Genomic DNA, 62424 nt, shown 5'->3' on the forward strand with positions numbered 1-62424 from the left:
TCCTAAAAATTTTATTCACTTCAAGAAACCATCCAGGCATGTTGTAGAGAGGTGGGTGCAAAGTTTTTGATTAACTGAAGCATGGCCATGTTCATTTCATCACTAAAGAAAACACTCAGCAGTTTTTCCTGTAACAACCAATTGTGCTAGTTCATTTCATTGAGGTGAATTTGCTACATCCTACTAACTGAAAAGACGGTGAACTATCAGTACTTAATTAAGTACAGCAAAATTGTGTTAATTCTAGTCCAACCATACCATCTGTACTGAGAGCCACTGACACTAGAAAGTCACAAAGAGAAGGCAAAAAATATAAAGAGCTCTTTGCCACTCACAAGTACAACAAAGCCTTGAGAATTCAGAGCCAAACTAAGGATGAAAAATAACAGACCAAGAATTACATGACAGCAGCTGCATCAATAGCTCTCTCATGCTGAATACTATGACCATCACATGCAATACAGCCAAGGTTGTGGAGTCTGGACCCCAAAGGCTTTTCTGCATAGAACTGGGGGCAGAGGCTTCCTTCTATGGGAGACAACATAAGGCATGGATGTCTCTACAGGGATGTCTCCAAGCAATGAACAAGAAGTCCCATGGCGTTTTGGACACCACTTCATAAACTTTTTTCAAGAGTGGTAGAAATCACACAACTTTCAAAGAGATGTTCCTCTCTGATCTATATACTCTGGGGAGAAAGGTGCCAAATTATACATGCTGCCAGTTCGTACTCCCTCTCTCGTGTTTCTGTTCCTGCCCTCCCTGCCAAGAGTAAGCATTCTATGTCCATTACAATTTATTTATTTATTTAAACATTTTTATGCCGCCCCATTCGCCAAAGCCTCGGGGTGGCTTACAACAATAAATAAAAGTCATTATAATATAAATTACAATAAATATAAACATTAAAAATCCAAAAAATCCAATATAAAATAAGCCGCCCTGGCTTATATGACAGAAGGAACTTTAAAAATGATCTAAATCTTGCCGTTTCACAGAATTTACCAGCTAAATCTATCAGAGATGTGCTGATGGATCTGGCTTTTAAGTTTTACCGACACAATTACCACTACAAAAGTGTGTTGCATAATATAAAAATAGGCTATTAGCCCCATTTATTGAAGCCTCTATTGAGAATTGCAACAAATTGCCTGCTAATGAGAATAAGCATAAGAAATGTGAAATTTTATAACTATTGGGTAAAGACTTCAAGTAAGCACCTGCTCATTTAAGGATTATGAGTAGAAAGTTTTAAATGCATTTTTAAAAGCTAGCTTTGGTCAGCAATAGAGATGTAAGATTTCCAGAAATGTTGATACTATGGAAAAAACTGAACTTTGTGGGAAAGCAGTAAATTATAAAATACGTAATTTAGTGCTCTTTACCTAATACTGGGATGCCATTCAATGTGGTTGCTTGACACCCTCAGGATGATGGGCATCCCACGGAAAGAAGGAATTCAGAGGCCCTCTAAAACCCTAAGACTATCACAAAATGTTGCCTCTGCTCATGATGAGGAGGGGCTGAAGCACCAGTGAGATTTCTCATAACCTGGAAGAGCTTTACTCTTTCCCTGGCTGCCATCCCCCACAACACCAGCTCCAAGAGAAAGGCACCTGGTGTGAGGGTAGAGGAAAAGCACTCTAAATCAGAGTCCCAGCCCTCACCTCAGATCTCTTCTTCAATTTTTTATATTTTTCAAACCTTCTGTTGTGTGAACACCCCCTGGGCATATTAGCTCATGTGTCTTCATTCATATACACAATCTTAGAGGAGGGAGGAAACAGGAGGAGAAAATCTGGTAGCTTCTGTTCTTCTCCAAAATTCTGGGCATGTAGGAAAAGAACTTATTCTCTTGAGCCCTATCAAAAATGCACAGGTCTTAGAAGACAGACAGCTTTCATTTGCATTGGACTTTGGAGAAGCTACAGTTGCTGCTTCCATTCACTAAAGTTTAAAAGATCTGAGAAGCTGCTGGGAGTCCTCCACAACCTGAAGGGCAGCCCTTTCCCATCTTTCCACCAGGATTCAAAGTGGAGCTAACAATATAATAAAAGCTAGAAATTATGATATAGTTACACAAAATATGAAAGCAACCAGCAGGTAGTAACAGTATCAGCAGAAAACAACTAAGCACCTGCAAAAAAGGGCAGGTTTCAGTGGAGCAGCGGATTCACATAGCCTCAGCAGCTTCCCTGCAGAGGGTTTTGCATGTTCCAACAAGACAGCAAAATTGGAATAATATGCTCTATCCAATCTGGACAATAGTCTGGTAGATGCATTTCAAACTAACTGAAGTTTCAGGAAACATTTCAAGAGCAGTTCCAAACACAGCGCATTACAGCATCCCAGTCTAAAAGATGTCAAAAACATTAATTTTCCACTCCCTTTTTTTTTTTTTTTGTCTTTGCAGTGTTTTCTCACCTCAGACTAGAAGTGTTCTCATTTACCTTTGCCCATCCCTGACATGCCAGTTAAACCCCTTCACCAGTTTTCTCAATGCAACTGTCACTTCTATTCACTCCTCATTACTATAATTTTTTAAAAGCATGTTCCACTTCTGCAAAGCTAAAAATTTACCAAAAACATGCCAACACCTTCTTGTATCTTGGTGTCCCTGTTTTGCTTCAATTTCTTTCAGCATTATCACCTAATTTTAAAAATTAAAGGGATCATGTGGGAGCTAAACAAAAGACTCCTGCCTCAAATGTTGTATATTAACAGCAGATTTGGGCATGCATTTTTAGTCGCTGTAATAAAGAATGGTAACCTATATGATCTCACCTCTTCTACCTCCTCTAAACCTTAGAAAGCTAGGCAGTTTATGTAGCTCAAGTACATCTTGTAGCAAAATTGCATATTTCACGTTCTTCAATGACTGTGCCACCCCAGCTTTCTTATTAAGCAGCTGCAAGAGGTCCAGCTTACTAAAATTTATTCCATTTATATGTCACTTTAAAGACATTTTTCTTCTCATTTTGGCATATGAAACAAATCAAGCCGTAACAGCAGAGAACAGGATGAAAGTCTTAAACCTCACAGGCAGAAAAAGCAACTGTACGATATGTAATCTGGAGTGAGCTAGTGGTTAAGCACTGTCCTTCCCTAGTCTTCTGCTTAATCTGGAGCCAATGGGATTGCTTCACAAGATAAATGTTTGAGGATCGTGGGAACAGAGAATTCCTTACTAAGCCATCTGATTCCCCTTCTTTATCCTTACCTGTACATCAGAAAACTATTACATTTTAAAGCAAATAGGATTTTCAACATATCTTAGCCAGAAAAATCGACATTTTGAGTTACAGGCCTTCTGAATCAGCAATGCCTTTCATGCAGGGTTGGAAATTAGTCTGATGCAATCTGTTGTGCCATAATTAATTTGTAATCTTTAAAGTACAACTGTCATGGACTACAGAAATATGAGAGTCACAGTATAGTGGTTAGAATGACAGAGTGGGGCCAAGGAGTTCCACTTGGCCATGAAACTCACCAAATGACTTTGGGCTAATCGAAGTCCTACCTCACTGGATTGTTGTGAGGATAAAATGGGGAGGAGAATGTTCATGTACTCAGGTTTGGGTTGCTTGGATGGAAAGGAGGGGAAGGGCCTTCTTGGCTGTGGCACCCTGCCTGTGAAATCAGCTCTCCAGGGAAATATGTCTGATGCCAATATTCCAGTGCCAAGTTAAATCCTTTATTTCCCTGCAATTTTAATTGTTGATTATCTGGTTTTATATTGGCTTTTAAATTGTTCAGTACATGTGGAATAGCTGTTGTTATGTATTGTAATTATTTTGTAGTGTTACTGTAATTGCTTGGTTATTGTTGCTATATATGTCTCACAAATTTTATTCTATAGAGATATCTTATGGCAGGCGAGTCTGTTTTAAATGTTACATTTAGTATATTTTAATTACATTTTGTAAACCATTCTGAAAGCATTAGCTAATAAAAGAGTATAGAAATGCTTTAAATGAAATAAATAAGACTGTAGCAAATGCTTTAGATCCGGTCATTTGGTCACAAACATGACCAAGTTTACTGGGAAAAACAGAAATGCAACCGAGAGGTAAAAGCAGGAGGAAGCTTTCCAGCACATGTAAGTGTAAGCACATCTTTCATTCTTCACCTACAAGGTTCCCTGGCCTGTCACTGGGGAACTTGCAAAATTCTCAACAGGCAAAGCACCTTCACATAACAAGTGGAGGAAACAAGCAATCAATCCAGCCTACTGTGCAATGGCATCTTCCTTTCTGAAAGGAAAATGCAGACTATATCACCAATGGCCAGGGATCAAAACAGATTGCCACAACTACACCATGGTTATAAATCACACTATTTCTCTATGTGAATTCTAACTGTAAGCCACTTTTGGGAACCAATCCTAGGTGTAAAGCAGAGTATAAAAGGAATTCAAACACAACACCAGAATGAGGTGAGAAAGGTTACAGGTTTTCATTTTTTAAAATCTAAAATACAATACTTCTTTAATGCGGTATTTATTTTATTTCCTTTCTTACATGTAATTACACCTTTCTTCCAAGCTGTTGGAAGCAGCATTCTGTTTCTCTTTGCACAACAATCCCACGAGGTAGGTTGGGCAGGTGACAAGAAGCATCCCAAGATCAGCCACTGGGCTTCATGGACGGGTGAGGAATTGAATCTGCCCTTCCCAGCACTCTAATCACTGTACCACCTTTGGCTCTCACGCACTTCATGTTAAGCTATTTTTCTGTGATATGATACTGTAGGAGGATGCCGGGGAGGTGGCTGTGGCTGGTTTGCAGACGTGAAGGCTGGAGGAATCATAGCTAGAAACACAAAAGCCCCTCCTCAGCCAGCACCTGAAGCGGCAGAAGGCGGCGCCCAAATCGCTCCATCCGACTCGTCGCTCAAACACAACCATGGTCATAAATACCGAGCCAAGATTTTCCCTGAAGAAGCCGCCGACATTTCCCCCTCCTCCCGTTTTAAAAGGGCCAGAGGCGGATGAGTCACGAAGGGCTTTCCCGGGGAAGCGGGAGGAGAAAGGCTGAAAGCGCCGGGTAGAAATTTCCCTCCGAGCCGAGCCCACCCCGCCCTTTGCCCCCTGCTCTTCCCGCCAACCCGCCTCCTTCCTCACAACGCCCCATAACCGCCTCTCCCTCTCGCCTCCGCCCCCTCACACCGCCAGGCCGCGACGTCCCACGCCCTCCGGCTCGGCCTTCCCCGGCTCGGCCTTCCCCGGCGAACGGCTCCCCCGCTCTCGCGCCATTCACCTGCACTTTCCGCCGCCCCGCCGTGTTCTGTCGGTGATGAGCCGCCATCTTGCATGTTGACACTCTGTCGTCATGTCCGAGAGGGAGCCCGAAACCGGCCCGGAAGTCCCGCCTCAGGCCGGGGCTGTTGATACCGCCGCGCGCGCACCCCAACTGTAGGGGCGAGAAGACTGCACGTTAAGAGCGAGGGGCGGGGCTTGCTCGGTTGCTATGGGAACGGCTATGATCAGGCGAGGCTCCCAGGAGAGCGCGGGCGGTGGTGAGGCGAGATTTTCATTTTGCTCGCGAGAGTTGAGAGTGAGCGGGGCGAAGTTTTCTGAGATAAAGTAGAGGGAGGTCAAGCGGCAGAATTGGCAGCTGTCGCTGTCGATAATATGCTTATTTTTTGGCAGCAATTTTACCTCTCTTCAACCAAAAAAAAAAAAAAAAGGCTCTAATACCTGCTTATAAAGACTAAATTAAGAGGCAGTCTTTGCTCTCAGGCTTAGAACTGACAGGCACAGCACAAAAGGAAATTGGATTGGGAAGGAAGAGGAAAACAAAAGACAAGTACCAGTTTCTCGTTTGTTGTAGCAGGGAAGGTTGAAGCAGCCTCTTTGAAGTTGTTCATTTTTCAGCCGGTGTGAGACCTCAGTCAGAACATCCCACCTTAGTCATTTCCCAGCCTTTCCGATGCCCTGCCTGAATGCACTGCCAGGCTTCAGTTAACCTCACTTGTAAAGTTTCTTCACGAACATGGTTTTCTTTATTAAACTGCCCCTGTGTCCAAATGGCAGATGTGCTCCAGGCAGTTTACAAGCAAAAAAAGTCCAAAAGAAGGGATGGTTCTGTGCTGTCATTTCTGACTTACAGTAACCCTATGAATGAAGGAGCACATAACAGATTTGCATTAGGAATTTAAGAAAAAGATCACTCTGCTTTATGGACTACAACAAAGCCTTTGGTTATGTGGATCAGCTATGAGTCATCCTGAAAGAAATGGTGGTGCCATAGTACTTGACTGTCCCAATGTGTAATCTGTATGGTGCACAATAAACTACCATTAGGACAAAATATAGGAAAACATCATGGTTTCCCATAGACAAGATGTCAGATAATGGTGCATTTCATCTCCCTTTCTGTCAAGTCTGTATGGAAAAATATAAGTAAAGCTGGATTAGAATCAGAGGAAGGAGTAAAAATTGAAAAAAGACACAACAATAATTAAATATGCTGATGATTCTAGATGATTTACAGCTCTTTGCTTTTAACAATGAAGAAATTGAAATTGCAAACGATTTTGCATAACTTTGCTCAAGCATCAATTCAAATAGACACTGTAGCCAAGAAATTAGAAGAACACTGAGACTTGGAAGTGCAGCAATGAAGGAACTCTAAAAAGTCATCAAGTTAAAAAGGCTGTTTCCTTGGAGTCAAAGGCCAAGATCAGCTACACTATTGTATTTCTAATTACTATGAAGGGGTGTGAAAGCTGTACAGTGAAGAAAGATGATAGGAGAAATGGGCATATTCAGAACCTGGTGCTGGAGATCTTTGCAAATACCTTCGACTGGCAGAAAGACAAGTGGATCCTTGATTATTTATTTATTTTATTTATGATTACACCTTATAGCCTGTGGGCTCTCTGGGCGGTTTACTATAAAATGAACAGAGAAGAGCAGGGATCATATCAAGCAGGCGAAATGATGAAACTGAGGTTCTCCTACTTTGGGGTCATCATGAGAAGGCAAGATGCACTGGAGAAGACAAAAAAAGGATTACAAAGTTAGAGATGAGATGACTCCATAATGGAAGCCACAGCATTGAATTTGGAAGGGCTGAACAGGGTCATGGATAAGGTATATTGGAGTGCTTTCATTCATAGAGTTGCCATCAGAGACAGCTTGACCAATACATAGCGACAAATTAATTCCAAATTTTGCCAGTTGTAATGCTACCCCATTGTTAGTTGACTGGGGTAGCTATGTTTGCATTTCTGCAGCGCTACAAAGATGTGATATTCTGAAAAATCACTGTGCTCCAAATGGGCACAAAGGAAACCAGAAATGATGCACAAAGCTTCCCATTCATTCATTACTTCTTTGGCCATTTAAGTGCTTTGGGCAACAATAGCTTTTATGTGTGCTTCCCTTAAAAGCTGTTCATATCCTGTTATTCTGTAAAATCTGTTAGGCAGTTAAAAGACTTATAGGTGCAGCTCCTATCTTTCAATGGAAAGAAGCAGGAACTTAAAACAGAGAAGAAGTAAATACGTTATCATTTAGAATTGTGAGCAATGCAGGAAAAATGTAACACTTTTATATCCTCTCTTTCATGGGTTTCCAAAGTGCCACCTGTGGGCTCCTCCAATGACTCCCATGAAGGGGGTCCTCAATATGATGCCCACAGAGTCCTGAAGTTTTATTTAAAAAAAAAATACTTATTTTTAATATACAGATTTGTATATTTGTATGAAATGCACACAACTTGCCAGCAATAATCTATAAAAAGGTAAATGTAAAGGTTTCCCCTTGACGTTAAGTCCAGTCATGTCCCATTATCTATAGGCTTCAACAAAATGTATCCAAAGTTGCACCCATCCGCAGGTGGTATCCATCCCATCTGTTCAAATATGGAAAGCGCAATAAGGCACTCAAGCCATTGCATTATCGTGGTGAGAGTTTTTCCTTCCAGTTTTGTAATATTAGTCTAGCTATCAAAGAGGTGCAAAGAATCCATTTCTCCTTTCACATGTATTAATTTCCATGCAGCAGGTAAATAATTTAGAATAGCATGTACATCAGTGAATATTGAAGACTGTTCTAGCACAATCCTTTACCTGTGTACTTACCTGTGCAACTATTGGACATTGCCAAAACACATGTTAAAAAGAAGCATTAGCTGTATCACAGATCCAGCAACTAGCCCAGATTAGACAATCACTTGTTAATGAAGTTCCATAGCATCAGTGGACATGAAACCAAGGTTTTTGCTGAATAATGTACACCCTAAGATCCATAGGTATGAGAGAGATGCCTGCTGGGTAGGCATTTTGTCATGGTGCCTACAGCAATAAAATTCACAAATGTGCTCATGGGTGCAAAACTGTTGGGGCTACCTGCTCTTTTCTGCACACATTTTAGACATACATTTTTTGCAATCCACCCAGAGATTGTCCTTTGTTGGGCAGATTAAAAATATAATGCACAAACTCTTCCTTTCATGGGACGTGGTCCTAAAGCTTCTGCTCAATATAGATAGTCAGTAAACTACTGTTACTGTTATGAAGTCAGATCAATACACAAAATTATGCTTGATCAAACAGTAATAGGCAACAATAAAAGCTTGAAAACTTTCACATTCAGAACTATTTCCTTTTTCTCATCCAAGCTTCAGGTGCTGTACCAAACAGAGGAAGGTCCATTTTTCAGGTACAGATAAACACCTAATTTCTGTTGTGCATGGTATTTGGTAGTGTATTTCTATTAAATGTTGATATTTGGTGGTGTAGTGTTACATTTTAAGTGCAGGAGGTCATCCTGACTGTCCCTGTAGTCATTTTCCCAAGGAAGACATATGTAAAACTTTTTCCATGGAGTGTGTGGGAGTGTACAACAGTTATATACTTAGACAACATATAAGAACACTAGCCTAACAACAGAGTGGTCACACAATTTTTCACTAAACGTTTTGGATTCCAACCTCATCAGTTGCTGTGCTGTTAAATGGATATCAAGAGAGGAAGTTTGGAAAGCTGGGAGATTAAAATCCCTAAAAAGAAGAAAAGAATGTATAAACAGTGTGAATTGTCTTCTAGGTTAGCGCCTAATTGATCTAGAAGTTTTCCTTTCTTGCAAACGTTTCAGTATTCTTTGTTTGCCTGGGGTCTATATCTGAGAGACTTGTGCAGTTGGATTCAAATGTCTTACAACAAGCTGCTCTAGTCTGTCTAGGAAGAATTGTACCTTTTTGGTTATACAATATGTAAATACGGGGAAGCATGTTATATTCTCTTTTAAAAAATCAGAAATTTTCTTCAAGTGCCTTTACTCTTCTTTCTTTTCAAAGTGGCCAAATATTCTAAAAACTTTTCATGAAATCTGAAGTTAAAGGTGAGTTCTTGATTCAACCAGGTGAGTAAACCAAAAGGGGCCCATGACAGCTTACATGATCTTTGATTTACCCTACAACAAAACCCCGTGAGGTGGCTTAAGCAGTCATGCATCGAGTTTCAGGGCTGAGTGGGGCCCAGAACCTAGATCTTCTGAATTCCAAATCAGCACTCTAACCACTATACCAAACTGGCTTTTTTAAAAATCCTATGCAGTTTATTTACTCTGCCTATGGCAAGTAATGGCCAGGAGCCAGTATGCTCCACCAAATGCAGACCCAGGTCCAACCCAAGGAGCATACAAGTTCTTACAGGGTCTCCTCTACCACACTTTCAGAACTGCACATGCAAATAGGATTGGATCAAGGCCACACTTTTAAGACTGGTTCTACAACAGCTTTTCTGTAGCATTCCATTTCTATAGTGTGGCTATATACTGAAAGGATGTTTAAAAGGGAGGAAACATATTCACAGGAAAGGGAGGAAACATATTCACAGTAAATACCAGAGTACTTGGAATTGCACTGAAAATGAATGATACATAATAGCCTTGGTTCCCTAAGTACATTTTTTAAGAGACTGTAAGACCGAATGTTGTCTAATTGCCTTTTCTCCTTCATTCTGATGAGAAAAACCTTTTTATGCAATTAGCTTCACAGTGTTTCTGCAGTGGTGAAATAACTCATCCCTATTTAAAAGCTAATAATGTCGAATGATCACAATCTCCACTGACTTCCTCACATTATTTTGTTTCCTGTATAACTCATGAGATCTCATTTATTTATCTCAAGCTAAGACAAATCCTTCTTCTCTTCTTCTTCACATCCCCATTCTAGCACGTCCACACAAGTTGCACTTTCCGCTGCCGGAGATAGCAAGTGAGGAGAAAGCATGTTTTAAGAATAACAGGAATTTGGTAATGCAAAGTGAACTCTTGACTAATCTGGAAAAGATTTAGCTAGGGAAAGTCTGCTACACTCTGCTAAGAGGACGTGAACCTGGATGCTGTTATCCAGAAAAATGTAAGTTAAAAGTGGCTGCAAAGTGTGGGGAATATATGTGAAACACTGGCGGGGTGGGGGGGGAATGCCTTCATATTTGAATTCATCTGCTTCTAAGTCAAAATAGGTTTCATAAGAATGTATGCAATAATTTAAATTTTTTTTGGGATGGTGGCTCTTTAAGAAGTATGTTCTTAAGTACAATAGTTGATGTAGAATTCTTAAGATGCAGTATGAAGTGCCCTGTATATCTTCCAGGAACGTTACACAAGCTTGCAGTCAGGATGAAAACAGATTGTGAGATACCGATGATGATCAATCTAGTTTTGGTGGTTGTGTATTAGAATTTAGAGTTCTAAAAAACAACATATTTAATAGACACTTAAAATGTTTAGGTCCCCTTAGGTCCCCTTCCTTTTCTCCCCATACCCCATGTCTGCTCCATGGGCTTCCCCAAGCTTCCTGAGCAAATTTTGGAGCAACGGTTGCTGCAGTGGCAGGGAGGGAAAGCGGTTCCACCAAGAGCATTTGTTCAACTGGTAGACTGACAGTGTTTGGCATCACCCTCTATGTTCCATTGTATGCTCCAGGATTACAGTTGAATTCTCTGTGTCATGGACTCACAGATGCACCTCTGTCATCTTGATAACTATAAGACGTCTCAGTCTTAATTTTTACTCTGACTTGTATGTTTTGAGAATCAAGTATTTATTATGGCTGAAGCAGCGCCTTCTCTAAGGGTACACTGCAGTGGAGCTCTTCTGTTGTATTCCACTGTGTGCATTTACTATGAAGCATGCCCCTTGCTTCTAAGTTGTCCTCGGCATGCAGCAGGAGATCTTTCAGGAGCAAAATACATTTGACTGGATCCTAATTTATGCAGGTGTAACTGGATTGGCAGAAGTGAACTTCCTGGTCTAGTTGTATCCAGAGCAGCCTTTCCAGTCTACTGTAAATGCTACACGGAGGTTTTTGATTCCTTGATGAATAGAACCGGCCAGGGGCTCCCAGTGCAGCGCTTTCAGCGGTGCCCGTGAAGGGGTTCCCAACATGGCCCCTGTGGAACTTTATTATGTTTCCTCCATATTGTTCCCACAAAAGTGATCTCAGAGAAAGCATTTAGTGAGTTTTTTAGGGGGTGGGAAAGGAGAAGACGCGCACCCCCAGGATGCAACTTGCCCTAGTGGTAACTCAGCTGCTTTGGAGAGCAAGAGGGGGCAGGAGCATCCATTGCTTCTCTGTTTCTCCTGCTCTGCATATAACAGGCATCCTGATTGGATTGTGCACATAGTCAGGGAACATAACAAATTAAATTGGCAACTGGAACGGATACAATGTTGTCGAACCTAAAATCAAATTAATCATTTGGTAAGTGTAAAAATTACTAATTATTTTTCAGGTGACTGTTCCTTAAGAAGCAGATACATTTCTTTGCACAGCAGGCATGCTAAAATTAGGGTGGGGTTGTATGCCTGTTTAGAGAGAAAATGTCCTATAACTCAGCATTCCCCAACCAGATGGGAGAGGTGGGAATGTCTGAACAAGCATAGGACTGCACCCTAAATGATGTAGAAAATTGCTCTAATCTAAAATAGTCTAATAAAAATAGTTGCAAAATCCACTTTGGGATTTGTTTGGATATCACCCTTAAAGCACACTCAGAAAGCAACCCTGTAGTCCTGGGGATGCCTCCCTGGCGCCAGTGGATTGATGAGAAAAAAACCTCCAAGGATGTAGGTGCACCTGGGACATGTTATTTTCCATTTTTGCCCCCCCCCACCCCCCAATCCATGGTCTCTCAGAAAACATGAAGGTTTTCATAGTGGCTCATCGATGAAGTTGAAACCCTGACGGAAGTGGGAGAGGAACAGAGGGGCATGATGGTGGGTGAGGAGGGAGTGGCCATGCAACTGAAGAAGTCCTCTCAGCCTCTAATCACTTCTGCCTGGGAAGAATTTAGACCAGGCCTGAGGCTGGTCCAGGGAATTTAGACCAGGCCTGAGGGTGGTCCAAGTGGATTCCCTCCTATTAAAGGGAGTTTAAATCCCCCCGCCCCCGCATCACTGCTTTTAACATCATATGAGGCATGCAGTTGAGGGAAATGAACTTTTCCCACTCCATGCAGAGAGCTCCCTGTCGAACTCTCCATTTGATATCTGGACCATGTAAGAAAAGAATACCCATGGCAGCCTTCTCCAATCTGCTGCCTGCAGGTGTTCATTAGACTACAACTCCCTGGCTGGTGAAGCTGGGACTTGTAGTCCAAGACATCTGCAGTGCACTGGGCTGCCCTAGAGTATTCAGCTGCTCGGAAGGCAGGCTGGGGAGGATTCGGCCTTCTCAGCCACAGATTTACTCTGCTTTTGTAAGAGAGAGGCAAAAGCTGCCACCACATCGAATCTGACCGTTGAACAGTGGTGGTAGTGCTCCACAGAGTGCTTTTTCAGGCTCTATTGTTCACAGTATTCTGGGGGATTCCAGGGTTCTTAGGAACTTGGCAAGCATTTCTCAAGGACAGCAGCAACGACCCACGAGTGATATTTTGTACAATGCATCGCAGCATTTGCAGTTCACACACCTGTTTTGCCGACCATTTCTAGTCCTATTTCTGAAGTATCCCAATTACAATTTCTTTGGTTCTTATCTGAGGCCGCATTTGCTATGACAGCTGTTTGAGATCTTTTTGTTGAAAAGACATTGTTTGAGTTTCATAGGATAAATTAGATTCCAAACTCTGAAGTCGGGCAGCACTCTGACCTTGGATCTGGGCATCGGGACTCTTCCTAACAGCCAGTGTGAAAAGAACCCACAGCAGCTGATCTCCAAGGTCAGGAAAGTTACCTTGCAGGGTTTTCAGGGCGCACCTGAGGAGGAAGGCAAGAGACAGGAGCAGCCAGGGTACAAGCTGTCCTGAAGCTGCTCCAGCCTTGTTCTCCGAAACACTTGTCACTAGGTATCTAAGGAAAATGTGGAGTGGGGGAGGTGAACTGCCTGTTCTGCATGGGATGCTGTAAGTTTGGGGGCTTGCAGTCTTCCCCATAGGACTGCACCCTAAATAAATAATGCACACAGCTCTAATACCTCCAGCAGAAGTCATTAGAGCTGTCATCTGCATCTGCATTTGCTTTTACCATTGTGTTAAGATGGTCTCCAAGGTCATCTGGATTATGAGACTTTTACTATGAACTCGATTTCTGTTATAACTCAAATGTTTGTTCCCATCTGCAGTAGCAGTGCAAAAAGATGCCGAACTTTTCTTTTTCAATGGCTAATAAGTTCCTCCGTTTCACACCGGAAAGCCTGGATGAAATTGAAAAAAGAATTGCTGACAAGAGAGCAAAGCAGGCCAAGGCCTTAGAGGAGGGCAAAAACGAACAGCATGAAGAAGAAAATATTCAACCACAGCTGGACCTGAAAACTTTTAAAAAGCTGCCTCTTATTTATGGCAAACCACCTCCCTGGCTCATTGGTGAACCCCTGGAGGATGTTGACCCCTACTACAGGGATTGTAAGGTTGTACTATGAGACATACATACGTTATCAGATTATTTTTTGTGGTAAAATGTTCTGGTGAGCGTAAGACTAAAGAGCTGCAGTATCATCTGTTGGCAGTCCAGATAAAAAGACCCATGTCTTCGTTCTAGGTGTTTCAGAACAGGGCTGAATGCATTGAGTCAGGGGTGGGCAACACGGTACCTGTGGGCAGCAGTGCATTCCAGACACTTTTCCTGGGGCCTGCCAGTGTGTGCTACCCTTCCCACTGTTTCATTTAAGTAACGTATTTCCTTACTGGCGGCTGGGCTCACTGTGCAAAAGGTCTTTGCTGGTGCAGAAGACAGGGTGGCCTGGTGGGCGCAGACATGCATTTGCCCTTGTTTCTGCAGCCCTGCCACGAACACTTTTGAAAATGGGAAACAGCAGTCTGCCAACACGGCTTCATCGCTGGCCCTCCTGCAAGATTCCTGCAACATACAGGCTCGCTCCAGCCTCCTCTCACTCCCACCACAAAAGCCTGGGCAGTGGCAGCCCCAAGAGCGCAGCATTCCCTTGTCTCATCGAAGGGAATGGAGCTATGAACTGAAGGAGAACTTGTGGCTGGGTTACCTGGGACCGGCCCTTCAGCAGCCAGTAAATCCAGGGGTGTGCAGCCACTGGGGAGCACGCTGCAGCTGTAACACTTGAGAGAGTGTTCCGTGCTGCGGCCCTGATCCAAACTGGAACCCCAAAAGGATTGCTTTTTGCTATGAAAAATTCCCGCAGGTGATCCAGGCTCTGGTTTGCCTGTCACCCAGACTACCGTGGACATCAACTATAGGGCCAGAGTTACCCCAAGAGTCCCTGCCTGATATGCCCCTCTCTCTCCGGGAGATCTGGCTATGACTGCTCAGAGCCTCGGTGAGGGCTGCGATCCACAGTCCTGGCAGAGCTGGTATTTCCCCAAGACTGTATTCGAAGGGGTGCATAGGCACTGGGTCTATGTCTCTGGGCAGTAAATGCACAAGATTTCTTATTTTCTTAATGTCTGTTCAATTTTATGTGTTACATTTTTAAAAGTTTTGACATGTTCTTTTGCAGACATTTATGGTGCTGTCCTCCAGGAGAAGAATTTATCGATTTACCGCTTCCAGAGCCTTGTTTTTATTTAGTCCTTTTCATCCACTGAGAAGATTTGCCATCAAAATCTTGATACATTCATATCCTTCTAGTTCCTTAATCTACTTCTTATACTGTTTTTATGAAAAATGTGTATTTATAAGATACACACATTGGCACCTATTTCCTAGGTTTACCGCAACTAGGGAAGTTATTAAATCAAGCAGTTGTTCTTTATGCTCTAACTAATTACTCTGTTTGGGAATCAGAGGTCAATTTTCTGCAATGTTGGGTGGGTTAGTGATGATGGGGTTAACTTTCTCACATTTTGCAACATTTGGCCAGACTCATATGTTTGATTTATTTAAAAAATTTGAGTTCTGCAGCTAGCTTTGGTATGGTAATTCTAATTATGTGGACTAGGTTTATGGAGAAACTTCCCTAAAGTCTGCAGCTTGACTTGAATTATGATTCGATAGCCCAAACATTATATTTAAAAGGAAAAAATTAACTGTGAAAAAGTAGAATGCGTTATTCAGATCAGCTTTTCCCAACCTGGCGCTGTCTAGATGTTTGGACTACAGTTCCCATCATGCACAGCCATGCTGGAGCACCAGTTTGGGAAGGGCTGATAGAAGACTGGTAGAAAATGGAATCAGGTGCAGATTGAAACAGCTTCCCATGATAGCTTCAGTGGGAGATGGAACGCAGATTAGCTGACACAGACTTAACCTTCAGCAGAACAGAGGACCTGCCATTCTGCTCTAGTGTGGTGCCCCACACAGTGAGTGCAAAAGAAGCAACTGCAAGGTCTGCCAGCCCAGTGCACCAGAATCCTTGGCCTCGTGGTGGCACCTCTTCAAAACAAGCCACAATCCCCTGACCCAAACTTTTCTCCAGCAGTGTAACTGTAGGCGAAAACTGTGTGTGGCTTTGGGTTTGTTGTGCAGCTTGGTTCCCTTCTCCGCTGCAAAGAGCGCTTAACGATCCTTAATGGTGCCTTGGGGTATTATATAAGGGGTTGCGCAAGCATCGTTTAGATCTTCAAAAGGCGTGTGGGCTGCGGAGGAGCCCCACGTCCCATTCTCAGGCGTTTGCACATTTGAGCAGAAGACCCGAGTCAGATGAAAGGTTGGTACTGGTCTGAGTGCTGTGGTGAGCCGGCCACTCTGAGTGCGACTTAAGGAGGCTGACATATTTCCTTCCAATCGTCTTGCGCACTCTCCTCCTCAAGCGTTCTGGATTTGGGTTAGACATGGATGTTGTGACTCAGGGAGCAAAGAGAACCCTGTTAAAAGCCCAGGAGAAGATTGCTTCCAACTCAGCTGCCCCGGGTTGGGGTCCTAGGGAACTTCCCTGGTGCTGACTGGAACCAAGTCATGATTACACAGTAGAAACAAGAAATGGCTGAAAGGTTAGGAGAATGCATACATTTTAGAAATGCTTCCCTTAAGAATGCACTACCAAGGAGCCCAAATCACATGTGCTTTAGTTTTTCACATGAATGCACATCGACCTTATTAGCAAACTTTCCCTTCATTTCCTTAACTCAGTAATTACTTTGTTCATTGCATTCATTACATGTGTTGTTCTCGTCAACTGTGTCTTTATGACTTTAAAAAGCCCCCCCAAAAATTACAATATCACTGAGTAAGTATCCCTGCCTGCCGTTCTGTACTATTCTCCAACAAAATAATGCAATCTGGACTGGAAAAACAGCATTGCAAGATTAAATTTTTGGAAGTAAACGCAGTGTACTGGTGGGTGATGTGGGAGTGGAGAGTTTGTGAAAAAGAATTGTAGCTCAGTGGTTTCTGGTATTCTCTCTGGAGGCAGGCAGTCCCTATAAAGCGCCGATAGAAATCCAGGAGCATATCTGCCACCTCTTTCAAGAAAGGATCAGCGAATGGTCATGGCGGAGATTCCTGCTGATTTATTCTTGCATTCATAACATATGAGGAAACTAGCTTTAAAAGTCTGTCTGCACCCTGTGGTGCTACTGGGCAACTGCTAAGCAGCAGGAGTGGCTGGCCACCAAAGCTGCACCCTCATTTTATGGTGTCCCTATGGTAAAGTTCTGTGTTTAAAATTCTGAGAAAGCCAATCAGATTGGTCCACGGCTTCTTTCCTCATATTTGAGGTGGACATATTGCTTTACCACCCCTCCTCCCTCAACCTTGTGACTTCTTTATGATGCTGCTGGGTAGGCAACCATTTTGGGCCTATGGACATATCTGACAGTCTGATGAAGAGGGTTGGCACAACCACAAAATGGCTGCCTAGGGAGGCAGTGCTAATCACAAAGGACAACCGAAGTGCCAGAGGTAGGTAGGGTTCAGCTTTCTTGAACTGACACTTTTCAGTGCCAGCAGAAACTGGAAGGCAAACCTCTCCCCTCTCCTGTATCTGCCAGCCAAACCCTTTCCCTTTATCACATTTTCTCTCTCATATTCACAGCAATCCCTTCATGTTCCCTTTGTTTTTTGATTACTGTGCATGGTGCGGAGAGATGCACTGGGCTGCAGCCACTCCCGAGTTTCATTCCCTTAGAATGAGCTTTTTTACACAAAGCGTTTATTTTGTAGTTGTCATTCCCCACTCAGAGTTGTTGGCAGGTTCTTTAGATGACATCGTAACTCTCCAGTTTCACTTCTTTGTCTAAAGAGCGCTTTCTGCAAATTATTTTTAGAGCAAGAATTTAGAGCAACTCATAAAGGCCAAAGAAAATATTCTTCTTTACTTGTATACTGTGCTTTTGTACTGTACCACAGGTTTTATAGCAGCAGAGCAGGAAACGAGGCACTTGGTGGGGTGCTCGGGTCTCAATTCTTCAATGAAACCTGAGGCAGGTGAACAGAGTAACACCCTCTCATAGATCAGCTCAGGGTCTCTGATCTGCATATATAGCCCAAGGGCATCAATGGGCCTTGCTGGTGGCAGTGGCTGGAGGCCCCCGTTGTCCTGAAGCAGTCTCAGCTGCCAGGGCACTCCGGAAACGTGCCCAGGGCAACAGTGGTGCCTGGGGTAGCCATGCACTGAGCCAGAAAACTAATTTGGAGCAGTACAACAGTGGAGCTCCTGACCTAGGGAGGTAGGGGGCTTTCCTGCAGTGGAGGCGTTCAAGGTGGGCAGTCATCTGAGGGAGATGGTTCAACCTGGAGTCGTGCACTAAGCATGGGGTTGGACCCAGTGGCCTTCTGGCCCCTTCCAACTCTGCTATTCAGTGGTTCTGAATAGTACAGTGGTCTATTCATAGGGTCTATTCATAGACCACCGTACTATTCAGTGGTCCCGGTTTAATGGGCAATGATGAGCCCATTAAACCCGGTGGGGCTTACTCCCAAGGCCACGTATTTACAACCCAAAGAGCCAGAGCAAACCTGTACCTCAGCGACGCAGACCTTGTAAGCCAGGTGTGGCTCACCAGCGCTAGAGGGGCTCTGTAAGTCTCCCGCTTATGCTGCCTTGTCCAGAACTGTAGTAGGGCGATGCTCTTGCAGAAACCTGGGATTGCCGCTGGCTCAGAGAGGGAAATGAATCACAGAACGAAGTGTAACCCCAGCTTTCCACGTAATGTGATCTCAGTGCTTCTCTGTTCCTTAGGCATCATTTGGGAGAAGGCGCAGGATGCAGGACGTGAGCTCAGTCCTCTATTTCCTCCTCTGTCCTCACAATTTCACTTTTCTTTCCAGGGCTGTTTTCACTGCTGTTTATACCACTGAATTTGTAGTAAAAGTTGTGGCAAGAGGATTTATTTTGCAGGAATTTACCTACATGCGAGATCCTTGGAATATTCTGGATTTCTTCGTTTTGATTGTGACGTAAGTTTTTATATTCTTTCTTTGCCAGAATTTCTATCGAAGTGGAAAGTTGGACTGCTCTTCTGCTAGCTTTCCATATGAATTCCTGGCTTGGAAAACATTTAAACACACAGATGTAGGTTGATTTATTATCTGCTAGTATTCTAGCTGCTGTTAAGTACAGCGATAGTTAATGAACAGATAAGAAGCTTCACACTTTCTGCCCCTACTTGCTTTAGTGGCTGTGGGAGTCTAACTCTGGAATGGCAGCCGGGAATGCAGGCTTTAAAATCAGACCTATACTATTAAGGAGAAGCAAGAAATGTCTCCTGTCATATAGGGTTCACATCAGAAACTACTTTGTACCACTTTGAACCCCTGGTCCGTCCGCTTTGGGAGGGTCTGCACTGGAGTGACTCTCCAGGGCTCCGAACAGGAGTCTCCTTTCTAAGCCTTGCCTGGCAGTTGAACCTCAGTCCTCATGCATGCAAAATATGGGCTCTCGCAATGACCTCTGACCCTTCCCCAGAATGGTACGTGCATGGGAAGCTTCCTTACCCTAAGTCAGATTGCGAGCCCATCTGCTCCAGCCAAGTTCAAATGGCCACAGGATGGTTGACCAGCTACAGTGGACACTTAACCACCCTCTATGTGCCATGGTAGTCCGTTGGTATTAGCGTGATAACATTCAGCAGTGGAGTTTGTGGGCCAGGTGGCTTGTTGCTCTGGTTAACAAGCCAGCCTAACCCATGTAAGGACCATAGGTTGCTAGCCATAGCAACAAGCTGACCTTGCCCAGTTTTCATGACATGGCCAACTGTGCTGCTGTGAGGGTAATTAAGCTAATCTCCCTGGCATGTGCAGAGGGGAGAAATAAACCACTCTGGCTTATTTTCCCAGCCATGTTTGTATAAACTGGGCCACCATCTGCTCTGACTGGTAGAAACTAACCCTCCAGAATGTTTCCAGACTAGGCTGCCTGAGACCCCTGTTTAACTGGAGGTACTGGGAATAGAAATGAGGACTTTTGGAATACAGATGGTTGTGGTTCACATACCACAGGTTAACAATCTTAACAAGTATAGGAGCAGTTGGATTTGCAGGAGCAGGAGGAATGCACTGAATTGCAAACTGCAGTTACCTGTAGCCTTGTAAAATAATAAGCCTGTCACTTTTGTTCCAACACTTTCCCACTTTTTGTAATTTTCAGGTACGTTTCTCTTACTTGTGAATTTGGTAGTATTTCAGCTCTCCGGATATTCAGGGTTCTGAGGACTTTAAAAGCCGTATCTGTAATCCCAGGTGAGAAGATGGGTTTCCCCCCATCCTCCTTATTTCTTTGTCTGCTTGGGTACTTGCTACAAGCGCATGTTGCCTTTCACGCAAGGAATCCAAGGCAATTTTCAGGAAAATAAAGTCACAATCAACCTGTTAAAAATAATCCCTTATGAAAGGGCAGTAAACCCCCAGGTCAGGCACAACATAGAACAGCAACCTCAATCAAGCAAAAGCAAGAATTCAGAACCTATCGAAAGAAAAAGCAATCCTGTGGACCAGGACCCCCGGCATGGGCACCAAATCCCAGCCTCTTTGCCTGTCTGACCAGCCATCTAGATGGCCGTGCCTGCTCAGCATAAGCCATCATTGTCCTGTGGTTTCCCGGCTGGCTTTCATGCACTCCACTCTGCATGCTCTAGAAGGCTGAAATGCCCCCGTAAGGCTTGCTTACTGCTAGTATGAACTTGCAAATAAAATACATAGTAGCTTTGGCCATAACTGTTTTGCCTCTGGCCCTGCTTCCTTTGCATTTGGCCTTGCCCCTCTGCACCAGACTGAGGCCTTCAAAAGTGTTTCGGAAATGGAATGTGGCCCTCAGGCTGAAAAAGGTTCTGTACCCTTGCTGCATACCAATTAGGCTGTGGAGAGGCATGAGCTGCAACTACTAATGTGTCAAAACTGTGATTCTAAGGCTGTAAAATGTCTGCCATTCATTCCCTGGGGTAGGTTGTTTCTGAATGAAGCAAGCCCAGATTATCTGTATCTCCTGAAATCTGTCATTCCCAAGAGACTAGAAGGCTGGAACTGTGAGACAAGGGAAACCTTGGCAGCTGCCATGTCCTCAGTGGCCTGTGGTGACAGATGTAAGGCAGCCTTCCCTAAATGGGTTCTGGCTTGGGAATATCGGCAGCTGCAATCTAGCACATCTGGCTTGGGAATGCATGGCAGGTTGGGGAAGGCAGATGGAAGCCTTATAGGTCAGCATTGAACATTAAACAGCACTAGAAAGCCCTAGGGGGCTCCTTCATACTCTGGAGCACTTTGGAAAGTTGATCCTGGTCATGGAAGAAAAGGAACTTCATTTTGCATTTAGCTACATGCAAGAAAGCAGATTTAACAAAGCCTGCACATCAGCAGTTGCAGAAGGAGAGTTGAAACTGAAAGGATGTCCCCTGGAAGCAACAGGTGTCTCTACTGCAAAGAAATGGCCCTTGGTTAGATAGCATCCTTTCAGGATGCAGAAGGAAATAGAGACCCATCCAGTTACTGTGTATGTTAATTACAACCACTGAGGCACCCATTCACAAGCACGTATCTCTCCTGCTTGCTCTGCAGTTGATTCGCAACAGGTGCAGATTCTGTCTTATGCTGAAACAAGATGTGAGCTACCATAGGCACAGAATCCTTATGCCATGCATAAGGGACGGCATACAAAAGTTTTAAATAAATCAATCAGTCCATCTATCCATCCATCCTATAGTATCACTGGTAGGTGTGATTGACTCCATCCTTGCATCTTCTCAAGAACATGTACTAATTTTCTTCACACACACAGATTGTTTTCTTTCCCACAAGGCCCAATTGGCCAGAAAAAATATTCAGGGCCTGAACATCATCTCCTCCTACAAGGTGGTAGTGTCTGTGTAACTGCAGGTGATGGTCTACTCGTACTGTCATCAGAATGTGCTGTGCAGCTATTTCATATTTTCCTCTCCATGGATTTTTATTCTGCAGGCTGGCTGCAGAATAAAAATCCTTCTCTCAAAGCAGCCTCTGTGAGAAACTGAGTAACTGTACTAGCCCCCCACCCCAGCTGAGTAAATTAGCAGTAGTTGGGCTTGGGGTCTGCTTTCCAGAAGGAGAAGGAGTAGGAGAAGGAGACGACAACGACTATGCATGAGAAATACAATCAAAGTGTGCTGCAATGTTTATTTTCTGATAGCCAACTCTCTATAATTCTGCCTTTCCCCCCCCATAGGTCTGAAAGTAATAATAACCTCACTCCTTCTATCTGTGAAGAAACTTGCCAATGTGATGTTGCTGACCATTTTCTGCTTGGCTGTCTTTGCCTTGGTTGGCCTCCAGCTTTTCATGGGCAACTTAAGAAATAAATGTGTCCACCGTGATTTTGTGAACGTAACCTTCAACCAGAAAAATCAGCAGTGTGTGTTAAATGATCCAGGTAAACTGTCTCTCCCCACTCCTGCCCCTGCTTTACAAGAGTTTTCCAACAGTGTTAAACTTTCTTTTAAAAAGTCAGTACTGTTGCTCCTTTCGTCAGATGTACACTAGTTTATATTTTAGTACCACCCAATAGCTGAAGCTCGCTGAGCAATTTATAGCGATTATAACCACAGAACACAGCATGATAACATACAATAGAAACATTAAAAATGGCAGTATGCAATCAGTCAGCTTGTGAACTCCAAGAGTAGTCCAACAAATCCTGGACAGGAAGCACTTGTACTGGCCTGTAGAAGAACATCTGGCGACACTAGTGGTGTTTTTACATTCAGCGAAACATAAGAAGAGATTCAGCAGGTGAGGAAAGAAGCATGGGAGAACCAATGGAACCAATTACTTATGGAGACTGTGGGCTCTCCCACACTAGAGGCATTCAGGATGCAGCTGGGCAGCCCCCTGAGAGGGATGGATTACCTTGGAGCCCTGCACTGAGCAGTGTGTGGACCCGATGGCCCTCTGGCCCCTTCCAGCTCTACTCTTCTGTGTTTCTATGACCGTCCCACTGCAAGCAGCCTCATCGAACAGATAGCAAAAGAAATGCTCCAGTAAGAATGAGACATGAGAAACACAAGTGCAAATGTCACACATCATAGCCCAAACCCACTCTATGGGCCGAATATATATCCAAGTAGAAAGCTGAATCTGAGATGATGGCACCCAAAAATTGTTGCTGCTGTTGGGAGTGAAAAGGATGGCTGCTTTGGATGCACTTTTGCAAGGGCTGCTGGCTGGGAGTTAGAAGAAACAGAAGGGGAAGAGGAAGGAGGAGAGGACGGGGCTGGGTACGCGGGCCATCCCGCCACACGCAGGTGCAGGACTGACTTCTCTCAGGGCCAGGCAGGCTCCCCAGAGGGGCAGGCACTCTCTGGGAACAACCAGGATGTACAGCAGACGGGAGGGGGCTCGGAGCAGGGAAGTTTAGCAGACAAAGACCAGGCGGCCTCCGCTCTAGGTCCCATGACGTGTTGCCAGCAGAGGAGGGCAGCCCAATTCCAGGACCAGAAGCCCCTTCCGCAGGGATGGGTCCCAGGCATGCTCGTAAGGAGAGTTTCTGGGGTTTCTGACTAGCAGATGAGGTTCAACAAACCGCTCTGTGCATGCTCAGAGATACATTCTGGGTGTTTTGCGCTTTTTGTCAATAAAGAATGCTTTGCACAGAAAATGGCCTTTGGCTTTCTGAATGCGCAAAGAAGGAACCTCAGCTCCTGACAGCTGAAGAACTCCCTGGATTTTATTTCACTTCATTACTTCAGCAAAATTAGCCTATGAACAACATATTTTATTTCTCATGGAAGACAGCTGAAAATGAGCTCTGGACCAGCTAGAATGGCTTCTGGTGGCAACAGCTGAAGGAGAGAGGTCCTGGTTTCTTTCATGCTCCTCTTGTGTTTTTCTGCCTCAGCTCAGAGCAAGACTTTGACATGAGACCTTAGGTGTGGCACAAATATTATCCTTCCTGTACAGCTTTTGTACAATTGTGCTCCTTGTAGTTAAGAACAGCTTGTGGTGGCCCCTGAGCCTCATTGTGGGAAGGTACTTTAAATGATGGATGTTTCTTTTCTATTAGTTCCTGTCCAAGAAAATGTCAGCATGTACCAGATGAAAGATAACTCTTCTGAGATACTGCTGTGTGGATTCAGCAAAAACCCCAAGTAAGTATTTCACACACTTCATTTTTAAAGTTTACATGGCCTCTGAGGCAGGCTGAACAATCGAAGTCAGAGCCATACCATGGGTGCATTAACCCTTAGACTCTCTGCTGCCCCCTAGAGAAGATCCCCAGCCCTCCTGCTGCTGTCTTCTCTTTGCAGAAAGTACCCAGGATGGGTGACTTCCTTTTCCTCACTCTCAGGCATGGCACATAAAGACCCCTGGAAGAGAACCCTCCATTTCCTTCTGCCTCTTCGGATGGCAGCAGACACCCCAGCGTCTTCTGTTTGCATGCTCCTCGAGGCGACAAGCCTCACACAAAGCCACACTCACTGCTCGGGTCACTCGTCAGAGATAACAGTGGAAGGCTCTTCCAGGGCATGGGGCTGGAGGCACCCCTTGGCATTTCCACGTGCTAGATAGGGAGACCCTGTGGCCTGGTTAAACCTGTGAGCCAGAATTGTGAGCAAGCAAGAGGCTAAGGAGAGTGTTTGGAATGCCTTCCAAAGGGACAAAGACTGGTTTGCATGTGACAGGTGGCCCCTTTGAACATTTGAACTGCACAGGGGGATGCTGCAGCTTGCCATCAGGTGCAAGGGTGGGGTGCTGGGGTGTTGATCAGCCACCCAGAACCCGTAGGCTGTTCTAGGGTTGTGGGTGGCTTCTCATCAAGCCCTGGCAACAATGTGCCCCCTCCCATGAGAAAATCCTCCCATCGTGGCTCCTTGTTGCATGCAAACTGGGCTACAGGGAGAGCTGAACTCTCACTACAGGAACCTTCTGCTGGTAGTCCCCCTGCTGCAAACCACATTTTGCTCTACCTGTGTCAGTAAAGAGAATCTCGCCCTAAGTCTCCAGTGATCTCACTTAGCTTGGGTAAAGACGCTTGCTCCCCTGCAGTTCTCCCCACTCAGAGATTTGTGGTGTGAGCTCATAACAAGGTGAATGTCCAGATTTGGTAAAGCTGTAGTCTGTGAGGGGAAAAAAACTAAGTGAAAATTCTTTTGCTTGTTGTCTGATCTGTTATTAGCGGCACTGAATGTGGAACAAACTATTTTTGTACAAAACATGGAAAAAATCCTGACTACGGATACACAAGCTTTGATCATTTTGGATGGGCCTTTTTATCATTGTTTCGGCTGATGACGCAGGATAGTTGGGAACGTCTCTATCGGCAGGTAAACTATTACTTTTCATTGCCCCTGACACAATGCATGTAAGCCTCTGAACCCAGAATTTACATGCATCCTATACCTCCAAAGAGGTGCGGGGGTGATCATTTCTGCCAGTGCCGCACCACACACCATGATTTTTATCTAAACATGTTCGGAAGCTGGGATGCCGACAGGAAGTCCTCAGCCCTGCCCTGCCCCGCCCCAGAACACGCCTCATTTTCTCCTTTCCAAGGCACATGGGGGAGGCAGCTGGCTGCAGGGGCATTCCAGCTCAATATGATAGTGCATTAAATGTTTTACAGAAATGTTTTTCATGTATTTTGCTGAAGACTGTACTTGTGTGTGTGCGCATGTCTCTTTAAACCTGGGACAAGGTAAGCATTTTACATATTGCCTTGATTTCTTGCTCTTGGATTCTCATTTTCACTAGTTTAAAATGAATACACTGTCAAATCTGGTAATCTGTGCTCTTACCAACTTCTTCCTGGTTTGCCAGTTGAAAAAAATTGCATTTTCCTCTGTGTGTGTGTGTGTGTGTGTGTGTACGAGAGACACATTATTCATATATGTTAAAATTATGCTGATTTAATCCCCCACCCTATGGATTGGAATGGTTTCTCTTACAGCCAAAAGTATTAGCATGAATGGTGTATTGATGCCCTAATATGGGAAAACCAGTGTGGTGCAGTGGTTAAGAGCGTGGGACTGGGACTCAGGTGATCTGGGTTCTAGTCCCTGCTCGGCCATGGAGCCAACTGGGTGACCTTGGGCCAGTCACAGACTCTCAGCCCAGCCTACCTCACAGGGTTGTTGTTGTGGGGATAAGATGGAGGAGGAGAATGATGTAAGCTGCCTTGAGCCCTTTGTAGGAAAAAGGCAGGATATAAATCAATCAATCAATCAATCAATCAATAAAATAAAAAAAAGCTCTTTATTTGTCTACTTAGTTGCTGCCGAAATAGATACTTATGGAATTCCAATGCCATAAATATATTTCAGTTACAATCTCTTCACTGCAGCTAGAACAAAAACAGTAGTCTAAAACATTTCAGGTGAGTCAGTGGGAAGAGTCAAAGCCAATTCTTTATTTTTCCATGGAATTATGTTGATTCCTTTTTATCACTATTGTACTGATTCGTCGTAACTGCTTTCTGCAGTTTTCGTCTCATTAGAACCTTGAACATTCAAATACAGAAGTAGGATTATTTCTTAAATACATATTTATACATATGTATTTCTTAAATACATATTTAAGAAATAATGGGTGTTTAAAAATCAGAATTTGATTTAAGTGGCCTCATTAAAAGGATTTCTTGACCAATTAGAAAGCAACATTGGCATTTCTTCATGATTTTTCTTCATAGTCTTATACAGGCACAAATATGTGTTTCTATGCCTGTGAAGAGCGTAATTCAGAATCTTCTGGGGCTTAAACCCAGTGCTAGTGGTGATGTGCATTCCCTTTTGAAGTAGCACACATGTTCAAAGGAACAGGCACCATGGCTTCCTGCTCAGGTCTTCTGCAGACGAATTGTGGAGATTTCCCAAGCAGGCTGGTTCTGATCAACTCTTCCTTTCTGTTTGCACTTCAACGTCTTTTCTATTTAATTTCTACTCCTTTTCCTCCTCTTTCGAGTGTGCTTTGTTTTCACACTTACATTACAACAATCCAATCCAGATTATTTATTTACCTTATACCCTAATTTTCTTTTACTGAGGAACCAAGAAGGCAAACAGGAGGTTTTGACCCAGGCTGCCAGCCAGCACCTGCCAGACCAAACCTGCTAACTTCAGCAGGGTGGCCATATCACCTCTGCTCTGAGTAAGGCGTCTGTTGCCATGGTTGCATCAGATCTCTCAAGGGATGGTGATGGTTGGCACACCAGCTGAAGCTTGGCAAAGCCTTGCTTAGCCACAGCCACTTTCTGGGCACACAAAAGCGGAATCAAAGAGAAACCCCAGGCTATCCCATCCAAATGACACAGTTCCTTTATTCTGAGAGAGAACACTTTTCTGTGCCTAAAGCTGCAGTTCATTTGCCCACATTCAGCTCATCAGCACCCCCAGAATATGGCTTAGATGTGTTTAACACTATACATACCTTGTTTCCTTTTATCACTGCATGTTCCCTGTAGCACCACACCCACCTCTTACACACAGGAATATCTGTGGGAAGAAAAGATTTTGCACAGAATCACAGAATAGTAGAGTTGGAAGGGACCAAGAAGGCTGTTGGGTCTAATTCCCTGGTCAGTGCAGGACTTCAGCTTTAAGCATCCCTCTGACATGGCTGTCCAGCTGCATCCTGAATGCCTCCATCATGGGAGAGAGTCCATGATTTCCCTAGGTCCTGGATTCCATTCCAGACACAGCCATCTGGAAGTTCTTTCTGATGTTCTGCTGGAATCTGGCTTCCTGAAGCTTGAGCCCTTTATTCCATGTCCTGCACTCTGGGATAATCAAGAAGAGATACCAGCCTTCCTCTCTGTGACAACCTTTCAGCTACTCAAAGAGCGCTATCCTATCTTCCCTCGGTCTTCCATGGGCGAATTGGGCTCAGTTCTTCGAAAATCTCCTCATAGTGCTTCATTCCCAGTCCCCTGTTCATCTCGATTGCCCTCCTCTGAACCTTGAACAGTTTGTCTGCATCTTTCCTAATCTATTACTATGGTTCCTGAACTGGCCATATTATTCAAGATGAGGCCTTTGCTCTGCCTTTACACAGTAGCTTGCCATTTCTACCTCAGTGTTGTCCCTGATGAAGTGAACCATGATCAACCAATGCTTATTCCGCAATACCTTTATTAGTGTTCATGGTGTCACAAAACTCTTTCTTGTTTCTGCTGGGCTGGCTGAACTTGGCTATCTCTCTGAAATCACCACCATGTGAACATGGAATAAAAAAATCCTGTTTGAATGCTGCTATATATTTTGGATTCTCAAAATCAGTAACTTTGTGCTTTTAGGTTATCAGAACATCTGGGAAATCCTACGTCATCTTCTTTGTGATCATCATCTTTTTGTGCTCATTTTATCTCTTTAATTTAATCCTGGCTGTTGTGACCATGGCATACGAGGAGCAAAACAGAGCCACAGTGGCACAGACAAAGGCAAGGGAGAGGTTACTTCAAGAAGCAAAGAAAATACTAAAGATGGAAAAGGTTTGTAAAAAAAAAAGTCTCCATACTCAGTACACCAATTTTTTAAAGTTGTTGTTGTTTTTATAATCATTATTTCATTTTTATGCCTCCTATAGCCAAAGCTCTTTGGGAGGTTTACAACAAAGTATAAAAACAATAAAATATAGATAAAATATTAACCACAATTTAAACATAATTTAAAATAATATAAAATATATCAAAAGACATTAAAAAGATCCAGCCAAGAATAAAATAAAGGCACCTGGATGATTGTGTTAGGCCCCTGAATTGACCAAGGTTTTGAAAAGCATTCTTGTAGAGGACTGTCTTAACCTGGCACTGAAAAAATGGCAAATTTGGCATCAGGCAGGCCACGTCAGGGAGGTTGTTCCAAAATGGGGGCCACCACAGAAAAGACTTTCCTAGTTGCCAATCTCCAAGCCTTTCGAGGGGTTGGTACTTGGAGGAAGGCCCCAGAAGTTGAGCATAGTGTCTGAGTAGACCATGGTTAGGCATATTGCAATAATAAGCCATGTTTAAGACCAGCACCTTGAATTGGGACCAGAGGCATAGAGGCAGCCAATGCAGACAAGCCAGGACTGGTCTTCTATATCTGGACCTCCAGGTCCCAGTCTAATTTAGAGACTATCAGAACATAAGAGAACTGAAGCCACCTGAGCCTCAGATGACAAAGTTGGCTCAAGGAGCAACCCCAGGCTATGAACCAGCTCCTTCAGGGAGAGTCACTCCATCCAGCACAGGCCGAATACCCCTCGTCTGGCCAAAGGAATCACCCACCAAAAGCATCTCATTCTGGTCTGGACTGAGTTTGTTAGCCCTCATCCAGTCCGTTATTGTAGCCAGACACTGGCTTAGCTCATCTGCTGAAGATGGAGAGAAGAGATACAGCTGTGAGTCTTCAGCATACTGATGGCAGCACATCCCCAAACCATAGTTCCATTGTTTAAAAGGCAGCCATAACCCATTTTAAGTGAAAAAGAAAAACACTGCAATGCTAGCCTATGAAAAAAATAAAATATGTGAATGGATTTGTTTGTGGCACCTGTATCCATGATGAAATGTCCGACTGCTATTGGTTGATGTGGTCTCCTGGGATGTGATGCTTCCCCATGCACTTCTTTTACTTTTAGACTCTCAAGGCTCACTGTGGGTGCTCCCAGAAGAGGCTTTTCTAGCACTACCTCTCTGCCTCATTTACAGAATTTTAGAGGGGGCATGGATGCCATCCTCTTCACTCATAACGATCCCACATATGTTTTTCACCTCTTCCATCTTTTTTCTGAGTGCAGAAATTGTGTTAAGACTGAATTGCTGCAAATGTTTTCTCTCCAGAAATAAAGTAAAGAGTAGGAGAGTTGGAAGGGGCCAATAAAGTCATTCGGTCCAACTCCTGGCTCAGTGCAGCATTCTAGGTGCCCTTTATCCATCCCTTTAGAATATCCATTTACCATTTTTCAACCAAATAAAAGGAGACGATGGCTTGTGGACATGTTTCCTGCGGTGCCATCCAATCACAGATGCCTGTCATGCTCTGAGCCGCATGGATGGCAGGCATCTCATGCAGGGTGGTCGAGGTGTGGAGGTGAAGGTTGCCTCTGCATTCCTCCTGCCCTGCACAATGCTTAGATGGCTGATTTTTGCTAACTGTGGCGCCTTGGGGCAGGAGGAAGGAAGCCAAGCTGCCACCAGAATACCTGGTATGCTGCTGCAGCTTGCCTCCTTCCCTCCACATCCCAGGAATGCCCCCAAACGCCTTTCTCCAAAGCCAGTTTATGACCTTGGAGAAGCAGCAAGTGCTGTTCTTTCCACAGTTCTGGCTTGCAGGTAGTTGCCCCAGCTTTGATCATAGAGTGAGTTTCCAGTATCTGTAGGAGGCAAAGTACCCAGAGGAGGGCCTTCTCTGCGGTGGCACCCCACCTATGGAATGCGCTCCCCAAAGAGGTCTGCCTGGCGCTGTTGTTATTTGTTTTTCGGTGCCAGGTTAAGATCTTTTTATTTAAACAATATTTTAATTACTTTTAATATCGTCTATAGGTTTTAATTTGCAGCCAGAGTGAATCTGGATTTTATTTGTATTGTGTTTGTTTATTTTATGTAAGCTGTCCTGACGTTATGCGATGGGACGGCATACCAAAATTCTAAATAAATAAATAAATAAAAATAGCTGTCTAGACACTGTCTCGGACCTTCTAGTCTCAGCAGAGTCAGACTTCCCTCCTAGAAGAAAATAGATGGGTTAAGCACACTCCACATATAAAACAGAACTCTTGGAAATGGTACTGTTAACAAAAGATAGAAATGTCTTTTATATATGGCAAACTAACATAATACCAAAATTATTTTTAAAAGGACTGAACAGACACCGAATAAAATGCAATCTCTAAGAAAGAAGACTCTTGAAGACTCAAAGTACCATCAGGAATTTAAGGACAGAAACTTTACATTCAAGATACAAAGTGTAGTGGACATAACATTTGTTTGATGGGGTAACCACATCCAAATTTGTTTCAAAGAAATCATCATCAGAAGCCTGTAAATGAACATACGATAAAATGCAGACATCTCAACAGACAGAAGACACACTGAAAAGCAAAGGAAAGATGCAGCACTCTTAACAAATCCTAAGTGTAGCTCTTGTCTCCCCAATAGCAAAGCTACCTGTAAGAACTGTGTGTGTGGGGAGGCGGTTTTCTACTGGATATTGCTTCTTGTGAAGTCAGTCTATTCAGATGCAGAGAAGGCCCCTCCTATCTTCAAGCACAAAGGGTCTTCACAGGATATCTATTTCTTTCTCCCAGCAAGAGTGTGCTTAAAATCCTTACTTGAAAAATGTCTATTTCAGGAGATGTCTGTCCAAAGTCACGTTGCTTCCTCAGATGGAAACATTGAAATATCAAGTGCAGCATCTGCAGATGAAAAAGAAATGGAAAGCAGGAGGGAGAAGCGCAGAGGCACAAAGTCCAAACTCTATGGAGAAGATGAAGCATCATTTTACTCACCGCCTGATAAAAGTCAACAAAAGCTGGTAAGTTTTAATGGCAATTGCTTTTAGCAGCAGCCTCTTTATTTGCAAAACTGGGAAGCGAGTTCAAGATGGAACACTAAGAATTAGCTAAGGACCAAGTTGAATGTAGAAAATGCTTAATGGAGCAACCAAGGGAATGCTGTGTTTTACTTTCAGAGCTGATAAGAAATTCCAAATAGTTCAACATAGCGTCAGATCTCAAACTTCAGCCACTACATTTTATCCAGGAATTCCAAATTGTTTTGCTATTCTTACCTGGCTTTGGAAATGTTTCATCATTGGTACCTAAATTTACTCCTTTGCTTAATTAAGTCGGCATTTGCTCAATCCATTGATACAAAGTATTTGAAAGACACTGTATGTCTCTTGCTGAATACTGAAAATTATTGTTGCCCCATGTTGTCAAATGGCATCAGATTCGAAACACTGAACCAAATACGGCCAAATAATGGAAGCATTTTGGCATAATGTTCAATATTACCAGAGTCAAATGGTAATATTAGAATAGAAATATTCTATGAATGCACAAAGAGAAAAATAGAACTTTGGCAGAAGTGAGACATAGCATTCCGTGCTTTTGAATTCCACTTAAAATGTTGCTTAGTTGAATGAGAATAAATTTGGACATAGCTGCTTCCTGCCAACTCGCTTGTTTTCTCATGGGTGCATTTGTGCTATTCTGCCACCCCCATGGTGCCAGCTAGATTTTATACAGCAGGAAAGAAGTCTTTCTTCCTTGGGTGCTCAGATCTTGATTCTGGGACAGACCCAAAAGTAGATACAGCAGATCCACAGCCTCATGTGGAAAAACCCTCCCTGTGGCTATGCTGTGTTTGTGTATTGTGAGTGCAGCACCCCAGCACTGAGATGGTCTGCTGCATGATACTCTTGATACTTCTAACTGCAGGGAGGAGCAGGCTGCAATCTGATGTATGTTTAGACAGAAAAAAGACCTTCAGCTCCCAGGGAATTGTAGGCTTTTTCCCTGTCTTAGTACACATGGGATTGTGCCTTTAGAAAGTTCTGCTTTTTGGAAAGGATCTTTCTTGCACAGGCCTAGCCAGCTTGTGGTCATCCAGTAAGGGCTAATGGGATTTGGAATCCAATATCTGAACGGTCGCTAACTGCACACCTCTGCTGTAGCAGAAGGGATCCGTAAGGATATAGGAATACCTGTACTGCCTTGCAGTTTCCATGTACCTTGGTCTGCAGGGGTTTTGTTTGTGTTTTATTGGAATATGTTAGATTGGTCAAGGCTCCCAGCTCCCCTGCTGTAATTTGACTGCCACACTCCATTGGACATACCAAAATAGTTGAAGTTTTGCTGTGTATAAAATCATTACCCACCCAAGATCCTACCTTAAATTAAAAGATCTGCATTTATACATGATAATCATACTCATGTATGCACAAAATCTCCCCCTCCTCCAGCTGCAATCCCTCACAAATCCACACACACAGAGCTCAGGATGGTTCCCCAACCCACAGGAATTACTTCTTTGGTTACAGCAGACTGAGAGGAAGAATCTGCAGCCCCCTGCAATCACCGAGTTGTTGTGAGGCTGTGGAAATTGCCTTGGGACTGTGGAAATTGCCTTGGGTTTCTTGCAGGAAAAAGGTGGGATATAAATAGAGAGGGGTGCAAAAGTAGCTATACAGTTGTAAGAGTTATACAGAGTTCCTCACCCCAATGACTTCTGCTTTTGGGGCGTTATCAAAGATAAAGTGTTTTCAAGAAAACCACCCACTGTTGATGTCATGAGTCAATTCATAAAAGAATGATTTGTATGTCATCCTTATTGTGACTTAATAAAGCTATTGTTTTTCATAATAAAAACTGTATACCTACTTTTGCACCCCTCTGTATAATCAATCAATAAACCAGAAATGCCCCCCCCCCTTTATAGAAGCAGAACTTTGGATCCATGCCCCCATCTCATAGCAATCCTGCTGCATCAGAAATAATCTACCAACCACTGACGTAAATTATTCTAAGGTGTACTTCATGCTTTTAACCATCATTCTTCTTTGGGGCTTCGCTGTAATTTTACTGAGGCATCGGCTTGCCGATTCTTTGAATAATAAACTTGGTTCCTTTACATGTATTATTTACCTGGGGTTTTCTGTCTTTGTTTTTCTGTAAATTCCATTGCACAACCACAAGGTGGAACTGCAGAACTGCAAACCCATGCAAGCCTTTTGCAGGACAGTTTTCAAATAATATCACATTTTTCTCAACCTGAAAAAAACCATGGAAATGGTCGCAAGCATGGGAGAGACCCTAGGGGATGACAGTGTCGTGTAAATCACCCACACGCGACTGTTAGTGAGGATTCACAAATGCTCAATAAATGTGTCATATGGTGAAACCAGTGATGTCATCAACACATTATTTTCTCTGTTCCTACATTCATCACAGGGGGACTTCCCCCACCCCCCAAATGGAGATATGTTGCTGGCTGTTTTTCCAAACTTGGTGCCCCCAGATGTTTCTGTTTATAACTGTCACTTTCCCTGATCATTGGCCTGCTGGTTGAGCTGATAGGATTGTAGTCCAAACCATCTGGAGGATATCAGGTTGGGAAAGTCTGTGTGATTGTGTAGCATCAATATCTGCTTTTTTCCCTTGCATCTGAAGAAAGAGTTGCTAATGTCCTATCACCTACCAGTTGATAGTAATACTGATGTACTTCAAAGACAAAAGTTAACAAGTGCTGCCAGAGTCATCAGCAGAACTATGGGTAAGTTAAAAAAAACACCACGAGTATGTTTTTCAGTAAGTTTTATTGTTGTATGGCATTTGAGAATGATCCAAATCAGTATTCTTAAAAAAAAAAAAAAAAAAAGATTATGTATTGTAGCTAATGCTGGGAAAGTCTGTCTGGTAGTAGGAAGTAGTTGGCTCTGCAATGAAAAGTTGACCTTTCCCCTTTTAGCATAATTTTCAACACATGCTAATTGAATAATTAATTAATTAATCAATAAGCAATTTAAAATTAATATTAATTCAGCATAATTTCCCCAAACAACCCACCATGGACTGTTCTGTGGTTGTTGTTACCCATGTGATGTCTTCTGAACGCAGACAGTGTGCTGCAGACAGCTGCTGGCAAAAGCCTTCCCCACCTGTGGCAGCAAGGAGCAGCCATCACTGCCAGTAGCTTGATAGCAGGCTGGACCAAATTTCTTAAGATTAGGGGAAGGTATTACACCTGGATGTACACACCTTGCACCTCAAGCCCAGATGAGGGACTCGCCACCCTTCCTGAAGGACTGCACTCAATACTGGACGTGGCGCTGAAGCCTTCTGTCAGGAGGTCTGTGCCGCGAAATGGAAACCCTTTTTTGCATCACAAGTGGGCCTTTGCATCACACATCAGTGTCCAGCAGAGCGAATCCTCCTCTTCTTCAACTCTGTTTCAGTGGGGCGAAAGACATGGTCTGTCTGCATCCACCTGGCAGCAATTTTAGCCTTCCATGTACCAATTCAGGGTTCACTGGTTTTCTTTCTCCCTTATCTTGGCATTTTCTCTGAGGGCTCATGAATGTTGTTCCACCAACTCATTCTTTAACGTCTAACTGGAGTCTCAATCATTCTGCTAGCCCTTACAAGGAAACGGTCTAAACCCATGGTGACTGTCGATCCATGCCTACTCTTATGGAAAGTTGCTTTCCTGGTGGGGATTACTTCAACTGACCACTCCCGTGAGATATATGCTCTTAGGATGGATCTCTCTTCTACCATTCCAGCAATGAGTCTTTTCAGCCGTCTCAGAAACTGTTTATTTGCTATGGCTTCTCAAAGGCTAGTGGTCTGGGGGGTGCAGACAGCCTCCCTGGCTTATGAGTCTGCTGGTCTACAAATTCCGGGGCCTTTCAAGGCTCACTCTGCTCAGGCAACAGTGACTTCCACTCCCATACCTGCAGGGATTCCTCTGCCAGTCCTCTGCAGAGCAGACGCCTGCTCTGGCCCATCAGCCTCTGTGAGGCACTGCCTCTTCACTGTCCACGCCGGAGCAGATTGTGTCTTTGGGAGCTCAGTCCAGCTCGACGGTGATGGCACTGACCCACCTCCAGACAGGCAAACTTGCTTATGTGGGATGCACAGAGACCAGGGAGAAGAAAGGCAGGTTGCTTACCTGTAACTGTTCTTCCTCAGGTATTCACCTGTGCATTCAGGCCACCCACCCACCTTTCCATCCTTGGTGTCATATTCTGAGAGGCACACTTGTGATGTAGGGATAGATTTTGACCGGTGTTGAGGGCAGTCTCACGGATTCTCCCTCCGTCCCTAGGCCCTCTCCTGTATCTACCGATGCTGGGGGTGGGGGAGGGGTTCCCAGCAAGCCACTGTCACATCTAGAATCTTCCTGGCAACAGGTTGCATGCAGGTGCAGAGCCCATCTGTGTTAACGGACAGATGGCCACTTGAGAAATGACATTTACAGTAAGTAGCCTGCCTTTTTGACCTATAGACCTAAAACCTAAAAAGACCTACAGAGAACTGGAGGCCTTCATTCCTTTTCCTCAGCTATTTTTCAATATTTTGCCAGGATGATGTTTGAAAGTTGTCCTTTCTGTGAGACTGAAAGGTTTCCTAGTTGTCCTTTCTGTGAGACTTTCTATTTGCCTATCAAACTGTGTATGTATGTGATGCTTCACTGAAAGTGTAAACCAGAGATTGCTCCTGTAATTGCTCTTGTGAGTCATAACTTAGTGTGTACGCCAACGCTTGTGTTCCTTTTCTTGTTTAGAATGGGAAGAACCCAAATTCGAATTTCCTCCCGGCTTGAAAAAAGCTTTCAAAAAATATCTCATTTGGCAATGCTGCCCATTCTGGTTGCAAATAAAGGCAAGGATGAAGCAAATCATGATAAATCATTTTATGGAACTATTTATTACGTTGTGTATCCTAGTGAACACCCTGTTAATGGCCTTAGAAAATTGCCCCCTTTCAAAGGAAGTGGTTTCTCAAGGAAATATTGTAAGTAAACCAAATCCTTCTTAAGCTGAATGCTGGCAATTATGCTTTCGCTGTTTTGATTTGGAAGAATTTGGTCATATGTTTGGACTAAACTTTTCAGCTAGAAATCACAGATTTAATTATTTGTTTCTGCAGTTCTGTGTGAAATGAAGCCATTGCATAGTGAAAGTGGTAACAGGAGGATGTTGCAAACCTGGGATAGTGCCACCATTCTGCATGGCTACTTATAAGCCTCCAAACCCAAAAGGTTGCGGTCAGCCAGTGGAGGGTGGCAGGATGGTGGAGCCTAGGATTACCTCACCCGCAAAGATATTTTTATAGCTGATTTTAGCCATCTAAACATTTTCTCTGGCCTTGCAAGAGGAAAGGCTGCAACACCACTTGGCTCTGGCATGAGATGGCCATCCATCTTTGGGGCCACTGCCAACGCAGAAAGATTCCAGTAGTTGCACGACCCTAAGTGAAGTCGCTATGGAGACCTCAGGAGGTTTTCCCAGTGTCATGGTGAGCACTCCATCTTTTTCTGTGGCTGGCCAGGCAGCACCTACCAATCAGAGGGCTGTACCCTACAAATTCATACTTCCTACATTTGGGCTCCAGTCTAAACACGTTCATCAGCAGCAGATGGGCACACTTTCCACTCTGCATTGAAAACAGCTTGTCACTGTTGTTGGGAGAGAAAATAGTTCAGCCTGTGTTTTAATGTCAATTTATGTAATTTTGATCTTTTGAACCAATATGTGAAACAAAACTCAATTATCCTTCGAAATTCATACTTCAGTTTTTGCAATGGAGTTCCATAATTCAAGAATTTGTAGTCATATAGGAAAATAACATTAAAATCCATTATAAGGAAAACCGTTTGCAAAAAGGCATACAAAAATCCATGTGTTGAAAGAAATGTGCACAGAAGGGCTTAGGGGTTTTCATGCTTACTTTATACAGCAAATGCAAAGTTAAGGACAAACTGAACTTAAGAATGGACAAATCGGAAACAGAGATTTGTCAGTCTTTACCCCAGCTCTTCTTGCAGAGGCCTAAATGAGGGGTGGACGGATTTGTCTCCCCATTTTTATAAGCCAAAGAGATTACATAAATTAGGGATCAGTGCACATGAACTTCCCAGATACTCAGGCTTTAAGGGAAAAGGTTTGGGGATCAAAAATCATGGTTAGACAGGCTTGAGTTTTATATTGTTTTGCTGGTGAATCAAAAGCCTTATCTCTTTAATTGTTTTAAAAATGTGAAAATGTGTAGGCTTTGCTGTTTTGTCCCATTGGTCCTAACCCTAACCCTAACCCTGAACAACCCAGGGGCTTACAGGTGCACAAACAGATGTGTCTTTTATCTGGTGTGTCAGGTCTAGTCAACACCATGAGCATGCGCCATGCACTTCCGTGAGCCTCCAGTCACCAGTTCCTGGCACCCTACCTCTTCCACTTTTTCCAGTTAACATGTTCTTACTGGGAACTGGGATCACAGTGCAACAAGTTACTGAAGTTGCTGCAAACTCTGGGTTGAAAGGAGTCTTTAAGTGTGTTGGATCCTAGACTGCCTTGTCTTTACCTTTTTGGACAGATTACTTGTCCTTTGCTACACCTCTTGTGGCAGCCATTTTGCAGTGGTACCCAAAGCAGTTTCTCAAATTGCCAGATAAGCTCAGAGCCCAAAAAGATTGCCTGGCATATTCTATCAGAAATGAGCCACATGCCCATGCATGGCTGCTTGTACGGGGCATTTCCCTCCTATGCCTAGAAAGGACTACAGGCTCTGACAAGGCAAGGGATCATATTAATTCACTGTTATCAGCAAGGAAATTTGCTGCTGTCTTTGAGAAAGCAGTATAGCTTAGAAGAGCTTGTACTGACTTTATTGACACATCCGTTGTTCTGCACTGACATCATTTTCCTCTTGCAGGTTTTCACTGCAATTTTTGCCACGGAAATGGTCCTCAAAATGATTGTCCTTGATCCATATTACTATTTTCAAGATGCTTGGAACATTTTTGACTTTGTTGTGGTTGTCATGGGCATAATAAATCTGATCACTCAATTCCACATATCTTTTCTCAGAATGGTAATGGTGAATCCACTTTTGTTTCCATTGGTAACATCTTCCATAGAGGTTATGAAATCTTGAGCTTCTTTTCCTTGACATCTTTATTTATTTGGTGGGAAAGTACCTACATGTAGCACGAGCTGATGGCACACTTCTCCTGTAGGCTTGTTAGAAAAAGAAGAAAAACTCTGCATAAAATGGCTACAATTTTCAGCAGCATTTATTTATTGATTCAATTTATATGCCACCCTATTAGCAATAGGCTCTCTGGGTGGCATACAACAGATGAGTACAACAGTATAATAAAATCTACAATTTACAATAAAACCAGTAAGACAATCAACATAATAACCGCTAAAATAAAAAAGACAATTAATAAAAATACAATCAAGTAAATAAAGTAAATATCATAATATAAGATCAAAAAATAAAAGGGACATTAAATCAATCAAAATATTTGCAACTGAGATGGTATTCTCCCAGACATGCCCATGCTGGGTTTTCATTTTTTGGAAGGGCCTTTTTGGCACACTTGGTGAAGAAAAGAATGAGGGCCTTTTCAGTGGTGGCTCCCGAGCATTAGAATTCCCTACTCTGGGAGGCACAGGTGGCTGCCACTTCATTGCTCTTCCACCGTTAGGCAAGCATGCCTTTATTCAGGCAGCCTGAAGCATGCTGGGAGTTGTAGGCCTTTTCTCTATTTAAACACGCAACAGGATTGTATCTTAACCTGGTCTGTTATTGAGGGGGCTTTTAACTGGCTGGATGCTGTTTATTTCTGTTTTCTATCTTTTAATCAAGTCGCTGGGCTTTTTCAATCATAAAGCATCATTCTGAGCACCATTTGTAATAGAAAGGCAAGATAGAAAATCAGGAAACAAACTAACCACTTAAGTGCAGACTTCTTTATGACAAGTTCCATTTAACCATATTTTGTATCATTCAATGCATTTTTTCAGTTTGCTACTATGTGATTTATGAGAGTAGCAGTTCCAGGAAAGCACAAGGTGCAAGGAAATGAAACATGGTCAGGTGCACAATGAAAGATACTTCCTGTTGAGTCAGGGTTCTTTTGAGTGCAGAATTTGGGAGCCACCACCAAGAAGCCCTCCCTCGTTTTCCCACTGTGGAAGGAAATTCATTTTCTCCAAACCCAAGACATCTCTTCAGGCCAATGCAATCAGAGGCAATCCATCCAATCTTTATTCATAAAAATAGTGTAGCACTGTAGAGAAAGGTCCCTCTGGCTGAACCTGATGGGGGTGTCTCTCGTGCTTGAATACAAACAAGCTTTTTATATGGTAACATACAAATGCCTAGGAATTTTACCAACGCTGAAGTGATACAGGTCAATGCTGACAGGATATTTCTGAAAACAGGAGTGTCACAATCATGACGCTGCAATCGACACCCAAGCCTCTTTCTTGCCTGCGCTCAGCTAAACAGGTGCTTTAAGTACTTTGCTTGAAGGCCCATCAGCATCACTCATTAGTATCTCCAGGATGCTAGCAATGCTCAAACCTTTCATATAGGCAAACAGGTGGGCACAATAAGTGAAAACAAGAAACTCTTCCATACCACCACGTGTGGCCCAGTGGTGGCAGGAGCAAGGCCAAGGCCTCCCAAAAAAGCCTGGTCGGGCTCGCCTGGGTGGATGCTGCCTCAGCTGCAAATTTTTTTATTTAAAACTTTTGTACGCTGTCACTTTTGCATGGCATCTCGGGACGGCTTTCCATCATTAAAACAACCACTGAAATCTCACTGTTCGGTTGATGCTACAGTCCAGGTATGGCTACATATGAATGGTTCTTGGTGAGGTCATAGGGGTTTAATTTGCATACCAGTCTTGGTGTTTTATGCTAACGCACCATTGGAAAACCAGAATGTAACCTTATCTTTTTTCTGATGTTCTTCTTTCCCTCCCCTTCTGCAGCTGAGAATCTTCAAACTGTCAAAGTTTTGGCCTGCTTTAAATAAGCTCATGAAAATCATGATGAAGTCTGTGGGCCCACTGAGTAACCTCACCCTTGTTTTGGTTTTCACCGTGTTCATTTTTGCTGTGGTTGGCAAACAGGCCTTTGGGAAAAGTTACGAAGGGCTTTCTCAGAACTGTAGCATGTGTTTCACTGACCATGTGAAAAGATGTGAAGGTGACGACACCAAATGTAGATTGCGATGGCATATGAAAGACTTCTTCCATTCGTTCCTTATTATATTCCGAATTCTGTGCGGAGAATGGATTGAGACCATGTGGGGCTGTATGCAGGCCGCGGGAGCTGGGTGGTGCATTGCACTGTTCATGCTGGTCCTGGTGTTAGGAAACCTAGTGGTAAGTTTCCAAGGGCCTTCCTGATTTTATTGGACATATTTTAATCCGTTTCTCTAAGGACCTTTTCCCCACAATATTTATTTATTTATTTATTTAAACATTTTTGTGCCGCCCCATTCGCCGAAGCCTCGGGGCGGCTTACAGCAATAAATTAAAATAATTATGATCTTAAATTAAAAATACAGACACTAGATTAAAATACAAAAATACAATATAAAATAAGCCGCCCTGGCCAGATAAAATTCAATAATATTAACATTTAAAATGCCGCTTAAATAAAAAGGTCTTCGCCTGGCGTCGAAAAACAAATAACGACGGCGCCAGGCAGACCTCTCTGGGGAGCGCATTCCATAACTTAATGCACTTTATTTAACTTTATTTATGGGCTTACTGCATTGCTAATCTGCCCAGTGTCTAATGTTCTCTGTGAAGGTTGCAAACAGTTAAAAAACTAAAATGTGATCAAAGAGTGGAAAATATAAAATGAAATACCAATATCCGGTTGGTCAGTCATTTTTTATTATTCATAGCCATTGGCCACCACAAATCCAAAGCAACAGACAATAAGGTACAATTAAAGTACAATCCAGTTTGGAATACAGTAACAGTTACAAACTAGTTACTGTATAACTGTATGCCGTGGGTCAGACTAGATGGCCCGGGAGACCCCTTCTGACTCGCTTTGCTTCTATGTTTCTATGTTAGTTAAATACCATACAAAATATAGTAAACATTTTGAGTGTTTTTTGAGAGGAAATAGTGTTATAATTAAATTGATACAATTAAAATCACATGTCCATTCCATGGGGAAAAATAGCAAAATAGTTGTTTCCCATAAGTCAGTTTAGAATTATGGGATGTTGCTCTTAATTTTCTAGCAGTCAGGGCAAATTTTGCACCCTGGGTCATAACGTATACATCATTGCCCACAAGCAGTATACAAATCTGGTCCAAGAAAGGTCCGTTTGATAAAGAATTGAGCATGTGAAGGAGAAATCTATACCTTGTTTACTCATACAATGGGCAACAGAATAAATAGTGTTCAATAGCCTCAGCTTCATCGGACTCACAGATACAGAGTCGTTGATGAGTTGGGATATTGCTGAATTGCCCATCCAGATAGGCAGAGGGCCATGCACTGGAATTGTCAGGCTGTAGAAGATCTTAACAGAGCTACAGTGAGAACTGGAAAAAAAAATCAAATGAGGACTGAAAAGTCTCACTCCAGATCAAATGTTTTATAGAATGGGTACCAATGTGAAAGCGATGCTTGTGTAACGATACCGGTCCTGATGCTGAAGTATAGATGGATAGGGTTGGGAAGAATGCTGCCAGAGCCCATTCCTCCAAGCACCTGTGGCCTTCCCCTTGTGCCCGGCCTGGTCTTCCAAAGTGAGCTGAGCAGAAAGCAAGTCTGTGAGTGCTTGTGGCGCCCCAGCTGCTCCACTAGCAACCTCCTCCCATGTCAGGTGCAGCAGCCTAACGGCAGCTTCAGCTGGTGGGAAAGAGAGACACTGCCTCACAGCCATGTACGGTGTGACCAGCCTTCTTTGACACCAGGGACAGCCACCGCTGGACAATTTCGAGGTTTCCTAGTGAGGTTTCTCAGGCACAGTGTGGGAATCTGCCCACCTTGGAAAGAGAGGAAGGTTTTTCAGGGTACAGGGCCTGAGCAGGTACAAGAAGCACCCCTTGACCCAGCTGGGGCAACAGCAGGGGAACTGAGCAGATCAGTTACAAAAGGTCCAACATTTCTGCCCTCTCGCTTTCACAGTGCAAGGTCCACCTCAAGGGTAGCGTCAGAAGCTTTTCTGAAAGTGGGGAAAGAGGGAACACTTCAGATTGGATTCAGTTCTTCATTTGGGCCGATGCTTCACCCACAAATCTGATACAAGGCTATTTAGAGAGGATACTATTCTCTAACCAGTTAAGTTTCAAATTAAAAACAACAACAAACCAACTTCAAAGGGTTTCTTCTGAGTCTGACAAAACAAAAGGGACGTGACCAGCACACGGCAGTGTCCCTGATCCTTAAAGCTCCCGTAAAGGGCACGGATTTGCCACTCTTCAGATGCAGCACAGTGCAGCAACACATTCCTCACATACAGGAGGCCGGTGGCTTAGCTCACAGGGGCTGGCTTTTGTCTGTTTGCCTGCTCTCTAACAGGGACAGTTTTCTCCGTATGCCAAGGAAAGGTTGCTTAATGGTGCAGTCTTATCAATGTCTACTCCAAGTAAGCTCTCTTGCGTTCAGTGAGATTTGTTTACGGTATATGAGCATCGCACTGAGGCCAAAGGGCACAATTCTATTATGCATGGAAGGAAATACCCAGAATTTCCCAGCCATCTCCTAGGCCAGCTGGACCTTTTTTCATTTAAAGGCTCATAGGATTGCACCTTAAACATATTGCTTTCCAATATGGGCTTCCTCCCCCATCCCCTTACGTTTTGCTTCATCTGTTTCTTTTTCACTCAGGTCCTCAACCTGTTCATTGCTTTGTTGCTCAGTTCCTTCAGTAGCAGCAATCTAAAAATGGAGCCAAATGAAGAGGACCCTCGGGTAGTCTTTGTTTACATTCACAGGGGGTTCCAGTTTGTCAAACATCTGTTATGGGACCGATGTTGCAACAGATGCATGCAGAAGTTGAAAAGAGCAGGGACGAAAAACAAGGGGGAGGCAGCTGCTGTCCAGAAGGCCAGCACCATGGAACCTGCCGACATCCGAGAAGACACTTGTGAGAACCAGCGGAATTGGAAGAACCTGGCAACAGGTGAAAAGCAAGAAGATGTTGTGCCTGTCTGGGTTCCCCTTGCTCACTTAGAAAGTTTAAGTGAAGATGAAGAATATACGAGCTCTGATATACAGGTAGGAATAAGCAGGTATGGAACTTAAGGGCTTGGGACCAGAACCATTTCTGATGTTCTGTGGTGACTGAGCATGTTCAGTGCCCACTGAGCTGTTTGGGGTTGAGTTTTGCTCACTTAGGGTTTTATAAAAGAGTGAGTGCATGTGTGTTTTTTTCTTCTGCAAACTTTGGAGTTCCCCCCTGCATGCATTGACTGATTGACTGATTATATTTATATCCCACTTGCAAGTAACCGAAGGAGGCTTATATAATCTTCCTCTCCATTTTATCCTAAGTCACCTAGAGAGCTTCAAGGCTGAGTGGGGACTAGAACCCAAATCTCCCCGGCACCTATCTGGCACTCTAACCACTACACTTCCCTGGCTTGCATTCCTCCTCCTTGTTTCTCAATGGCCCCACTTCACCTCCATTCCTCGGCACTCACCACACAGGGAGGGTTAGCCACTAAGTTGTGACAAACTAGATTAAAAGATTAGATGAATTAGGTTTATCAACAGTTCATCAACAGCCATAATTACACAAGAGACTGTATGGTGGGGCCAAACAAGGTGTTGGTCTTCCTTTATCCATGCTTTTCTCCTGAGCACCCCAAGAATGGATATAGCCACTATGGTTGCAGTGGTCCTCCCAAAATCCTGCTCATTTCTGTTAGTCACATTTCTACTTGTGCTCAGCCCTGGTTTAGGAAGCAAGCTGAGCTGAAACAAAGTCCACCAATGCGTGCAGAACTCTTGATACGTAACCTGACAACCTCCTCCCCCGGCATGTGCAGTGCAAAAAAGCCACAAGTCACATGCATGGAAGAGGGATGCCACTTGCGTAGCTCCCGTGTGGGCTCTGTTCCCAGTGAGTGCCTGCACACCCCCTTGGAGCCAATTCAGACTTGAGGCCACGAGAAAGCGGGCTGGAGTGCAGGGAACCAAGCCAAAAGAATCTGCGTCTTTTCCAAATATCCGAACTAAAATGCCTTAAGAGTCCAAGTTGCTACAAGTTAGAGTATTATTCTCTTGACTCAAAAAGTAGAATAAAGTAAAAAAAGAACAGTACAAAAAAGATGAAGACACTAGAAGGAGAAAGGAAAAAAGTATATATGGGGGTAGACTCTATAACGTGTTTCAATTTACCATCTCGATGTAATCAGAGCTATTGGCTGTAAGCCTTCAAGCCCACCTGCCATTTAGAGAGGCAAAGACTTTCTCAAAGACAATTTATAAACATTTAAATGAGATAAGGTACGGAGCAGTGGACATTGCTGCTGCTGTCGAGTCACCATTCTCCCGGAACGAGTCTGACGGCTTCCCACCCCGCCAAGCGGATTCTTCACACGTCCCTAATAGCCACTGCTGCAAACGGAATCCTGGGTTCAGTGGACCCTTGGCCTGATACAGCAGGGCTGCTTTTACATGCTTGTGATACGTGAGCGCATTCCAACATCAAATGTGTCCATGTACCACTTATACTAAGAAAGTAGCACCATATGCGCATCGCTGAACATTTACAGTGAGCATCCGCAGTGATGAATAATTTTCCAAAATGCATAACTTTCCAAGGAATGCCAAAATATACCTCCAAAAGAAATACATGTATATGTTTTTTCTTTAATTTCCTGAACTGAGTTTTGTTTCTAAAAGAAGACCCAGAAAATTTGGTAGGCTAGTGTCTTGTGTGTTCTGTATGGGAAGGTAAGAAGCTAAACACCTTAGCACAGAAATGTTACTGTTCATTGGATACTTCTTCCTAGGAGAACATCATGAGAAACAGGAGAGAGGTATCCAAAAAGTCAAGGCAGAGACTCTCTTCTCAGATTTTTGACAGTACAAGTGCTTCGTCTTTGGATGTCCCCAAGGTAAGGCAATCCAGAATGGTCAGTGTAGTGTTACCGAGTGTGGAACAAGTGGTGTACTGTCTTCCCAGTGCGGTAGTGGCAATGCGCTCGCAGGGACACAACCTAGTGCTTCTTGATTCGGTCAGTTACTGATGACCTCACAGTCCTCTCTGGGCTGGGCTGAAGTCCTAACCAGAGCTGTGGTGGTAGTGAATCTCCTGAGCCACAGTGTCTCTTTGTAACGCAAAGTTTTTGGGAGTGTTTTGCTCCTTCAGACGTCCTTCCGATAAACTGAATGATGCTGCTACCTGCAATTTTGTACTCTCCTGAGGCGTACGGCTATGGAGAGTGTCCTGCTCAACTCCTGCGTTTCATGAGTTACTGCCTCACCTCTGTGTGTTTGACTGTAATGTAGGAAATACTTTTTCTTTCTCTCCTAGATGGGAGGAGAGCAGCTAGTGATAAACAGGGCCAGCAAAGCAAGATTTATTTTGTGGTTGGAGAAGAATGGAGTTTGGTCCCGGACCATTAGCCAACCTTTTGCCTTTGTGGGGGTTTGGCAGGATGTAGCAAAGGTCTCAGTTTCTTCTGGGTCCTTGGTAGAGAGAGAGAAAGAAAGTGCAGGTGGTGAGGAGATTTGGAAAGTGGATATGAGACTGGGATAGCCTACCCAAGCCTCTCCTTCCCCAAAGAAAGGAAGGGACCCCCCCCCCACCATTCCTGCTTGGGAGAAGCTAGCGCACTACCAAAACCTGTGACTCAAGTGGAGCTCAGGAACCTTGCCAAGACTGCATCACATGTGCTAGCCAGCCGTGCTCTGTGTGTCTGCGTACCCCAGCCAGCTGAGGACTACTCGGGAGCAGGTGGAGAGGGAAGAAGGAAGCAAAGCACCATCGTGTGCCAAGAAGGAGGCAGGCGAAGTGCTGGGGTGGGGCGGTGTCAGCAGGCTCTCAGTTCCAGGCTGGAGTGAGCAAGCGCATTTGTCTTCTGGGCTGCCTTTCCTGAATGTCCCTTAAGCGGTGTGCTTATTGGTCTGGCTCTCCATCTTGCCCACATGTGCAGGCAGCACTTCTCCAGGTTTTCCAGCCCTGTGTGGAGAACCTGGAGTATGCAAGGCAGGTGCTCTGACACTGAGCTTTAACGCTCCCTCCGTAGTACCTGGCTGACCCCTCACCCACACACACGCTGAAGGGATGAATCCATTTCCTGAAAAGCAGAGTGGTTTTCCTTGTAACGTTCGTCCTCTTGTTCAGGCGGCAGATCATGAAGTCAGCTGCTCTGAGGCCAGCACGGTAGATCAGAGGTCTCTTCCCTGCCCTTTGCTTCTCATCAAGAAAGAGCCCGAGGACTGTTTTCCACAAGGTCAGCTTTCTCAGCTCAACTGTTAATTTAAATAAATCAGGGTGCAATCCCATGCATGTTTAGACAGGATGCCCCAGGAAGGCCACCCAGACTGGGGGCAGGGGGGAAGTGATGTTCTGCCGGGTCTTCTTGGAAGGAGGCCCAGCAGAACGCACCCCAGGGGACAACAGAGCCCACTCTCCTGGCATCAGCACTCTCAGGGCAGCTCCACATGCCACCTTCCAAAGCCCCGGACAGGAGAGATGCAGGAAATCCACTGCTTCCACTTCAGGTCTTCCAGAGGAATGCAGAGCACCCAAGATGCTTTTGCACAGAACAGAGGCCAATTTTCTGACTCTGCGACTGAATTCAGACCACACAGTAACTTCATTTCATTTTCATTTCAATTTATATTTCTAACCCACCCCATAGCCCATTCGGGGTGATATAAAATGCATGCTCAAATAGTATAGAAAAAAATCCAAAATACAAGGAATCAGAAAAGTACATAACTATATAACAGTATACTAAATAGTAATATCAAATGTCAACAATATCAAAATAATACATCAATGTCAAAAATGATAATGCAACAATACAGCAAAGAATAGGAACTGGATTAGATACTTGGATTGCAACTGATTTAGGCTGGAGAAGAGAAATCCATCTAGAACGTTCCCCAGCATGATATTGTATTGAGGAGCAGGTGGGTAGCTATATAGCTTCCAGGGCAGCATTGCATTACCAGCAGTCTTTTGTCAAGCATATGACCAGGTCATATTCCAGATCCTATTATGGATGGAGTGCTTTACCAGAACACTTGCCCAGCTTGGAAGGCTATTTTGCTCAGGGGCCCACACTGTGAGTCAGCTCAGCCAAAGCCCAGTCCAGATGACTTGCCATGCGACGCTCTAATGCTGTCTGGCTCTGGTAGGTTCAGCTTGGAGCGGACTTGAAGAAGCAGCTCTTCCTTTAGGTCAGCTTCTATGCTATTTATACTGGAATTGGCTTGTGCGCTGGCAGGTTTTCCCATGAGCACCCCAGTGTCTGGCTTCCTACAAATATCTTCTCCTGGACATTAACTGGTTTAATCTGAATGCCCACCATGTTCCAGGAGCAGGAAGACAAGGAGGAAATAGCTTGCCACCCAGCTCCTGAAAAGGTGGTAGAAATATTTCTTAGGTTTCCTAACTTTTCATGATAATAAGTTCTTCATTCAGTTTCTCTTCATTTCAGTTTTGGTCACATTATTCCCGTGTTGCACAGTGAAAACTGATACATTTCTGGGCAACATGTGGTGGAGGTGTAGAAAAACCTGCTACAAAATTATAAAACACAGCTGGTTTGAATTTTTTATCATATTCATGATACTACTGAGCAGTTGTGCACTGGTAAGTTGGCTATAATTACCTTGCAAGCTAAGAATATTGTAAGTTATGTAAAAGCATGGCTGCCACGGTCTTTTTCTTTGACTCCTGTCATTGCTGAAATGTGCTTGATAAACTGGTAAGTGGAAGTTTTGTATGCGTATTCTTTGATAATATTTAATTGTACTTTGAAAATCTTTATTTTTATTGGCAAATTAGTAATAGTAGAAGTGTCTTGGTTAGAGCAAGGACCCAAAGAACCATGCAGCTAGTTTGGCACGATGCACAAGGAGTCTTCACTTCAGGCTTATGCTTTCCGAAGAAACGGCTTTCACATCACACTGCAAACCGCTTTTGAAACAGACGGGCCTTTCAGAAATGACACTGGACACGCCTTTGGGTATCTCTTAACTAGTTCTTTTGATATCAACCAATAAAATTTAAGTATGAATAGCAAAGATGTCATCTTTTTTAACATGTATTTTTGTATACTTTACAAAGTAGAAAGAACAGTTAATCCACTCTGAGGATAGTCTTTGGACTTGCACATCAGGTAGTGCTGCTGATTAAGAACTGTTTTTATCATTATAGTGCTGCTGATTAAGAACTGTTTTTATCATTCTGTGCCATCAAGTCATCTCTGACTAATGGCAACCCCATGAATGAAAACCCCCCTAATGATGCAGAAACTCAAGTGGTAAAACAATAAAGCACTTTCATTCTGATCTTAAGAAACAAATTTGGAAAGTGGTTAGTTTATTTCGATTCCACTTCATACAAACACAGCAAAAGCAAACAAACTCACAGGAAGTTCATCTATATGGCCCTGACCTGTGAACCCAAGCAAATCTAGCCTTTAACGTCTGTTGCCACAGAGATGGCCAGAACTCCAGTTACAAGCTGTGATCAATGAAAAGCAAGTCTGTGATCATGGAAAGCAAGGAGTGAGTGTTTAGTGATTTTACAGTTACTAGCCAAATTCTAGCTGTCCTCATTGACATCTGCTATTCTGAAAGAAGGATCCTTCTGGTAAACAACCCCATGTATGGGAATCATATCACGCACAGCTTTCTCCTTTGGAACGTCCATTTAGCATGGTTTCCATCAAGTTTCATAGAACATGTTGCATGATACAATCAGGCCGGTGTAAACTCCCTGTTGCTTTCTCCTAGCAAGTTCATTCTTCAATACATAATCTAGTCAATTTATTGTTTAGGTAACAAAGATGTCTCTTATGTTAGTTATTTCCAGAGAGTACCTCACTAGGCTAATGCATTTGGGTTAATCATCTTGGGATAAAAGGATTTTGTTAAATCTGTTCCATTTGTATTTCACAGACTGTCAGGTCTCTTTCCTTTTGCCATCCATGTATTGATTAAAATCTGTCCACAAGGCCATGTGGCTTTGAAATATCTGAGTGCATTCTAATTGCTGGTTTCTCTGACATCCCTAAATTCATCACTAGGGTTTTCCTTCCTGCAGGCTTTCAGGTGCTGTTGGGATTGGGCCCATTCCTGAAATATTGTAGTTTTCAAAGTTTGTTGAAGGTATATTCTGATTTAGAATGAGAAAAAGCAGTGGGGGTTGGAATCTACAGCTGAAATGTCCAGGCAATTGGACCCAGAGATAAGACAAGAAGTTACTGAGAACCAGACAATTTCTAGCTGGGAGGAAATTCTCGGGAGTGAACTGAGACTGGGAGGGGCAGATTTAACCTCATCAAGCCAATCATGCATTGTCAGATTAAGGGGCTGGACTAATTAAGAAATGCCAGCTGTTCCCAGCAATTAGCTCAGCAGCCCATCTTGAAAGCAGGCTAACAACTTTCAGTTTGAAAGAGAAGAGAGGCATTTCGTTTAGAATGGTCATTAAGCTGTATTTCCTTAATGTCCATTCTTCTAACTCTTCTAATGTCTTTTGTTGTATCACCAAGAAGATGCAAAAGATTTCTAACACAATAAAGACTTTAGTTCTCAGAATAAGGAGGAATGGGCTGGCCCATGACAGGTGGGCTCCTAGCAGGGGATGACTACAGCTAGAATCACAAACCCAGGTATAAGCAGCACAGACAAGGAGTAGTCATGCCCCTGCCATAAGTTTAGGAATCTTCCTTATGCCTTGCTAAATAATTCAAATCAAAGTGTTATAAATGTAGACTATAGCTTAATGCAGGGAAGGTGGGCTTTGGGTGGTCAGGGGACCGCTTTCCATCGACCCTGTGGACTGCACTTCAGCATCAAATAGATATGTGTCTGTGTGTATCTGGACCGTTAACACTTAATGGATTAGTTCTGCCACATATTCCAGGAGCAGGACCATAAAGGGCTTCCTTCCTAAATGTTAGTCAGATGGAGGGAATCCCCAGGGATACTTAATAAATGGGGTCAGATCCTTACCACCTGCTACATATTTATAGGGTGCTATTACAGAATGCTAAATTATATCTGATTTCTGAAATTCTAGATCTTTGAAGATATTCATCTAGAGAAGAAAAAAACCATAAAAGCCATACTGCAGTATGCAGATAAATTCTTTTTCTTCATCTTTTTCCTGGAAATGCTTCTGAAATGGGTAGCTTATGGCTTCAAGAAGTATTTCACCAGTGGCTGGTGTTGGCTGGATTTCTTTATAGTATGTGTAAGTATCATGCACAATCTTCTTGTACTGCATTCTGCTATGGTGTAGAATTCTGCAAAGTGATTTCCTCCTCAGTGATCCATATAATAAAAATCAAAGCCAGTATCATTGACCTCTGACGCAAAGAAGGTAATAGATGGAGGGTTGAAGGGGGGGGGGCAGGGGGAATCATCAATAACTTTCAGTGCTTCCACAGCAGGACGTTCCTTAGCAAACACGTTTGCATGGAAAGGTTTTCTGGAAGATAATCTTTGAAATTCATGGCTCCAAGTGTATGTTTATAAGTCAACAGCCAGTATTTTTCTTCCATTTTACAGATTTCCTTTCCTGTGGAAGCAGTTACACCAAAGGAAAGAGATCTGTGTAACAGTAATATCTCCACAAAATCTCTCAGAACTCTAAGGGCCCTAAGACCCCTTCGAGCATTGTCTAGATTTAAAGGAATAAAGGTACCAGGTTTTCTGCCTCTTTAGCTTTATAACAATAATCCCAATGATTAAGCCCAAAGGTAAAATTAATTTTATATGCAGATTATATCACTACACAAAAACTCACCGCTAAGCCTCAGGGCAAGACGACATTGGGCCCAAATATTTTGCTCAGGCCTCCCTTTCCTGTTTCCATTTTTGTGTTTATTCCATCTTTGTTTTGGGATGCCTTCCCTGGTGACTAGCCATCGTTCTAAGGTTATCATGTTTTTAAATGAAGTGTTATTATTTTATCTTTTGCTTGTTTACTGCTCTGGATTCTGTCTAGACATAGAAACACATATAACTTAATACAAACACATTTACTGAATACATAGAGTTTAGAGAATTCTCTGTGAATGAGACCTCTGTTAGGACTATCTGTTAGGTTCTCTACGCCCTCCCCACTTTTCTGCTTCTTTTCTCACCGATGCTGTTCTACATGGTTCTGGCGATCTGCAAGGTCCTGTTTTGGCACACACATAGCCTGACCTCTGGCCGGAATAAAAGAGCCAGGTCACAGGGGGCCTTTCTATGGCGAGTGAAATCTGGTCATAATGTTTGTCAGCAGTTTCTCTGTGAGACTGTCTCCCCTTTTATTGGGTCCTCTGCCAACCCAGCAATAGCAGCTTCTATCATTCTCCTCCTGCTGCTCTCAGTCTTATCCCCACAACAACAGCCCTGTGAGGTAGGTTGGGCTGGGAGTCCATGATGGGCCAAAGACAACCAGTGGGCTCCTTGGCTGAGCAGGGACTAGAACCCAGTTTGCCTGAGTCCCAAATCCATGCTCTGAACCACTACACCACACTGGCTCAAATCAAGTTCTGGTTTGGTTTGATCCAGCTATTTATTTAATTTCTATACTACCAATAACTGAAGCTCTCTGAACAGTGAACAATAACTAATAACATACAATATTGATTTAAACCATAAAACACAATTTTCAACCTTATTTTTACAATTAAACAATAAAACCCCTCCATACTGCTAGACCTGCAGGAAAAAATGCTGGCAAAACCCAGTCAGGACCCCCTTGCTTGTCTTTCTGTCAGTTCAGAGTATTCGCAAAGCTTTCCTGCAGCACCATATTTCAAATGCATCCATTTCCTCCTGTCCACTTCCTTCCCTGCCCAGCTCTGAGATCCATCCATAGTGAAATTCTGAAATCACCACACGTTTACCAAATTGCTTGCTTGTCATGCTGCATGTCTGGGGAGTTACCATTCCTCATAGCTGTTGGTCAGTCTGTTCCGTACACTGAATCGCTGATCTCGCCTTTCATGTTGTTATTTAAGGTCGTGGTAAATGCCCTCACCGGTGCTGTCCCTTCCATCGGGAATGTGCTGCTTGTCTGCATTGTCCTTTGGCTTCCATTTAGCATCCTAGGAATGCACATGTTTGGAGGCAAATTTAGGAGCTGCTCCACACCTGCTCCGGGTACCAATTGCACTGAATGGGAAACGATTAATGTCAACTTTGATAATGTTTGGATGGGGTATTTAGCTCTCTTACAGGTGGTAAGTCCAGTTACACATCAGTTCTTTGGAAGGAAAATGGTGCAGCATTTCATGTGCAAAGCTGAAAGGAGAGGCAGCATTTGCTTTGTGAATTAAGTTTCCAGGGAGAGTTTAAAAGCAAGTACCAAAGTAGCCTTAAACTTCATGTGTATTAAGCGACAGCTTTCTGAGTTCATTATCTTACACCTTGACTTTTCTAAAGTTCCTAAACCCAGCATTACCCATTATCGAGAATATTGAAAGAAAAATGAAATTAGAAAACAAAACTGAATATTTATATATGAACTTGAGCTGTAGCTGAAATATTTTGATATATTAAAGCTATTTGAAAAGTGTGCAGTTTAGCAGTGGTGGTGGGGATGAACTGTATTGAAACCTGTCCTTCCAAGCAACCATGGGCTCCCTCTTGTGTTCAGCCCAGTCTGCCAAAGTGAGCCGAGCTGAGAGGAACTCTGTATCCACTCGCAGACTGCCGGTTGCATAGCCGCCGGCATTCTTCTGCATTAGCCGCAGCCACCCAAAAGGCGTGGAAGAGGGACACTGCTTGCCCAGGGGGCTGCTCTCCTGGCGAGTCTCTTGCTACCGTTCTGCTTCACTGCCCGTTGCAGTCACTGCAGTGGTGGGTGCTCCTGGCGATTTCCTGGTTAGCCCCTTGTGACCCACCTTCCCGTTGCAGCTACTCAAGGGTGCTCCTCCTGGTGTGCGAGAAGAGCACTGCTTGCACGATTCTTGGTAAGCCCCCCACAAGTCCTGGTGCTTGTCGGGAACGCTGCTGATGGATTCCCACCGCCAGGCAGATTCCTCACACATTCCTAGTTCAGTGGCATCTAGGCCCTGGCAGTTTGAAGCAAACCCATGTTTCGGGTATCGCAATCCAGGACCACATTGCCTGTATGGAATAGGTGTGACACGGGGATTCTCCATTCTTCCAAGTGTCCCCTCTCATGGAACATCAGCCATCAAGGCTATTGGGTCAGAAGAGTATGGTGCCAGCTAGAGTTTATGTAGCGGAAAGGCAGGAAACCAAAGCTCCTTATGTAGTGCATCTCAGTTCTGCAACAAAATAAAAGGTAGATGCGGTGAATGAATCGCCTCGTGGAGGAAAGCCTGAAAGAAAATATTTACATTATGCTGATCCAAATATGCCAGCATTTGTTGTGGTGAACTTGAATGGCAGCATGAAATTCATGCTTGCATCTTAGATGCCCTGATCCTAAATTAAAAGATAGCCTAGTTGCCTTGCATAAATGCTGGTATAATTAAGGCCAAAGGGTCTCTCTCTCTCTGAATTTGTTCTTTAAGCATGTGAAGTACCATAAATCAAACTAGAGATGATATTCATTGTTTGTGTGTAGTTTCCATATAAAAATACAAGATCTGTTTCGTATAGGCAGATCTGAATGCTCTCCCAACTTAATTTCCCATGCTCTCTCACTTTAAGTGTTCCCTCTGGACCCCAGCCTGGTAGAGATGATGGAGTGAGTCTGGCTGGGAAGACAAGTGTTTGGGATGGCAGAGCATTTGGAGATATAATGTGGAGGGTTAAGCCAAGCTATTCTGAACCGCTCTGGCCATGAAAATCAAACATCTACCCCATTTGTATACATCTAGGGGGCAGACTTGTGAAAAACACAAGTCCTGCTGCTACACCTGTGACCTTTTCTTCCCTCCAGCTTGGCATCTGCATCTCCCTCTGTCAAGCAAAATAAGAAACATCATTTAAAGAACCTTTTAATAACTTGATTTACTATTTATTTATCTATGTATTTTTTATCCAGGCTACATTTAAAGGTTGGATGGGTATTATGTATGCTGCAGTAGATGCTCAACATAACGTAAGCTATGAAAATGAATTACCGGTACTTCTCTTTGAGATGTTTTGCTGCATATTTTGGGAGGGTTTATGCCACTAAGTTGTGTCTGTTGCAACTATATGATGAGCACAAACGGCTTCGTACTATGTTTTGCGCTGATTTTCCATTCTTTGCCCAAATAAATGTCAAATGGCTCCCACCTTGTAACTTTTCAGCTTAGGTTTTTAAAATGCTTTGGGAGAAATCTGAGCCAAAGGGCTCCAGCCACATCCATGGGGGCGACTCATTCTAGCTCTGCTGCCCTTTTGGGGACAGCCACATTTTCGAGTCTTGATGAAGTAACGATCTGGCCATGTCACATGCTGGACCAGATGGACCTTTTGCATGGCCCTTCTTATGATCTTCCTTTAAGTCTGGGTTAGGAAGGCCATGACAAGCGAGTTTCAGGGCTCAATGAGGAAATGTCAAACACAGCAAAGGACCACAAAGACCAGGCAGGCAAATGGGTGGTCCAGTTGCATTCAGATGAAGTCCAAGCAGTGCCAGTTAGCATCTGGAACCAGGAAGCTGAGGCCAAGGAGCCATGGAATTAGCAACCACTGCTTGGGCAGAGCCACACATAGCGTTGCTGTTCCGCTGGAGTGTTTGGCTCTGCTCTTTGGCTGAAGAGTCTTGCCTGCTTGCATAGTTGTTCATTCTGCTGGCAGAGAGGCACGGGTGCAGCTGTGCTGGAATCCTTGGAGAAGGATGGTCACTTGACCGTGTGCCCCATGTTAGCAGCTTTTGCATTGGAGCTTCCAGGGCAGTGGGGATGACCAGGGGCACTTCCAGGGATAATACTTTCCCACCTTCCCAATTCACAGCCTCACCCCCCACCAAAAGAAACAGGGTCCAAAACAGAGCCATGAGAATTCTTTGAAATTACGAATCAGCAGGTCCTCTGTTCCTCTTTAACGATGTCTTTCTTTCTTTTGTGTTTTACTCCAGGACGGTTTAGAGCCATGTTTTGAAAATAATGTAGCTGCATATATTTATTTTGTGGTCTTCATCATATTTGGATCATTCTTCATGCTGAATCTCTTCATTGGAGTTGTTATTGACAATTTTAACCAACAAAGGAAAAAGATATGTACTCATCATGGATAGACATAAACACATCAGTTACACTTTCTCTTCCACAAATTGTTTCTGGTATCTGGGTGGGATTTGTGCAGTCTCTGGGTTCAGAACCGCCACAGATTGCAGCTGGCTTCATTCCTAGGGAGGAATAAGGCAGAGAGTAAGCGACAATCAGCACTTCACTTAATTCTGTCCTGATTTTATGAAGTACACCAAGTGTAAGCCTAACCCCAGAACTAACTTGCTGGAGGAGGGTAGAATTGGGTGTAGGGACCCCTTCAGTGGGGGGATGGGAGGTTTGCCAGTAAGGGAGCTCCATCTGCCCCTAGAGCCCTGTTCTGCCAATGGAAGACTCAGCAGATGGAGAGCTGCTGGCAAAAGGTCTTGAAGCAGGGCATTGCAGGAGCATGGCACTGGCAGGTTTGGATCTTCCAGATCCACAGCCCATGCAGCCCTTGCGGGGGACAGATCTGTGGGGCCCTCAGCTATAGCAACCTTGAGCTGCAGCAAAAACAAAAAATTGGAGATCCCCACACACTTCTGAACTTGCAGCTTGTTGGTATGAGTGTGTATAAGGAAAAAACCCCCCAACAGAAATGGCTTTAGGGAGCGTATTCTGAAAGGAATTACGGAGTATCGACCTTGGAAATGGAAACACTCTGGTTCATTCTGTTCTGTTGCAATTATGGTACCCTACCAGTCTGGTTCCCTGAAATAATCCATCTGGCCATACAAACATTATGAAATTGTTTCTATTTCAACGAAAACTTACCTAAAGAAGGCTAGCTGTCCTCAGCACACAGAGTCTAACCCTGTGACTTTCAAAGCAAAGACTTTTGTTAAGAGTTTTCCCTGTTAGTGCCCATTTATGGTTGGAAAGTACTTCATTGGTTTTGCATAAATCAATGCAAGTGTCCCAAACAGGAAGTCAGTGGCTTGTGCTCAGTGCCTTGCATGAGTGGAAGTCCACTTATACAACAGATCCCCTGACGCTCCAGAGGGAAGAGGAAACTGCATCTGCCAAATGCTGCTGTTGACTGATGGAGCATCCCCACTGGATGCAAACCAGTATCTTTGGGCAGATAGATACATTTAAATTTCATTGAAGTTGCATTGTGTTATACCTAGGTGACAAACTCATTTTTTTGTCAGAGGAACAGAAGAAATATTACAATGCCTTGAAGAAACTTGGTGCCAAAAAACCACACAAGACCATTCCACGGCCACTGGTAAGACAGTTGCAGGCAGAACTGCCTTTCCTTGATTATTGTTCTGAATTAAATACTGAATTTGAAAGACATTAATACAAGGCGTACTCTTGTACTTGTACTCTTTCTTTCTTTCCTTTATCACAGAACAAGTACCAAGGATTCTGTTTCGACATCATAAGCAAGCAAGCATTTGATCTTTTCATTATAGCTCTCATTTTGTTAAATGTGGTGATCATGGCTGTGGAATATGAAGGCCAAGGGCCGGAAGCCAAGCATCTTCTTGAAAAAATCAATTTTGCTTTTGTCGGTATCTTTACTGGAGAATGCATCATGAAAATATTGGCTTTGAGGCTATATTACTTAAAAGACAACTGGAACATATTTGATTTTGCGGTCGTGATTCTTTCAATAGTTAGTAAGTAAAAGAAAAAAAAATAGATCATATGCAACTGTGTAATTTCTTGTCAATGCTAAAAGGTGCAAGGTGAGGTTGGGCCCTGCATGCCTTGGAAGTTTCCTTCCTTCCTATATTCTATCTGTCTGATCACAAGAATGTAGAATTATAGGCCTGAGAGGCAGGGAACCAAGTCCAGCAATGGGAATCTGCCATGGGGGTGGGGTTCTTCTTGTAGATGCACTTTTTGAATTGGACGCTGTGTCTTTGTGAAACTGAGCACTCAGTGCTATAGGTGCCATTGTCCTGGCTGCAGCAGACCCTTAGTGAAAGGCTAACCAGGAATCAGTCCAATGTCTGAGCACACAGGTTTCAGTCCAGTGTGGCTCAGGCTAAGGCAGGCACAATCCAGATCATAAGCAAAAGGTGAAGTACAGGCAAGCGCACGGATCCATGGGATCAGGCTAAGGCAGAAGTGGTTGAGATAGAAGGCACAGGTCAGTTGGTTAGATATCACAGTCCAGGAGCAGAGCCTAGGAGGAAAGTTTATTGCATGGAAAATGAAGGTAGAAAACACTAGGGCAGGAAGAACAGCATTGTTTCCACCAGTAGATAGGTAGACACTAATGGCTTTCAATGCCAGAGCCTGCTGACCTCCACCCAGGCTCAGCTGCAGTATATCAGGACCCACAAGCCACCTCCTTTCCTCTGCTGCAGCCTGGCAGTCGCTAGCATGGTTGCACCAGGCTCCACCTGGCCTCTGCCAAGTCATTAGAGCAGTCTGCTTTGGTAGAACTGATCATGAGGGTGGGAAGTGGAATCAAGGGCCCGATTCCCATAAACCGTCTATATCAAAGAATGAAGTAAATCAGTGTTTACAATTTTGGGCAAAGCTTGACCAGGCTTTGGCTATCCGTAGCGAAAGGTACCCATCAGTGGCATTGCTAGCATAAGAGTGTTGATACAGCGCAAAGATACTGAATTTAAACATACCAGCCGGGGGGCTGAGTCTTATAGCTTCTGCATACTGTCTAGATAATAGGAAATTTTGGAGTCCCAGCTCCAACTTTGGAGAAATGCTCTGAGGTGGAAGTTAGAATTCTAATTTTGGGGTGTCCTCCCACATAGCCGGCAAAGTGAGAACCTCAAAGCCAGCATTTGAGGGGTGGATTTCCCACGGGTGTGGAGGAGGAAAGTGAGGCTCAGCTGGTATGCAATGTATCCCAGTGCTGCCTCTGCCTAGTGAGCAGGTGTTTCCCCTTACTTGCCTTTTTTCTAAGCTCAAGATCCCCCCCCCCCCGCATGTAACTTTTGTAGGGGACTTGTTCTAGCCCATTTGTCATTTTGGTTTCCTTTTCTTCACTTGGCCCATTCCTTCTCCTCTTCCCTTCACTGCATTTATAAAGAGTAGTAGTAGTTCTTAATAACTATTAAAATATGAGCTACTTTAGACTATTCCAATGATAGTGGTTAAGTGCAAACTAATTTTAGCTTAAAGTGGAAGTTGCATTGTTCATGGATTTTTCACACGATTTAACAGGTTGTGCTGCCGAACAGTTTCAAAGAATCTTCAATGTGCCCCCTACAATCCTGAGGATCATTCGAGTGGCCCGGGTCAGCCGCCTGCTGCGACTCATCAGAGGGGCCCGAGGGCTCCGGACCCTGCTGTTTGCGCTGCTGATGTCCCTCCCTGCCCTCACCAACATCGGGCTGCTCCTTTTTCTCATCATGTTTATTTATGCTATTTTCGGCATGACTAACTTGGCCTGTGCTAGTTGGAAGAGCGGTATTGACGACATGTTCAACTTCCAGACCTTCGGTAGCAGCATGCTCTGCCTCTTCCAGATCACCACCTCTGCCGGCTGGGACGAGCTTCTCTATCCGATGCTAAGCCTGAATCAGACCTGCGCTGCTAATTTACCTGCCAGATCACCCAGTGGTTCCTGTGTAAACCGGGGTGTAGCAATTGCTTATTTTGTTACGTACATTGTTATATCCTTCCTCATTGTTGTCAACATGTACATTGCTGTCATCATAGAGAACTTGAATGTGGCCACGGAAGAAAGCACTGAGCCTCTTGGTGAGGATGATTTTGACATTTTTTACGATGTCTGGGCAAAGTTTGATCCCCAAGCAACTCAGTTTATTTCTTATTTAGCGCTTTCGGACTTTGCCGATTCTCTGACAGAACCGTTACGTATCCCCAAACCAAACAAACAACAGTTGATGACAATGGACCTTCCGATGGTTGATGGAAACAAGATCCACTGCTTGGATATTTTGTTTGCTTTTACCAAAAGGGTGCTGGGAGAGGCTGGGGAAATGGACTCACTGGAAACTGAGATCGAGGAAAAATATCCAGGGAAGATTTTCTGTCAACCTATAGTAACAACTCCCATGCGGAAGCAAGTTGAAGCCGCTATAGTTATTCAGAGGGCTTTCAGGCATTATCTCCAATGCTCAGGGGGAAAAGTCATCCAGGAGGCTGTAGGGAATAGCTCCTTGGTGCTCCTTCCTGAAGAGGAAAATGCCTCCGAGTTTGGGCTGAGTGAAAATGAAGACAGCCTGTCCATTACGTCCCTGAGCCAGTCTTCTGCATGCATTCCTCCTCCTTATAGTAAAGTCACAGGTACAACTGATGGCATTCCCAATAAGGACATTCACTGATTTCCTTGTCACACCAAGGTTTTTCGGGAAATAGACGACTGCAGTTTACTAAAATGTTTCACAACCCAGCTTTCTGACACCTTGCATATCCTTCTTAAAGCTTCACAAAGGACTAAAGATTGAAGTAGACAGTCATCAATTATTATTAATGGGAAAATATTTTTGAGAACTTTTTTGAGAACTTAACTTTATGAACATATGGGTTTTAGCATGTCTCAAACATCCTAGCCTGGGCCCTTTGGTTACTATTGGTATAGCTTGAGAACAAGAAAGTTAGCTCTAACTCCTTTGCAGCTGGGGGTAAGATAAAGGAGATAAGCAGCTAGCAAAATCTGTTCTCCTAATTGTTCAAACTAGCAGACCTCACCTGGAAGGTTTTGTAGGGACCAAGGTCTATCCCTTGACCAGGTCTGGCAGGTCTGGTTCCTCTCCTGTTCACTTTTCTGTTGAGAGCTTGCTAGTGATGCAGACTAGACCCCTGTGTGGCTTCCCTTAGGCCACCAGTGCAAGGTCTGCTGGGAGCCAAGCCTTTCAAATCTTTCTTAAAGATGCACCAGTAGCAAGATTAGGCATAGTTGGCCAATCCAACTGGTGTGTGTGGGGAGCCTTCCTGTGAATTCAGGTGAGCTTGTATTAAACATCTCATATTAAGCCATAACATGGCTCTGATAAATGTTCACACAGGAACATAATATAATTGTTCTTGTAATGATTATGTGGGAATCATTGTTATAGTGTCTATGCAAGAATGCATTGCATATCTCTTAAGAGACTGGTTTCAAATCCACACTTAGCTTTAATATAAGAAGTGGAGTTACATCAACATGGTGCATATGTATATATGTTGCTAAGTGAACACACAGATGTACCTGCCTCATGCATGTGATATAAATAGTTTCACAAACTATAACACTTAAATAAAAGTAAGATTGGATTTTCTAGGTTTTTTTTTTTTTTTTTGCTGTTCTAATGCAAAATGGTTGGGGAGTCTATTGTGGAAGTTGTTGTTTGAAGCCCAATATCCAGGCTTCCCCATCTAGCAGATGCTTAATCACAAAGCATTTAAACTTAAAAAGTAACCCTTCTTTTTCTCTGTGCACTATATGGTGGAAGGCAGTATTTCTGCCTGTATTTTACTGATAATTCTATTTTTAGTATGTTGTAATTGGTTTTTATTGTGTTTTTTATCTGGGGATTGTGAGCTGCCCAGGGGTGCTGTGGCACAATTGGGCAGCATACAAATGTTTTAAATAAACAATAAATAAGGCAGTAAAGCAAGGATCAGGCTTAGCTCTTGTAGAAGGGAGTGGTGGTGGCACCTTCACTTCCATGCACATCCTGAAGAACACTGTCCCTGCTGGGTGTTCTGTTCCAGCCAGTGCAAGAGCTGATGGGTCTGAAGTTACAGGATTACAAGCAAGATGGAGGTGGTGGGAAGGTTCTTTTCTTGTCCAGCTGGAAAAGAAGGCTAGCGCTACAGCTGGGATGCAATGAGGAAACCATATGGGCAGGAGGCATGGACCAAGGACCTGGCCAGGACAGGTGCTGCACCAGCCAGATGGCAATTCAAGATTCTTTTAGCGGGCCTTGCAGTCGCATTTTCCCTGGTTGTGAACCTGCGAGCACAAGTCAGGCTCTTGTCCATTCTACCTTTTAATGATGATATCTGTCCCAGTTCATCAGGTCCAGGGAATGACCATGGGGAGACAATCCAGGCATAAGAAAAAGGAGATCTCAAAGTCCCAGGATTTGGTGGGGCCTTTCATGGCAGCTATCCTCAAGATCTCACTAAGAGCCATCTCCTGGTTCCATTTTATACTAAGGAGAACTCCCTTTATCTCCCAAAGCACTTCCGAGTTGGACTTTGGGAGCTGGTAGTTTCTGACATAGGGTGGCCAGGGGGAAGACCACTGCCTGGGTGAAATGGAGCGTGGGACCCACAGAGTATAGAGTGGCTCCTCCTCGCAGTAAGAGCATGCTATCCACTGACTTTTACAGTCCCAAATTTGACCAGCCGCACTTATTTGGGGAGAGCAGTAGAACAAGCTCCTTTCTTCCTCAGCAAGAAAACTTTGCCAAGAGCTCTTCCATGCTGAAGAATTCTCAAAGCACAGCCTCCCCCACACGTGCCGGTAAGCCTGTCAGACAGCCCTCAGCTCCCAACTGGCTTGGGTGATGGTGACAGCCACGTGTGGCTGTGTCTCTTTCCCTGCATCGCTTGCTCGGCTCATGGAGAATCTCTTGTAAAATGCATTGCAAAAATGGGCCCCTGTGTGGTAGCTGAACACCTTTAGGTGGCAGTATCTTCTAACACTTCGAAAGGCTTTGGCACGTTCCCATGTGGTGCCCAAAGTATCCCAGAATTTCTCAATGAGAAATGAACTCTCAGGAGACCTACAGCACTTTTCACCCTACCATGGATGAATGCTGAAATCTTCAAGCTCGTCAGCTAATGTTGGAGGCAGAAGCTCCTCTCCTCAGGCTAAAGTCTCCTGCCCTAGTTACCTCGATCCCTCATTAAATGCAGGGGAATTAATCTTTCCACCTGAAGG

The 62424-nt window shown here is 43.8% G+C and overlaps 2 protein-coding genes across 3 annotated transcripts in view; one reads left to right on the forward strand and one right to left on the reverse strand.

Moving 5' to 3' along the window:
• The window catches only part of WDR48 (WD repeat domain 48), a 26130-nt gene extending 20786 nt beyond the window's left edge, over positions 1-5344 (reverse strand). Inside the window, exon 1 of one of the 2 annotated variants that reach the window (XM_044424687.1) lies at positions 5259-5344. In XM_044424687.1, coding sequence (XP_044280622.1) covers positions 5259-5306 — 48 coding nt within the window. In that variant the 5' untranslated portion in view covers positions 5307-5344. The remainder of the gene's footprint in view (positions 1-5258) is intronic. The other variant, XM_044424688.1, reaches the window with a different exon arrangement.
• An 8129-nt stretch (positions 5345-13473) lies between these two features.
• On the forward strand, positions 13474-60740 carry LOC123020812 (sodium channel protein type 5 subunit alpha-like). Its single transcript, XM_044424996.1, has 25 exons — positions 13474-13862; positions 14925-15043; positions 16503-16592; positions 18635-18763; positions 19953-20044; positions 21999-22202; positions 23832-23916; positions 24945-25092; positions 28056-28250; positions 31093-31275; positions 33914-34016; positions 36030-36259; positions 38177-38335; positions 40251-40646; positions 43123-43512; positions 45255-45359; positions 46592-46700; positions 47946-48070; positions 50510-50683; positions 52446-52667; positions 54446-54502; positions 55469-55610; positions 56729-56829; positions 56956-57226; positions 58746-60740. Exons 1-25 carry the CDS (start codon positions 13593-13595, stop codon positions 59870-59872), a joined length of 5226 nt encoding a protein of 1741 aa, XP_044280931.1. The 5' UTR covers positions 13474-13592; the 3' UTR covers positions 59873-60740.
• The last annotated feature ends 1684 nt before the right edge of the window (positions 60741-62424 follow it).

The sequence above is a fragment of the Varanus komodoensis genome, unplaced genomic scaffold (genome assembly GCF_004798865.1).
Source record: "Varanus komodoensis strain SLA01 unplaced genomic scaffold, ASM479886v1 scaffold15, whole genome shotgun sequence".
Lineage (NCBI taxonomy): Eukaryota > Metazoa > Chordata > Lepidosauria > Squamata > Varanidae > Varanus > Varanus komodoensis.

What these genes read in the sequence shown, in the direction of transcription:
- LOC123020812 (XM_044424996.1), top strand. Translation starts at nt 13,593, where the DNA reads ATGCCGAACTTTTCTTTTTCAATGGCTAATAAGTTCCTCCGTTTCACA. An exon ending in TGGATTTCTTTATAGTATGT is followed by an intron (nt 50,684 to 52,445) that starts GTAAGTATCATG and finishes TTGTTATTTAAG; the next exon opens with GTCGTGGTAAATGCCCTCAC. An exon ending in AGACCATTCCACGGCCACTG is followed by an intron (nt 56,830 to 56,955) that starts GTAAGACAGTTG and finishes CCTTTATCACAG; the next exon opens with AACAAGTACCAAGGATTCTG.